General features: G+C 39.9%; 1 protein-coding gene across 1 annotated transcript; it reads left to right on the top strand.

Annotated features, from left to right (window-relative positions):
• Positions 1–17,849: 17,849 nt before the first annotated feature.
• Positions 17,850–51,741, top strand: LOC128239242 (mucin-22-like). Its single transcript, XM_052955789.1, has 16 exons — positions 17,850–18,131; positions 23,371–23,508; positions 23,888–24,130; positions 26,093–26,215; positions 26,483–26,614; positions 27,020–27,136; positions 30,635–30,712; positions 32,446–32,589; positions 33,755–33,883; positions 34,521–34,700; positions 36,732–36,791; positions 43,768–43,918; positions 45,304–45,506; positions 45,811–47,652; positions 47,822–47,891; positions 49,322–51,741. Exons 1-16 carry the CDS (start codon positions 18,074–18,076, stop codon positions 49,725–49,727), a joined length of 4,074 nt encoding a protein of 1,357 aa, XP_052811749.1. The 5' UTR covers positions 17,850–18,073; the 3' UTR covers positions 49,728–51,741.
• The last annotated feature ends 18,971 nt before the right edge of the window (positions 51,742–70,712 follow it).

The following is a 70,712-nucleotide window of genomic DNA, read 5'->3' as shown; positions in this document are numbered from 1 at the left end:
GGTGTCCATGTACTGAGATAACTTCTGGGATGTGAACTGTTGGTGTCCATGTACTGAGATAACTTCCGAGATGTGAACTGTTGGTGTCCATGTACTGAGATAACTTCTGGGATGTGAACTGTTGGTGTCCATGTACTGAGATAACTTCCGGGATGTAACCTGTTGGTGTTGATATACTGAGATAACTTCCGGGATGTAACCTGTTGGTGTTGATATACTGAGATAACTTCCGGGATGTAACCTGTTGGTGTTGATATACTGAGATTGCTTCCGGGTTGTGAACTGTTGGTGTCCATGTACTGAGATAACTTCCGAGATGTAACCTGTTGGTGTTGATATACTGAGATAACTTCAGAGATGTAACCTGTTGGTGTTGATATACTGAGATAACTTCCGAAATGTAAACTGTTGGTGTCCATGTACTGATATTGCTTCCGGGATATGATCTGTAGGTGTCCATGTACTGATATTGCTTCCGGGATGTGAACTGTTGGTGTCCATGTACTGATATTGCTTCCGGGATGTAACCTGTTGGTGTCGATGTACTGATATTGCTTCCGGGATGTGAACTGTTGGTGTCGATGTACTGATATTGCTTCCGGGATGTGAACTGTTGGTGTCGATGTACTGATATTGCTTCCGGGATGTAAACTGTTGGTGTCCATGTACTGATATTGCTTCCGGGATGTGAACTGTTGGTGTCCATGTACGGATATTGCTTCCGGGATGTAACCTGTTGGTGTCGATGTACTGATATTGCTTCTGGGATGTGAACTGTTGGTGTCCATGTACTGATATTGCTTCCGGGATGTGAACTGTTGGTGTCGATGTATTGAGATTGCTTCCGGAATGTGGACTGTTGGTGTCGATGTACAAAGATAACTTCTGGGATGTAACCTGTTGGTGTTGATATACTGAGATAACTTCCGGGATGTAACCTGTTGGTGTTGATATACTGAGATAACTTCCGGGATGTAACCTGTTGGTGTTGATATACTGAGATTGCTTCCGGGATGTGAGCTGTTGGTGTCCATGTACTGATATTGCTTCCGGGATGTGAACTGTTGGTGTCCATGTACTGAGATAACTTCCGGGATGTGAACTGTTGGTGTCGATGTACTGAGATTGCTTCCGGGATGTGAACTGTTGGTGTCGATGTACTGAGATTGCTTCCGGGATGTGAACTGTTGGTGTCCATGTACTGAGATAACTTCCGGGATGTGAACTGTTGGTGTCGATGTACTGAGATTGCTTCCGGGATGTGACCTGTTGGTGTTGATATACTGAGATAACTTCCGGGATGTAACCTGTTGGTGTCGATGTACTGAGATAACTTCCGGGATGTGACCTGTTGGTGTCCATGTAATGAGATAACTTCCGGGATGTAACCTGTTGGTGTCGATGTACTGAGATAACTTCCGGGTTGTGAACTGTTGGTGTCCATGTACTGAGATAACTTCCGGGATGTAACCTGTTGGTGTCCATGTACTGAGATAACTTCCGGGATGTGACCTGTTGGTGTCGATGTACTGAGATAACTTCCGGGATGTGACCTGTTGGTGTCCATGTACTGATATTGCTTCCGAGATGTGACCTGTTGGTGTCCATGTACTGAGATAACTTCCGGGATGTGACCTGTTGGTGTCCATGTACTGAGATTGCTTCCGGGATGTGACCTGTTGGTGTCCATGTACTGATATTGCTTCCGAGATGTGAACTGTTGGTGTCCATGTACTGAGATAACTTCCGGGATGTAACCTGTTGGTGTTGATATACTGAGATAACTTCCGGGATGTAACCTGTTGGTGTTGATATACTGAGATAACTTCCGGGATGTAACCTGTTGGTGTTGATATACTGAGATTGCTTCCGGGATGTGAACTGTTGGTGTCCATGTACTGAGATAACTTCCGGGATGTAACCTGTTGGTGTTGATATACTGAGATAACTTCAGAGATGTAACCTGTTGGTGTTGATATACTGAGATAACTTCCGAAATGTAAACTGTTGGTGTCCATGTACTGATATTGCTTCCGGGATATGATCTGTAGGTGTCCATGTACTGATATTGCTTCCGGGATGTGAACTGTTGGTGTCCATGTACTGATATTGCTTCCGGGATGTAACCTGTTGGTGTCGATGTACTGATATTGCTTCCGGGATGTGAACTGTTGGTGTCGATGTACTGATATTGCTTCCGGGATGTGAACTGTTGGTGTCGATGTACTGATATTGCTTCCGAGATGTGAACTGTTGGTGTCCATGTACTGATATTGCTTCCGGGATGTGAACTGTTGGTGTCCATGTACTGATATTGCTTCCGGGATGTAACCTGTTGGTGTCGATGTACTGATATTGCTTCCGGGATGTGAACTGTTGGTGTCGATGTACTGATATTGCTTCCGGGATGTGAACTGTTGGTGTCGATGTACTGATATTGCTTCCGAGATGTGAACTGTTGGTGTCGATGTACTGATATTGCTTCCGGGATGTGAACTGTTGGTGTCGATGTACTGATATTGCTTCCGGGATGTGAACTGTTGGTGTCGATGTACTGATATTGCTTCCGGGATGTGAACTGTTGGTGTCCATGTACTGATATTGCTTCCGGGATGTGAACTGTTGGTGTCGATGTACTGATATTGCTTCCGGGATGTAACCTGTTGGTGTCGATGTACTGATATTGCTTCCGGGATGTGAACTGTTGGTGTCGATGTACTGAGATTGCTTCCGGGATGTGAACTGTTGGTGTCCATGTACTGATATTGCTTCCGGGATGTGAACTGTTGGTGTCCATGTACTGAGATTGCTTCCGGGATGTGAACTGTTGGTGTCCATGTACTGATATTGCTTCCGGGATGTGAACTGTTGGTGTCGATGTACTGAGATTGCTTCCGGGATGTAACCTGTTGGTGTCGATGTACTGATATTGCTTCTGGGATGTGAACTGTTGGTGTCCATGTACTGAGATTGCTTCCGGGATGTGAACTGTTGGTGTCGATGTACTGATATTGCTTCCGGGATGTGAACTGTTGGTGTCGATGTACTGAGATTGCTTCCGGGATGTGAACTGTTGGTGTCGATGCACTGAGATTGCTTCCGGGATGTTAACTGGTAGTGTCAATGTACTGAGATTGCTTCCGGGATGTGAACTGTTGGTGTCAATGTACTGATATTGCTTCCGGGTTGTGAACTGTTGGTGTCCATGTACTGATATTGCTTCCGGGATGTAACCTGTTGGTGTCGATGTACTGATATTGCTTCCGGGATGTGAACTGTTGGTGTCGATGTACTTAGATTGCTTCCGGGATGTGAACTGTTGGTGTCCATGTACTGATATTGCTTCCGGGATGTAAACTGTTGGTGTCGATGTACTTAGATTGCTTCCGGGATGTAAACTGTTGGTGTCGATGTACTTAGATTGCTTCCGGGTTGTGAACTGTTGGTGTCGATGTACTGAGATTGCTTCCGGGATGTGAACTGTTGGTGTCCATGTACTGAGATTGCTTCCGGGATGTGAACTGTTGGTGTCCATGTACTGAGATTGCTTCCGGGATGTGAACTGTTGGTGTCCATGTACTGAGATTGCTTCCGGGATGTGAACTGTTGGTGTCGATGTACTGAGATTGCTTCCGGGATGTGAACTGTTGGTGTCCATGTACTGAGATTGCTTCCGGGTTGTGAACTGTTGGTGTCCATGTACTGAGATTGCTTCCGGGATGTGAACTGTTGGTGTCCATGTACTGAGATTACTTCCGGGATGTGAACTGTTGGTGTCCATGTACTGAGATTGCTTCCGGGTTGTGAATTGTTGGTGTCCATGTACTGAGATTGCTTCCGGGATGTGAACTGTTGGTGTCCATGTAATGAGATTGCTTCCGGGTTGTGAACTGTTGGTGTCGATGTACTGATATTGCTTCCGGGATGTGAACTGTTGGTGTCCATGTACTGATATTGCTTCCGGGATGTAACCTGTTGGTGTCGATGTACTGAGATTGCTTCCGGGATGTAACCTGTTGGTGTCGATGTACTGATATTGCTTCCGGGATGTGAACTGTTGGTGTCGATGTACGGATATTGCTTCCGGGATGTAACCTGTTGGTGTCGATGTACTGATATTGCTTCTGGGATGTGAACTGTTGGTGTCCATGTACTGATATTGCTTCCGGGATGTGAACTGTTGGTGTCGATGTATTGAGATTGCTTCCGGAATGTGGACTGTTGGTGTCGATGTACAAAGATAACTTCTGGGATGTAACCTGTTGGTGTTGATATACTGAGATAACTTCCGGGATGTAACCTGTTGGTGTTGATATACTGAGATAACTTCCGGGATGTAACCTGTTGGTGTTGATATACTGAGATTGCTTCCGGGATGTGAACTGTTGGTGTCGATGTACTGATATTGCTTCCGGGATGTGAACTGTTGGTGTCCATGTACTGAGATAACTTCCGGGATGTGAACTGTTGGTGTCGATGTACTGAGATTGCTTCCGGGATGTGAACTGTTGGTGTCGATGTACTGAGATTGCTTCCGGGATGTGAACTGTTGGTGTCCATGTACTGAGATAACTTCCGGGATGTGAATTGTTGGTGTCGATGTACTGAGATTGCTTCCGGGATGTGACCTGTTGGTGTTGATATACTGAGATAACTTCCGGGATGTAACCTGTTGGTGTCGATGTACTGAGATAACTTCCGGGATGTGAACTGTTGGTGTCCATGTACTGAGATAACTTCCGGGATGTAACCTGTTGGTGTCGATGTACTGAGATAACTTCCGGGATGTGAACTGTTGGTGTCCATGTACTGAGATAACTTCCGGGATGTAACCTGTTGGTGTCGATGTACTGAGATAACTTCCGGGATGTGACCTGTTGGTGTCGATGTACTGAGATACCTTCCGGGATGTGACCTGTTGGTGTCCATGTACTGATATTGCTTCCGGGATGTGACCTGTTGGTGTCCATGTACTGAGATAACTTCCGGGATGTGACCTGTTGGTGTCCATGTACTGAGATTGCTTCCGGGATGTGACCTGTTGGTGTCCATGTACTGATATTGCTTCCGGGATGTGAACTGTTGGTGTCCATGTACTGAGATAACTTCTGGGATGTAACCTGTTGGTGTTGATATACTGAGATAACTTCCGGGATGTAACCTGTTGGTGTTGATATACTGAGATAACTTCCGGGATATAACCTGTTGGTGTTGATATACTGAGATTGCTTCCGGGTTGTGAACTGTTGGTGTCCATGTACTGAGATAACTTCCGGGATGTAACCTGTTGGTGTTGATATACTGAGATAACTTCAGAGATGTAACCTGTTGGTGTTGATATACTGAGATAACTTCCGAAATGTAAACTGTTGGTGTCCATGTACTGATATTGCTTCCGGGATATGATCTGTAGGTGTCCATGTACTGATATTGCTTCCGGGATGTGAACTGTTGGTGTCCATGTACTGATATTGCTTCCGGGATGTAACCTGTTGGTGTCGATGTACTGATATTGCTTCCGGGATGTGAACTGTTGGTGTCGATGTACTGATATTGCTTCCGGGATGTGAACTGTTGGTGTCGATGTACTGATATTGCTTCCGAGATGTAAACTGTTGGTGTCCATGTACTGATATTGCTTCCGGGATGTGAACTGTTGGTGTCCATGTACGGATATTGCTTCCGGGATGTAACCTGTTGGTGTCGATGTACTGATATTGCTTCCGGGATGTGAACTGTTGGTGTCGATGTACTGATATTGCTTCCGGGATGTGAACTGTTGGTGTCGATGTACTGATATTGCTTCCGAGATGTGAGCTGTTGGTGTCGATGTACTGATATTGCTTCCGGGATGTGAACTGTTGGTGTCGATGTACTGATATTGCTTCCGGGATGTGAACTGTTGGTGTCGATGTACTGATATTGCTTCCGGGATGTGAACTGTTGGTGTCCATGTACTGATATTGCTTCCGGGATGTGAACTGTTGGTGTCGATGTACTGATATTGCTTCCGGGATGTAACCTGTTGGTGTCGATGTACTGATATTGCTTCCGGGATGTGAACTGTTGGTGTCGATGTACTGAGATTGCTTCCGGGATGTGAACTGTTGGTGTCCATGTACTGATATTGCTTCCGGGATGTGAACTGTTGGTGTCCATGTACTGAGATTGCTTCCGGGATGTGAACTGTTGGTGTCCATGTACTGATATTGCTTCCGGGATGTGAACTGTTGGTGTCGATGTACTGAGATTGCTTCCGGGATGTAACCTGTTGGTGTCGATGTACTGATATTGCTTCCGGGATGTGAACTGTTGGTGTCCATGTACTGAGATTGCTTCCGGGATGTGAACTGTTGGTGTCGATGTACTGATATTGCTTCCGGGATGTGAACTGTTGGTGTCGATGTACTGAGATTGCTTCCGGGATGTGAACTGTTGGTGTCGATGTACTGAGATTGCTTCCGAGATGTTAACTGGTAGTGTCAATGTACTGAGATTGCTTCCGGGATGTGAACTGTTGGTGTCGATGTACTGATATTGCTTCCGGGATGTGAACTGTTGGTGTCCATGTACTGATATTGCTTCCGGGATGTAACCTGTTGGTGTCGATGTACTGATATTGCTTCCGGGATGTGAACTGTTGGTGTCGATGTACTTAGATTGCTTCCGGGATGTGAACTGTTGGTGTCCATGTACTGATATTGCTTCCGGGATGTAAACTGTTGGTGTCGATGTACTTAGATTGCTTCCGGGATGTAAACTGTTGGTGTCGATGTACTTAGATTGCTTCCGGGTTGTGAACTGTTGGTGTCGATGTACTGAGATTGCTTCCGGGATGTGAACTGTTGGTGTCCATGTACTGAGATTGCTTCCGGTACTGATATTGCTTCCGGGATGTGAACTGTTGGTGTCCATGTACTGAGATTGCTTCCGGGATGTGAACTGTTGGTGTTGATATACTGAGATAACTTCCGGGATGTGAACTGTTGGTGTCGATGTACTGAGATTGCTTCCGGGATGTGAACTGTTGGTGTCCATGTACTGAGATTGCTTCCGGGATGTGAACTGTTGGTGTCCATGTACTGAGATTGCTTCCGGGATGTGAACTGTTGGTGTCCATGTACTGAGATTACTTCCGGGATGTGAACTGTTGGTGTCCATGTACTGAGATTGCTTCCGGGTTGTGAATTGTTGGTGTCCATGTACTGAGATTGCTTCCGGGATGTGAACTGTTGGTGTCCATGTACTGAGATTGCTTCCGGGTTGTGAACTGTTGGTGTCGATGTACTGATATTGCTTCCGGGATGTGAACTGTTGGTGTCCATGTACTGATATTGCTTCCGGGATGTAACCTGTTGGTGTCGATGTACTGAGATTGCTTCCGGGATGTAACCTGTTGGTGTCGATGTACTGATATTGCTTCCGGGATGTGAACTGTTGGTGTCGATGTACTGATATTGCTTCCGGGAAGTGAACTGTTGGTGTCGATGTACTTAGATTGCTTCCGAGATGTGAACTGTTGATGTCGATGTACTGAGATTGCTTCCGGGATGTGAGCTGTTGGTGTCGATGTACTGAGATTGCTTCCGGGATGTGAACTGTTGGTGTGGATGTACTGAGATTACTTCCGGGATGTGAACTGTTGGTGTCCATGTACTGAGATTGCTTCCGGGTTGTGAACTGTTGGTGTCCATGTACTGAGATTGCTTCCGGGATGTGAACTGTTGGTGTCCATGAACTGAGATTGCTTCTGGGATGTGAACTGTTGGTGTCGATGTACTGAGATTGCTTCCGAGATGTGAACTGTTGGTGTCGATGTACTGAGATTGCTTCCGGGATGTAAACTGTTGGTGTCGATGTACTGAGATTGCTTCCGAGATGTAAACTGTTGGTGTCGATGTACTGAGATTGCTTCCGGGATGTGAACTGTTGGTGTCGATGTACTGATATTGCTTCCGGGATGTAAACTGTTGGTGTCGATGTACTGAGATTGCTTCCGGGATGTAAACTGTTGGTGTCGATGTACTGAGATTGCTTCCGGGATGTGAACTGTTGGTGTCGATGTACTGATATTGCTTCCGGGATGTAAACTGTTGGTGTCGATGTACTGAGATTGCTTCCGAGATGTGAACTGTTGGTGTCGATGTACTGAGATTGCTTCCGAGATGTGAACTGTTGGTGTCGATGTACTGAGATTGCTTCCGAGATGTGAACTGTTGGTGTCGATGTACTGAGATTGCTTCCGAGATGTGAACTGTTGGTGTGGATGTACTGAGATTACTTCCGGGATGTGAACTGTTGGTGTCGATGTACTGAGATTGCTTCCGAGATGTGAACTGTTGGTGTCGATGTACTGAGATTACTTCCGGGATGTGAACTGTTGGTGTCGATGTACTGAGATTGCTTCCGGGATGTGAACTGTTGGTGTCGATGTACTGATATTGCTTCCGGGATGTGAACTGTTGGTGTCGATGTACTGAGATTGCTTCCGAGATGTGAACTGTTGGTGTCGATGTACTGAGATTGCTTCCGAGATGTGAACTGTTGGTGTGGATGTACTGAGATTACTTCTGGGATGTGAACTGTTGGTGTCGATGTACTGAGATTGCTTCCGGGATGTGAACTGTTGGTGTCCATGTACTGAGATTGCTTCCGGGATGTGAACTGTTGGTGTCCATGTACTGAGATTACTTCCGGGATGTGAACTGTTGGTGTCCATGTACTGAGATTGCTTCCGGGATGTGAACTGTTGGTGTCCATGTACTGATATTGCTTCCGGGATGTGAACTGTTGGTGTCGATGTACTGATATTGCTTCCGGGATGTAAACTGTTGGTGTCGATGTACTGAGATTGCTTCCGAGATGTGAACTGTTGGTGTCGATGTACTGAGATTGCTTCCGAGATGTGAACTGTTGGTGTCGATGTACTGAGATTGCTTCCGAGATGTGAACTGTTGGTGTCGATGTACTGAGATTACTTCCGGGATGTGAACTGTTGGTGTCGATGTACTGAGATTGCTTCCGGGATGTGAACTGTTGGTGTCCATGTACTGATATTGCTTCCGGGATGTGAACTGTTGGTGTCCATGTACTGATATTGCTTCCGGGATGTGAACTGTTGGTGTCCATGTACTGATATTGCTTCCGGGATGTGAACTGTTGGTGTAGATGTACTGAGATTGCTTCTGGGATGTAACCTGTTGGTGTCGATGTACTGATATTGCTTCTGGGATGTGAACTGTTGGTGTCCATGTACTGATATTGCTTCCGGGATGTGAACTGTTGGTGTCGATGTACTGATATTGCTTCCGGGATGTGAACTGTTGGTGTCGATGTACTGAGATTGCTTCCGGGATGTGAACTGTTGGTGTCCATGTACTGAGATTGCTTCCGGGTTGTGAACTGTTGGTGTCGATGTACTGATATTGCTTCCGGGATGTGAACTGTTGGTGTCCATGTACTGAGATAACTTCCGGGATGTGAACTGTTGGTGTCGATGTACTGAGATTACTCCTGGGATGTGAACTGTTGGTGTCGATGTACTGAGATTGCTTCCGAGATGTGAACTGTTGGTGTCCATGTACTGAGATTACTCCTGGGATGTGAACTGTTGGTGTCGATGTACTGAGATTGCTTCCGAGATGTGAACTGTTGGTGTCGATGTACTGAGATTGCTTCCGAGATGTGAACTGTTGGTGTCGATGTACTAAGATTGCTTCCGGGATGTGAACTGTTGGTGTCCATGTACTGAGATAACTTCCGGGATGTGAACTGTTGGTGTCCATGTACTGAGATTACTCCTGGGATGTGAACTGTTGGTGTCGATGTACTGAGATTACTCCTGGGATGTGAACTGTTGGTGTCGATGTACTGAGATTACTCCTGGGATGTGAACTGTTGGTGTCGATGTACTGAGATTACTTCCGGGATGTGAACTGTTGGTGTCGATGTACTGAGATTACTCCTGGGATGTGAACTGTTGGTGTAGATGTACTGAGATTGCTTCCGAGATGTGAACTGTTGGTGTCCATGTACTGAGATAACTTCCGGGATGTGATATGTTGGTGTTGATATACAGTGATAACTTCCGAGATGTAACCTGTTGTTGTTGATATACTGAGATAACTTCCGAGATGTAACCTGTTGGTGTTGATATACTGAGATTGCTTCCGGGATGTGAACTGTTGGTGTCCATGTACTGAGATTGCTTCCGGGTTGTGAACTGTTGGTGTCGATGTACTGATATTGCTTCCGGGATGTGAACTGTTGGTGTCGATGTACTGATATTGCTTCCGGGATGTGAACTGTTGGTGTCCATGTACTGATATTGCTTCCGAGATGTAACCTGTTGGTGTGGATGTACTGATATTGCTTCCGGGATGTGAACTGTTGGTGTCGATGTACTGAGATTGCTTCTGGGATGTGAACTGTTGGTGTCCATGTACTGATATTGCTTCCGGGATGTGAACTGTTGGTGTCGATGTACTGATATTGCTTCCGGGATGTGAACTGTTGGTGTCGATGTACTGATATTGCTTCCGAGATGTGAACTGTTGGTGTCGATGTACTGATATTGCTTCCGGGATGTGAACTGTTGGTGTCGATGTACTGAGATTGCTTCTGGGATGTGAACTGTTGATGTCGATGTACTGATATTGCTTCTGGGATGTGAACTGTTGATGTCGATGTACTGATATTGCTTCCGGGATGTGAACTGTTGGTGTCGATGTACTGAGATTGCTTCCGAGATGTGAACTGTTGGTGTCGATGTACTAAGATTGCTTCCGGGATGTGAACTGTTGGTGTCCATGTTCTGAGATTGCTTCCGGGATGTGAACTGTTGGTGTCCATGCACTGAGATTGCTTCCGGGATGTGAACTGTTGATGTCGATGTACTGAGATAACTTCCGGGATGTGAACTGTTGGTGTCCATGCACTGAGATTGCTTCCGGGATGTGAACTGTTGGTGTCCATGCACTGAGATTGCTTCCGGGATGTGAACTGTTGGTGTCGATGTACTGAGATTGCTTCTGGGATGTGAACTGTTGGTGTCGATGTACTGATATTGCTTCCGGGATGTGAACTGTTGGTGTCCATGTACTGATATTGCTTCCGGGATGTGAACTGTTGGTGTCCATGTACTGATATTGCTTCCGGGATGTGAACTGTTGGTGTCGATGTACTGATATTGCTTCCGGGATGTGAACTGTTGGTGTCGATGTACTGAGATTACTTCCGAGATGTGAACTGTTGGTGTCGATGTACTGAGATTGCTTCCGGGATGTGAACTGTTGGTGTCCATGTTCTGAGATTGCTTCCGGGATGTGAACTGTTGGTGTCCATGCACTGAGATTGCTTCCGGGATGTGAACTGTTGTTGTCTATGTACTGAGATTGCTTCCGGGATGTGAACTGTTGGTGTCTATGTACTGAGATTGCTTCCGGGATGTGAACTGTTGGTGTCTATGTACTGAGATTGCTTCCGGGATGTGAACTATTGGTGTCCATGTACTGAGATTGCTTCCGGGATGTGAACTGTTGGTGTCCATGTACTGAGATTGCTTCCGGGATGTGAACTGTTGGTGTCCATGTACTGAGATTGCTTCCGGGATGTGAACTGTTGGTGTCCATGTACTGAGATTACTTCCGGGATGTGAACTGTTGGTGTCCATGTACTGATATTGCTTCCGGGATGTGAACTGTTGGTGTTCATGTACTGAGATTGCTTCCGGGATGTGAACTGTTGGTGTCCATGTACTGAGATTGCTTCCGGGATGTGAACTGTTGGTGTCCATGTACTGAGATTGCTTCCGGGATGTGAACTGTTGGTGTCGATGTACTGAGATTGCTTCCGGGATGTGACCTGTTGGTGTCCATGTACTGAGATTGCTCCTGGGATGTGAACTGTTGGTGTCCATGTACTGAGATTACTTCCGGGATGTGAACTGTTGGTGTCCATGTACTGAGATTACTTCCGGGATGTGAACTGTTGGTGTCCATGTACTGAGATTGCTTCCGGGATGTGAACTGTTGGTGTCCATGTACTGAGATTGCTTCCGGGATGTGAACTGTTGGTGTCCATGTACTGAGATTACTTCCGGGATGTGAACTGTTGGTGTCCATGTACTGAGATTGCTTCCGGGATGTGAACTGTTGGTGTCCATGTACTGAGATTGCTTCTGGGATGTGAACTGTTGGTGTCCATGTACTGAGATTACTTCCAGGATGTGAACTGTTGGTAACTTTTATGTGCGTAGTTAAAAATTTATTTCATTTGGGTTCCTTTTATCTTAATATATAAAAAATGCTTTTCCAGCATGGCCAAATATTTGGATCTACTTATCTGTAGTGGGAGAATACAAAAGAACGACGAGTAAAGACGATGAACGGCTGGATGAATTTCATTCACTACCTATCTTTACTTTAGAAGAAGGGAGATAAGAAGAAGAGGGATTGGAGGACAAAGTTACGTAGTTATTGCAAGAGAAAAGCCTGGGGTTGTGAGGATGGAGGAGTGTGTAAACAATGGAAGGAAACGATTGAGAAAACACGCATGAAGATATGAAATGTAAAAATATAGTATGTACATGTAGTGAATGATCGTGGCGATAGATATTGTGGATAAAGGAACAATATATATGTATCATGCAGTTACAAAGCGTGGCGATAGGTAGCGCAGCGATAGGAACCGTATATATATATATATATCTTACAGTGAATGAACGTGGAGATCTTTGCGATAGATAGCGCGGCGATAGCAACAGTAGATGTGTAACATGCAGTGAATGAGCGTGGAGATAGGTAGCGTGGCGATTGCAACATTGGATATATAACATGCAGTGAATGAGCTTTGCGATAGATAGCGCTGCGAAAGCAGCAGTAGATGTATAACATGCAGTGAATGGGCGTGACATTTGCGATAGCTTTGCGATAGATAGCGCGGCGAAAGCAACAGTAGATATATAACGTGCAGTGAATGAGCGTGGAGATAGGCAGCGTGACATTTGGAACATTGGATATATAACATGCAGTGAATGGGCGTGGAGATAGGTAGCGTGACATTTGGAACATTGGATATATAACGTGCAGTGAATGGGCGCGGAGATAGGTAGCGTGACATTTGGAACATTGGATATATAACGTGCAGTTAATGAGCGTGAAGATAGGTAGCGTGACATTTGGAACATTGGATATATAACGTGCAGTGAATGGGCGTGGAGATAGGTAGCGTGGCATTTGGACTATTGGATATATAACGTGCAGTGAATGGGCGTGGAGATAGGTAGCGTGGCATTTGGACTATTGGATATATAACGTGCAGTGAATGGGCGTGGAGATAGGTAGCGTGGCATTTGGACTATTGGATATATAACGTGCAGTGAATGGGCGTGGAGATAGGTAGCGTGGCATTTGGAACATTGGATATATAACGTGCAGTGAATGGGCGTGGAGATAGGTAGCGTGGCATTTGGACTATTGGATATATAACGTGCAGTGAATGGGCGTGGAGATAGGTAGCGTGGCATTTGGACTATTGGATATATAACGTGCAGTGAATGGGCGTGGAGGTAGGTAGCGTGGCATTTGGAACATTGGATATATAACGTGCAGTGAATGGGCGTGGAGATAGGTAGCGTGGCATTTGGACTATTGGATATATAACGTGCAGTGAATGGGCGTGGAGATAGGTAGCGTGGCATTTGGAACATTGGATATATAACGTGCAGTGAATGGGCGTGGAGATAGGTAGCGTGGCATTTGGAACATTGGATATATAACGTGCAGTGAATGGGCGTGGAGATACGTAGCGTGACATTTGGAACATTGGATATATAACGTGCAGTGAATGGGCGTGGAGATAGGTAGCGTGGCATTTGGAACATTGGATATATAACGTGTAGTAAATGGACTTGGAGATAGGTAGCGTGACATTTGGAACGTTGGACATATAACATTTAGTAAATGAGCTTGGAGATAGGTAGCATGGCGATAGGTAGCGTGGCGAAAGGTAGTGTGCCGATAGTTAGCGTGGCGATAGGTAACGTAGCAATAGGTAGCCTTGGATATATAGCATGCAATGAATTAACGTGGCGATAGGTAGCATGGCAATCAGTAGCCTTGGATATATGGCAACCTTTGATAGATAGCATGCAATGAATTAACGTAGCGATAGGTAGCGCGGGGATAGGTAGCTTTGGATAGATACCATACAATGTATTAGCGTGGAGATAGGTAGCGTGGCGATAGGACGCGTGGCGATAGGTAGCATGGCGATAGGTAGCGTGGCGATGGTAGCCTTGGATAGATGGCATGCAATGAATTAACGTGGCGACAGTAAGCATGGCGATATGTAGCCTTGGATAGACGGCATGCAATGAATTAGCGTGACAATAGTTAGCGAGGCGACTGTAACCTTAGATCGATAGCATGCAATGAATTAGCATGGCGATAAGTAGCGTGGCGATAGGTAGCGTGGCGATAGGTAGCATGGCGATAGGTAGCGTGGCGTAGGTAGCCTTGGATAGATGGCATGCAATGAATTAGCGTGGCGATAGGTAGCATGGCGATAGGTAGCCTTGGATAGATGGCATGCAATGAATTAGCGTGACGATAGGTAACATGGCGATAGTTAGCGAGGCGACTGTAACCTTAGATCGATAGCATGCAATGAATTGGCGTGGCGATAAGTAGCGTGGCGATAGTTTGTGTGGCGATAGGTAGCCTTGCGATGGTAGCCTTGGGTAGTTGATATGCAATGAATTAACGTGGCGATAGGTAGCTTTGAATAGATGGCATGCAATGTATTAAGGTAGCATGGCGAAAGGTAGCCTTGGATAGAAAGCATGCAATGATTTAACGTGGCGACAGGTAGCGTGGCGATGGTAGCCTTGGATTGATAGCATGCAATGTTTTAGCGTGGCGACAGGTAGCCATGGATAGAAAGCATGCAATGAATTAGCGTGGCGATAGGTAGCGTGGCGAAAGGTAGCCTTTAATAGCTAGCATGCAATGGATTAGCGTTGCGATAGGTAGTGTGGCGATAGGTAGCGTGGCGATGGTATCCTTTGATAGATAGCATGCAATGTATTAGCGTTGCGATAGGTAGTGTGGCGATAGGTAGCGTGGCGATGGTAACCTTGGATAGATAGCATGCAATGTATTAGCGTGGCAATAGGTAGCATGGCGAAAGGTAGCCTTTGATAGATAGCATGCAATGTATAAGCGTGGCGATAAGTAGCGTGGCGACAGGTAGCATGGCGATAGGTAGCCTTGGATAGCTAGCATGCAATGAATTAGTGTGGCGATAGGTTGCGTGGCGATAATAACCTTGGATAGATAACATGCAATGTATTAGCGTGGAAATAGGTAGCATGGCGATAGGAAGCGTGGCGATGTTAACCTTGGATAGATAGCATGCAACGAATTAGCGTGGCGATAAGTAGCGTGGCGATGGTAGCCTTGGATAGATGGCATGCAATGTTTACGCGTGGCGATAGGTAGCCTTGGATAAATAGCATGCAATGAATTGGCGTGACGATTGGTAGCATGGCGAAAGGTAGCTTTGGATAGCTAGCATGCAATGAATTAGTGTGGCGATAGGTAGCGTGGTGATAAAACCTTGGATAGATAACATGCAATGCATTAGCGTGGAAATAGGTAGCATGGCGATAGGAAGCGTGGCGATGGTAACCTTGGATAGATAGCATGCAATGTATTAGCTTGGCGATAGGTAGCGTGGCGATGGTAGCCTTGGATAGATAGCAAGCAATGATTTAACGTGGTAATAGGTAGCATAACGATAGGTAGCCTTGGATAAATAGCATGCAATGATTTAACGTGGCGATAGGTAGCGTGGCGATGGTAGCCTTGGATAGATAGCATACAATGTCTTAGCTTGGCGATAGGTAGCGTGGCGATAGGTAGCCTTGGATAAATAGCATGCAATGATTTAACGTGGCGATAGGTAGCGTGGCGATGGTAGCCTTGGATAGATGGCATGCAATGAATTGTCGTGGCAATAGGTAGCGTGGCGATAGGTAGCCTTGGATTGATGACATGCTATGAATTTGCGTGGCGATAGGTAGCATGGCGATAGGTAGCGTGGCAATAGGTAGCTTGGCGATGGTAACCTTGGGTAATTTACATGAAATGTATTAGCATGATGATTGGTAGCGTGGCGATGGTAACCGTGGATAGACTGCATGCAATGAATAAGCGTGGCGATTGGTAGCGTGGCGATGGTTACCGTGGATAGACTGCATGCAATGAACTAGCATGGCGATAGGTAGCGTGGCGATGGTAACCGTGGATAGACTGCATGCAATGAATAAGCGTGGCGATAGGTAGCGTGGCGATGGTTACCGTGGATAGATAGTATGCAATTAATTAGCGTGGCGATAGGTATCGTGGCGATTGGTTACCTGGGATATATTGCATGCATTGAATTAGCGTGGGGATAGGTAGCGTGGCGATAGGAAGCGTGGCGATGGTTACCGTAAATATATAGCATGCAATGAATAAGCGTGGCGAAAGGGAACGTGGCAACAGGTACCCAGGCGAAAGTTACCGTTGATAGATAGCATGCAATGAATTAGCGTGGCGATAGGAAACGTGGCGACAAGTACCCAGGCGATAGTTACCGTGGATAGATAGCATGCAATGAATTAGCTTGGTGATAGATAGCATGGCGATAGGTAGCGTGGCGATAGTTAACATTGGATGGATTGCATGCAATAAATTAGCGTGGCGATAGGTAGCGTGGCGATAGTTAACCTTGGATGGATTGCATGCAATAAATTAGCGTGGCGATAGGTAGCGTGGCGATAGTTACCTTGGATGGATTGCATGCAATAAATTAGCGTGGCGATAGGTAGCGTGGCGATAGTTAACCTTGGATAGATGGCATACAATGAATTAGCGTGGCGATTAGTAGCGTTGCAATAAGTAGTGTGGCGATATGTAGCGTGGCGATAGGTAGCTTGGCGATGGTAGCCTTAGATATATGGCATGCAATGAATGATAGTTATCGTGGCGAAAAGTAGCGTGACGATAGACAACCTTGGATATATGGCTTGCAATGATTTAGCGTGGCGATTGGTAGCGTGGCGAAAGGTAGCGTGATGATAGGTTACCTTGGATACATGGCATGCAATGAATCAGCGTGGCGATAGGGAACGTGGCGACAGGTACCTAGGCGAAAGTTACCGTAGATAGATAGCATGCAATGAATTAACGTGGCGATATGTAGCGTGGCGATAGGTAGCGCGACAAAAGGTTACCTTGGATAGATAGCATGCAATGAATTCATCATCATCATCATCATCATCATCATCATCATCATCATCATCATCATTATCATCATCTTAGTAGATTTCGTCATCGTCGTATACCACCGACAGCATCAAAAACAACAGCAGCAGCAGGAGGAGGAGCAGCATAACACAACCAATGTAATTTATGATACAGATCGTTTATTCGTCTTCCAGTTAAGATAAACATGGTATGTAGGATTGAACGAATATTGCACATGATACCGCGAGGGCTAAATAAACAAGTTCCAAACGAGAATTGTATAGTTCTCATTTACCTTTGAATAAGAATAACATACCAATCCATTCAAGCTTAGGCACATTGAGTTTGTGACAAAATATCGTATTACATTTATTTTGGAATTGAATTCTATAGGTCTTTTATGGTCTTAAGTGGCACTGTTACGGTCGATTGGATATTTTTACACGTTACAGAAATGGGTTATCGGAAAACCTGTTTTTTTACTATAGTCATATACAGTCATAGAAGTAATGAATGAATGACCCGATCTTAGGCCGAAATTACGAGACAGTTGTGGCCCAATAGTTGAGGAGAGCGTATTAGTCTTGGATTAAAGGATTAACATTGGAGTTTAGTGTTGTGGGTGTGTCCAGAGAAGGATTGGAATAATAAGCATTGCTGTTGGGCCTAATTGTTTAAATATTTCAGTGAGGTTGTTCTATTCTTTTACATTTATAAGGAGGATACATTAACGGAATTCGTCAAATTATATACTGGACGTTGATGAAGATTGATTGAGGAAAATGGTGATTACCCGTATAGTTGTGGACCTCCTGGCGTTCATGATACTGGGAAGCTATGGTGAGAATAGTGTAATAGGTTAAATTCAGCTTATACAGGATATTTTTAATAATACACATGTTAAGTGCGTGTACTGCTTTTAAAGGGGCACAAAATAGCTTGATGCAAAACATTTTGTTTTAAATTCAATGCATCATTATGTTTAACTTATTTGAATTTAGTTCATTGGTTGATTAATTGATTGATTGATTGAATAAATGATTGATTAAATAAATGATTGATTTAATAAATGATTGATTGATTGTTGGTTGATTGGTTGTTGGTTGATTGATTGATTGGTTGATTGATTGATTGATTGATTGATTGATTGATTGATTGATTGATTGATTGATTGATTGATTGATTGATTGATTGATTGATTGATTGATTGATTGATTGATTGATTGATTGATTGATTGATTGATTGATTGATTGATTGATTGATTGATTGACTGTGTACAAATAAACAAATATAAGTCTTATAATTGTTGTTTTTTTAAAGTGGGAGGTAGTGAGGAAAAGAAAAAAAAAACAACATAAAAAGGTTACTACAAATTGTCCAGATAAATAAGCGCCTTCAATGTTTTTTTAAATCATCACACTCCTGTATCATATTCATACTTCAGTCATTTTTTTATCGCTATGTCAACGCAATTTACCGCGTATGAGCATAAAATCATTAAAACCTACCTTTTTATCGCAAATATCTTATGTTGTCAAAAAACTTCGGTCAATATTCAAAGGACAGATGCTTCCAGAGCAAAAAAAATATGATTTCAAGTACTCTTTCTAGTATAGCATTCGTTTGCACAAGAGTATAGCGCAATGATGCCTATTAAAATAATATACAATAGAATGCTCTTATAGAAAGAGTAAAGCATTTATAATTCTGAACCAAGCCATGCTTATACGGTATGTGGGAAATGAGTTAAGGTTCAGCTTAAGTATTTTCGTGAGATGTTGACTTGAACCGTAAGGACTTTACATATACAAAGAGAATTGAAAAGAAAGCATTATGCATTGTACTGTGGTGTTCTTACTTTACAATATATTATGTTTGCTAAATTGGTTTCTATAGCATTCAGGAACCATTCGTGGTCGGGTAGTTTGTTGTTGCGCGGTAGCTCAAAAGAAAAGCGTTGTAAAACAAAAATGAGAGAAAAAAAATGTTTATCATTTGCAATTTTGCGTGGTCGGCCCCCATTTAGCCGGGACTCACCCGTCTTTCTTCTATCGGTACTGTAACGCTTACGATGTCATTCATCAGTGTAACACAGCCAGTTATTTGGGGCTAAACTGATCTCTTTGTCTTTATAAATCGTTAAATGAGTGGTAATTTCCCCATTTAGGCTTCTAAATTTATGTTTCAATTCCACGGGGTGGGTATACGATTTTGTAGAATCATTCTACAGCCAATGGGAAGCGGACACTCTTTAAAAACTCTCAAACCTTCGTCGAGCGCCCTGTTCGCAATAAATCGACCTCAGCATGAATGTTGATTGTCAGTCTGTTTAAGAACAGGTAATCGATACCCGACAAGTATCGACGTTTGTCTCGGGGCCGTATTCCACTACCGGCCGTATTCCACTACCCTTGTCAAGAAATATAAAGCGGGACACTGTGTAGTAATGCATTTTTTATGAGCGCTTTATAGCGCCACCGAAAGGCTTGATAACAAGAAAAGAGTTAAACATTGTTTACTTGGTAGACCTTCAGCTAAATCTATTGCGACGCCTAGAAAAAATCACATGCAATGCTACATCTCAATTTCTGGACTCAACATTGGTATAATACTTTTACAAAATATTCAAAGATATTTAATGCTTTAAGTTCTTCGATTAGGTGTATGGGTCATATTTAAATACATATTTTCCGAGATTTAACAATATTATTTATGGAGTCATTCCATAACGATTCGTGTAAAAAAGGAGAAAATATCTCTTTATTGATGTAATTTAATTTCATTTTGTAGTACTGTTTTGTTAAAACGTTAATGAAGAGAAAAGTAACGGATTACAACTAGGGGCGTAGCTAGACCATATGAGATTGCTGTTTTGGCCTGCTGGGGGGACAGGGAACTTGCTCCCCTCTCCCAAGCCTTAGGGAGATTGCTGACCCGGCATGCTAGGGGGCAGGGAACATGCTCCCCTCATTCAAGCCCGTTGGAGAATTTACAGGCATATTTAAGACTATAAAAGATGTGCATGGTGTCGGCCTACAGTGCCTATTTTTGTCTAGTGACAACGATCATTTGAAAAAGTGAGAGTGGATATGATCTGTTATTAATATATATTTATAAAAGTTAACGTTTGTGCATTTTTTCTGCTTTGGAACATTTACGACCTGAAGGACACTTTCAATGTCTTTTTAAAACATTCCCCCCTGTATCACATAACGCCAAACCAATTCATTGAATATCAATGATTGGGCTGATCGAAGCATTATATTTAATACAATAGTTGACATTCAAAGTTTTGTTAAGAGACATTGTACTCATGCATGTAGTTCAGTGTAAACAAAACGAAAACGCATTAAAAAAGGTGACAATAAATAAGACATTAGAATTAAAATGATTCTTTATGTATTTGTATAATTATTGTAATTTATCGTGATTAGTAATGGTGATGGTTTTTTGTTCCCCCGAAGGTGGGCATATTAAAATCGCACCATCCGTCCGTCTGTCCGTCCGTCCGTGTGTCCAGCTCAATAACTCGTGTCCGGGCTATAACTTTCTCTTGTATGGACACACATTTTAAAATAACTTGCTACATGTGTTCGACATACCAAGACGACGTGTGGTGTGCAAGACCCGTGTCCCAACCTCTAAGGTCAAGGTCACACTTCGGTGTTTATTCACAATGGAATGCTGCATGTAAGGACACAGAGTATAGGTTGTCGTGTCCGGGCTGTTACTTTCTCTTGTATGGACATATTTTATAATAACTTGCCACATGTGTTTGACACACCAAGACGACGTGTCGCGAACAAGACCCGTGTCCCAACCTCTAAGGTCAAGGTCACACTTCGGCGTTTATTCACAATGGAATGCTGCATGTAAGGACACAGAGTATAGGTTTTCGTGTCCGGGCTGTTACTTTCTCTTGTATGGACAGATTTTAAAATAACTTGCCACATGTGTTCCACATACCAAGACGACGTGTCGCGTGCATGATCCGTGTCCCTACCTCTAAGGTCAAGGTCACACTTAGTGTTATACATAATGGAATGCTGCATATATAAGGACATAGAGTATATGTTGTCGTGACCGGGCTGTTACTTTCTCTTGTATGAACAGATTTTAAAATGACTTTCCACATGTGTTCGGCATACCAAGACGACGTGTCGCGTGCAAGACCCAGGTCCCTCCCTCTAAGTCCAAGGTCACACTTAGGTGTTTATTCACAATGGAATGCCGCATATAAGGACATAGAGTATAGGTTGTCGTGTCCGGGCTGTAACTTTCCCTTGTATGGACAGATTTTAAAATAACTTGCCACATGTGTTTGACATACCAAGACGACGCGTCGCGTGCAAGATCTGTGTCCCTACCTCTAAGGTCAAGTCACACTTAGTGATATACATAATGGAATGCTGCATATATAAGGACATAGAGTATAGGTTGTCGTGACCGGGCTGTTACTTTCTCTTGTATGGACAGATTTTAAAATGACTTTCCACATGTGTTCGACATACCAAGACGACGTGTCGCGTGTAAGACCCGTTTCCCTATCTCTAAGGTCAAGGTTATAATTAGTGTTTATTCACAATGGAATGCTAAATATAAGGACATACGAGTGTAGGTTGTCAAGTATGGGTGGTATGTTCAGAGGCAATTTAAAATAACTTGCCATATGTATTTGACACGTTAAGGCAATGTCACATTTGCAAGACCAAATGTATTGTTGTCAAACATACAGGATTTTCAATCCCATGGTAAAGGTTTTTGGCACATTAAGGCGACATGTGGTGCACTAAAAACCACCTCTATGGTTTTACTAAGTACATCTAGTTTCATGTGGTGACTTTTCAGATCTACATTTGTGTGTATATGATACTCTGTTAGTAAGTCATTTCAGTGTTTTTATAATTCTTCCATTTGTTCATAAGCATTCCTTGCTTTATATTATTATGAAATGCTGCACATATGCACATAGATGTCATAACCGGGCTGTAATTTTGTCATGTTTATGACAGATTTACAACAAAAACTTGGCACATGTGTTTGGCATATAAAGATTGTGTGTCGTATGCAAGATCCACATGCATACAACAAAGGTCAGTGTTTGGTCTTTAACTTTTCATGTACTGACCTTGTCCATAGGTCACATTTGGGGGCATTCGTCACATACTGTGACAGCTCTTGTTTTCTTATTCATTGTCTCCATTGTAGAAATTAAGCCAACCCCCTATGTATTAAGTAATACTTGTTATGTGTTTTTATTACATTCGACAACGAATTTAACAAAACAAATTGAAGAACATGATGTGTTAGTATGTTTTTATTTTATAAATTATTCATATATTACAACGATTAACTCAGATTTCTCTTTGTTGTCTGAACGACACCTCGTTTAATTTGTGGGCGTATATTTAAAGTACACAAGCATCCAAGCAGTAAAATATATCAATATAACAATATTCACTATAATACTTGAAGAAAATTATATGTTCTAATACTATGCAAAACAAAATCCCCACTCCTCGCAAAAATGAATCTGGGTTATTTCATGAAATCACGAATATAGTTCCAACAAATATGAACCAGATGGCCATAACCACCTTGTTCCGTATTGGTTGCGTAATTGGCACTGTCTTTGTCAAAAAGACGTTGCCGAAAAGTCAGTTTGATGTACACCTTGATATACACATGTATTATTTGATTTGGTCTCACTCGACATTCAACACCAGTGTGGATATTTTTATTCTTTATTGTTTTGTGTTTTTGTTGGGGTTTTTTGGTTGGGGGTGGGGGGGGGGTGCACTGGATTGATACGATTTCCTTGAGACACTCGCGGGCTTATGTCTAGAATAAATATCATTGTGAAGACAACAGCTGGTCATAACCGGTTCCGTTGCAGTCTCGGACATAGTCTCGGATGCACCATATGTTTGAACCGATTAGAACGGTTTTATGTTGATGTGCGGTACCTCAAATAATTAATTAATTTATGTAGAGGGCAAATATTATTCTTAGGTTCTGGTATAAACATCATCTATTGTTTTGTATAGAAACTATTTATGCTCGTTATATTATTTTCAGCTGACGATGTGAGTTACCAGGCAATAGGTTGCTATGGTGATGCTTCCGGTGACAGCGTCAATAGTCTGGTTGCATCGTGCAGCACGGGGCGTATATACATAAACGATATTCTTGTTGGAACAAAACCAGCATCAGTCGGTATGTAACATAAAAACAGATATTTTTCAATGGAAAAAATACATATTAATTAATTTCAATTTAAGGGATTTGTTCCTTCGTTGACAATATGTATCATTTCAGATCTTAGACCGCATGTGTCTGTAAACCATATATAATTTCACACGAGACCTAGTAAGACTCATCTTGACGAATTTCTGTCGCATATATCTTACTCTAACCGGCATTTAAAACTTGGAACACATACACATTACACGCATAGGGAAATTATGGAACACGCGTTATCTGTTCACCTCTGTGGGCCACCAGTCATGCTTTCTTGTCAACATACACACATACTTCTGTGAAGCTTTACATCGGACATTCGACGCACGCAATGTTTGGCACTTTCCATTTTCAGGTTGTCCATCTGTGGACCACCAGTCTTTCCCCACCCTGTCGGAGACATGCTGCACCTACAACACGTCTACAGACTGTGTGAGGCCCTACACTGGGTTCTCACTCATGGCCTATCTGTCCGACTGTACGGGCGCAGTGAAGTGCGAAAAACAGGTTATCTGGGACGTGATGGCGTGTGATACGGCAGTACATGTATACCCTACATTCAGCTCCTATATGGTGCTGGACTACGTGTGCAGAACAAGTAAGGACTGTTGTTCATACGTTCATGATTAGTACATTTACGTTACTAAGCATACACCTGTATCAATGTTAGGCCCTTTAGGTCTTTTGTGACGTTTCAAAGGCGTTCGACCGAGTCTGGCATCATGGCCTTATTCATAAGCTGTCATCCATTGGTATAAGTGGTTCACTTCTCCATTGGTTTTCCTCTTATCTTTCTGACCGCAAACAACGGGTAGTCCTATCCAACTCTGCTTCAGGAATCCTCACTATCAACGCTGGTGTTCCTCAAGGATCTATCCTTGGACCATTGCTCTTCCTTATTTTCATTAATGACATTGTCAATGACATTAAGGCAAACATACGCTTATTCGCAGATGACACCAGTCTTTACATTATTGTCGAAGATCCCGTATCTTCTGCAGCCGACCTTAACCATGATCTATCTCAAATATCATCTTGGTCGAAGAAATGGCTAGTAACTTTTAATCCATCCAAGACAGAATCTGTTCTCTTTTCTCGTAAACGTCAACAACAAAATCAACCCCCACTTTATCTCGACAATGTACCCATATCTCAAATCAGCACTCATAAACATCTTGGGGTAACCTTCTCTTCAGATGGCAAATGGCAATCCCACATATCTTCAAACGTCAACAAGGCATGGCAGAGAATTGGTATTCTTAGGACGTTAAAGTTTGTAATTTCCCGTGCAGCCTTGGACAAAATGTATGTCACTTTTATTAGACCTTTACTCGAGTATGCCGATGTTGTCTGGGACAATTGTAGTAATGAATTAAAAAATGATATCGAAGCTGTCCAACACGAGGCGGCTAGAATTGTAACCGGTGCTACCAAACTTTGTAGTATTGAGCGGCTTATAGCTGACGTTAACTGGGATACACTTGCGGAAAGGAGACGCAAACATCGCCTCATTCTGTTCTTTAAAATGAAAAATGGTCTTTCTCCAGAGTATCTTACAAATCTAATTCCTCAGCCGAGAGCTCAGCCATATGCCCTACGAAATCGCTCAGAAGTTCCAGTCATCCCTTGTAAAACTCAAGCCTATGCTACTTCATTTCTACCCCTGACTATTCGCCAGTGGAACTCACTTCCTGAAGATATCAGACATGCACCTACTCTCAGCGAGTTTAAATCACAATTTAACACGAAACCAAAGAAATCACAACTCCTGTATAATGTAGGAAACAGACAACACCAAGTTAATCATGCTCGTCTGCGATTAGGATGTAGCTCATTAAATTATGACCTTCACAGAAGAAATATTATTCCTTCTCCCCTTTGTGCTTGTGGCGCCGTTGAAACTGTGTCACATTATCTCACTCAGTGTCCTAGATATCAATTAATGCGTAACCGTTTTATCCATGATTTACCTTGTGCTGCTACTGTAGAAAATCTTCTTTTCGGTAATGATCGCCTTACCCTTGATGCTAATTCAAGCTTGTTTTTAAAAGTCCAGAGATTCATTACAGCATCAAAGCGTTTTGATGCCTAACAGTCGACCCCATTGGTGTATCGATCGCTTTTCATCGGGACAGTGTGTGTGACAGAATATTTTTGCGTTTTTTTTTCTTTTTGTTTGTTTGTCTTTTTAATAGTTATCTTATTATTCCAAAACATTCAAATTAAATGTAAATAATAGTTTGAACAGTTATTAAACTAATATATTTCGTCAAACTGTTCACTTCACATCATACACTGACTTTTCTATGCATTTCGTTACTGTACACTGCTACATGGAAAGGAATTAATATAAGCAATTACATTGCTTGTTTTCCGATCCATTTCATCATACTATTGCTGTACTGTTATTTTTGTATATACGAACTGAATAAAATATGTTTAAACTAATGTTAGGCCCGCCTGGGGTAGGGATTGAGGCGGTGGCAATGCGCCCAATGCAATATGACAATGACTGCGAATTCCATCCCACATTCATTTCATATATGTTCTGCTTTCCCAGCTGGAGTGGTCGGTTCCCCATGTGATGACGTGACGGACTGTCGGTACGCGCGACCGGAGTGCCAGGACCAGGTTTGTGGATGTGAAGACGATTACTCCTATGTCGGCGGGAAATGCGTCCTCGGTAAGTTGTCATACACTATTTATACTTCGAAATTAGATGTAGAAACCTGGCATGTATCGACAACAACTGTTGTGCCGACGGATCATGCGCCCACCATCGAGGTCAAGTTGTCCGGCTGCCGACAAATGAAGTGAACACAATTCTTGAGTGATACTTTAAAGTAGAATATCGCAACTCTTTGAAAATAGATAAACAATATATTTTTATTAACAAAAGTTTATCAATATTTGCAGATTGCAAATGTGTTTTTTTTTAAATCTGTTTCAGACGGGTCGACGGGCGGAGAATGTTTGCTGCAGGCCAGCGTCCCCTGCTCGGACCCGAACGCGGAGTGCTCTTATAGCGGTATCTGCCAGTGTCGGGTCGGCCATCGGCTTATAGATGACAGCTGCATTGCAGGTCTGTACTTTATATAAAGGAAGTGGCGATGAGGTTAATAATTCATTTACGCACTGATTGATTCAACAGATGACACAATTGCACAAGAATTGCTCATATAGATGACACGACGAGAAATAAACTCAAAAGTCTGCGTCCAAAGTACAGAAAATATCCTTATCTAAAAGCTGCGTAAATTCGACTAGGGGCGTAGCTAGATAAAATATGTCTAAGCCCGACCCACAAGTGTGGTCCGGGGTAATGATTTCCCTGGAATGGTTTTATTTTGTAGTGTACATACAAGCATTTCCACCATATTTTATACTAAAAATACACATTTCCGTAACGCCGAGTGAGGCCAGTGTCAGTCGTGCGTCTGTTTTATCTCCCGTGATTTTGATCCTGCCTCTTTCAATCTCATTTCAGGTAACGATGTCCTACAGAGGGTGACGAGTTGTTACGGCGGCAGGATCTCCCTGTCTTGTGAGACTGGAGGGATCTACATCGTGGACATCAGTGTGGCGGCCAAACAGTTACAAACCAGTAAGATTTTCCATGATATTGCTAAATTAATGTGGCGGCCAAACAGTTACAAACCAGTAAGAACTTCCATGATATTGCTAAATTAATGTGGCGGCCAAACAGTAACAATCCAGTAAGAACTTCCATGATATTGCTTAATTAATGTGGCGGCCAAACAGTTACAAACCAGTAAGATCTTCCATGATATTGCTCAATAAATGTGGCGGCCAAACAGTTACAAACCAGTAGGATCTTCCATGATATTGCTCAATAAATGTGGCGGCCAAACAGTTACAAACCAGTAAGATCTTCCATGATATTGCTTAATTAATGTGGCGGCCAAACAGTTACAAACCAGTAAGATCTTCCATGATATTGCTCAATAAATGTGGCGGCCAAACAGTTACAAACCAGTAAGATCTTCCATGATATTGCTTAATTAATGTGGCGGCCAAACAGTTACAAACCAGTAGGATCTTCCATGATATTGCTCAATAAATGTGGCGGCCAAACAGTTACAAACCAGTAAGATCTTCCATGATATTGCTTAATTAATGTGGCGGCCAAACAGTTACAAACCAGTAAGATCTTCCATGATATTGCTCAATAAATGTGGCGGCCAAACAGTTACAAACCAGTAAGAACTTCCATGATATTGCTCAATAAATGTGGCGGCCAAACAGTTACAAACCAGTAAGATCTTCCATGATATTGCTCAATTAATGTGGTGGCCAAACAGTTACAAACCAGTAAGATCTTCCATGATATTGCTTAATTAATGTGGCGGCCAAACAGTTACAAACCAGTAAGATCTTCCATGATATTGCTCAATTAATGTGGCGGCCAAACAGTTACAAACCAGTAAGATCTTCCATGATATTGCTCAATAAATATGGCGGCCAAACAGTTACAAACCAGTAGGATCTTCCATGATATTGCTCAATTAATGTGGCGGCCAAACAGCGGCCAAACAGTAACAATCCAGTAAGAACTTCCATGATATTGCTTAATTAATGTGGCGAACTTATAATCAATTTAAAACAAAGGCCCGCCGTTTCCGTGATTTTCCATTTAAGCGTTGTTCAATGCTATCTGACTACAGGAATGGGACGCATCCATATACCAAATACATTGCTTATACTGTTTGTGAACATTTAATGTACGAGCAATAAAACATACTACTGTAAACCTGCGATTAAGCTACGTACTGTAGCTTGAATGTAAGTCTTTTGAACGTGACTGACGAAATAAAATGTCTGGAATAATCAATTACATGTGTGTCTAGTGGTAAATATCCTAAAGAAATGTTTGGAACTTTTCATCAAATAAAGAAACACACTTGATCAGTGTGTGTATACCATGTGGTAAATTGCGTCATAAATGCTACGTCGGAAGGCAATATTTTGCTTCGATTGAAGACTTAAAACAATGATTACTTTTCATTTTAAATGAAACATAGCGCAGTCTATGCAGCTTACGGAGCCCCGCCTTCGGTCTTTAACCAAATTTTTATTGAGAGTTTAGTTTCTTATAACATTTCGACAAACCTTTTCACGATACGGCCGTCTGACGGAGCACTGTCAAAACATTGTTTTGGAAACAGGTTTGTCGAAGTGTTTGATGAAACTAATCACCTTATCAAACTCCGGTTATAAAACAAAGGTGGGGCTATTTAAGCGGCATTGACTGGCCTTTGTTTCATTTAAAATGGTGAAGTAAGGAAAAGTTATCTTTATTTTAAGTCTTTATTTTAAGAAAAATATTGCCTTCCGACGTAGCATATATGTCGTAAATTATCACGTGGTATACAAACACTGTTGATGGAAGATGCATAAATAAATAGCCTAGTAGGAAAGTGCATAGATTAATGGCCTAGATGGATAGTGAATAAAGAGCAAGCATAGATGGATAGTGTATATAGTAATAGCCTAGATGGATAGTGCATACATAAAATGCCTAGATGGATAGTGCATACAGTAATAGCCTAGATGGAAAGTGCACACAGAAATAGCCTAAATGGATAGTGCATACAGAAATAGCCTAGATGGATAGTGCATACAGAAATAGCCTAGATGGATATTGCAAACAGTAATACCCTAGCCTGATGGATAGTACAAACAGTATTAGCCTAAATGGATAGTACATACAGAAATAGCCTAGATGGATAGTGCATACAGTAATAGCCTAGATGGATAGTGCATACAGAAATAGCCTAGATGGATAGTACATACAGAAATAACCTAGATGGATAGTGCATACAGAAATAACCTAGATGGGTAGTGCATAGAGAAATAGCCTAGATGGATAGTACATACAGAAATAACCTAGATGGATAGTGCATACAGAAATAACCTAGATGGGTAGTGCATAGAGAAATAGCCTAGATGAGTAGTGCATACAGTAATAGCCTAGATGGGTAGTGCATACAGAAATAGCCGAGATGGATAGTGCATACAGAAATAGCCTAGATGGATAGTGCATACAGAAATAGCCTAGATGGTTAGTGCATAGAGAAATAACCTAGATGGGTAGTGCATACAGTAATAGCCTAGATGGATAGTGCATACAGAAATACCCTAGATGGATAGTGCATACAGAAATCGCCGAGATGGATAGTGCATACAGAAATAGCCTAGATGGATAGTGCATACAGTAATAGCCTAGATGGATAGTGCATACAGAAATAGCCTAGATGGATAGTGCAAACAGAAATAGCCTAGATGGATAGTACATACAGTAATAGCCTAGATGGATAGTGCATACAGAAATAGCCTAGATGGATAGTGCATACAGAAATAGCCTAGATGGATAGTGCATACAGAAATAGCCTAGATGGATAGTGCATATAGAAATACCCTAGATGGATAGTGCATACAGTATTAGCCTAGATGGATAGTGCATAAAGAAATAGCCTAGATGGATAGTGCATACAGAAATAGCCTAGATGGATAGTGCATACAGTATTAGTCTAGATGGATAGTACATACAGAAATAGCCTAGATGGATAGTACAAACAGTATTAGCCTAGATGGATAGTACATACAGAAATAGCCTAGATGGATAGTGCATACAGTAATAGCCTAGATGGATAGTGCATATAGAAATAGCCTAGATGGATAGTGCATACAGAAATAGCCTAGATGGATAGTGCATACAGTAATAGCCTAGATGGATAGTGCATACAGAAATAGCCTAGATGGATAGTGCATACAGAAATAGCCTAGATGGATAGTGCATACAGAAATAGCCTAGATGGGTAGTGCATAGAGAAATAACCTAGATGGGTAGTGCATAGAGAAATAACCTAGATGGGTAGTGCATAGAGAAATAACCTAGATGGATAGTGCATAGAGAAATAGCCTAGATGGATAGTGCATACAAAAATAGCCGAGATGGATAGTGCATACAGAAATAGCCTAGATGGATAGTGTGTACAGATATACCCTTGGTGTATATTGCTTACTGAAAGTTAAAGACATGATTGAGTTATGTATCGTCCATTTCACTTGTCTTTTCCAGATTGCGGTTCTCCACCAACCGACTATGCCGAGTGTTGTACAGTGAATGTTACCACAGACTGCATCAACAAGTACGAAGGTCTGTACCTTAGGCGACATACACTCGTTAACGACGTTGTGACTATTTTCGATAATGAGTTCCGGTCACCGTTTTGAAGTTTCGAACGTTATCAATTCTTAGGCGTAAAGTAAAACATCAGTGCCAATTCGTACATGGATTTAATAAATAATGTGATGAATTCCTGTTTTTAGGGTAACGGTCTTCATAGCTATAAGGTATAACATGTTTTCCTTATTTAAACCATTACTATCAGATAGGATCAAACAACATTTTAGGGTTTATATAAGTTTTATGCTTTGGTTTGAGAAACTGATAGCCAAGTTTCCTGTAGAGAAAGCAGTACCATCACGCCCTGATATATGTATGGTGCATGGAGGAGCTTTGTGTTACCTGTCATGACCATCACGCCCTGATACATGTATGGTGCATGGAGGAGTTTGGTGTTACCTGTCATTACCATCACGCCCTGATACATGTATGGTGCATGGAGAAGTTTGGTGTTACCTGCCATGACCATCACGCCCTGATATATGTATGGTGCATGGAGGAGTTTGGTGTTACCTGCCATGACCACCACGCCCTGATATATGTATGGTGCATGGAGGTGTTTGGTGTTACCTGTCATGACCATCACGCCCTGATACATGTATGGTGCATGGAGAAGCTTGGTGTTACCTGTCATGACCATCACGCCCTGATACATGTATGGTGCATGGAGAAGCTTGGTGTTACCTGTCATTACCATCACGCCCTGATACATGTATGGTGCATGAAGGATTTTGGTGTTACCTGTCATTACCATCAAGCCCTGATATATGTATGGTGCATGGAGGAGCTTTGTGTTACCTGTCATGACCATCACGCCCTGATATATGTATGGTGCATGGAGGAGCTTTGTGTTACCTGTCATGACCATCACGCCCTGATATATGTATGGTGCATGGAGGAGCTTTGTGTTACCTGTCATGACCATCACGCCCTGATATATGTATGGTGCATGGAGGAGCTTTGTGTTACCTGTCATGACCATCACGCCCTGATACATGTATGGTGCATGGAGGAGCTTGGTGTTACCTGTCATGACCATCACGCCCTGATATATGTATGGTGCATGGAGGAGCTTGGTGTTACCTGTCATGGCCATCACGCCCTGATATATGTATGGTGCATGGAGAAGCTTTGTGTTACCTGCCATGACCATCGCGCCCTGATATATGTATGGTGCATGGAGAAGCTTTGTGTTACCTGTCATGACCATCGCGCCCTGATATATGTATGGTGCATGGAGAAGCTTTGTGTTACCTGCCATGACCACCACGCCCTGATATATGTATGGTGCATGGAGAAGCTTTGTGTTACCTGCCATGACCATCACGCCCTGATATATGTATGGTGCATGGAGAAGCTTTGTGTTACCTGCCATGACCACCACGCCCTGATATATGTATGGTGCATGGAGAAGCTTTGTGTTACCTGCCATGACCACCACGCCCTGATATATGTATGGTGCATGGAGGAGCTTTGTGTTACCTGCCATGACCACCACGCCCTGATATATGTATGGTGCATGGAGGAGCTTTGTGTTACCTGCCATGACCACCACGCCCTGATATATGTATAGTGCATGGAGAAGCTTTGTGTTACCTGCCATGACCACCACGCCCTGATATATGTATGGTGAATGGAGAAGCTTTGTGTTACCTGCCATGACCACCACGCCATTACCTTACAATGACAATGTTTTCTTCTAGGTCTAAGTATCACGAGTTTCCACGAGTGTTACGGAAAGTCCTCCTGCGAAAATCAGGCGGTCTGGGCGCCCATCACCTGTGAGCCGCCGAAACTCTTCCCGTCCCTTAGCAACTACATGATCATTGACTACTACTGCCTCCCGTGTGAGTACTCGGCAATTTACGTCAAGTTCGAACGCATTTGGAGCGTAGTAGTTCTTTTTAATCATACAATCGTTAATAGAACATACAAGGAAAACGTAGTACACATATACACCTGTATGCAACGTTCTGATTACTTAGTCATCCAGATTTGCATTAGGACCGGTAGCCATGTGTTGATACCCATACTTGCATTTGGTGACAGCGTTTGAATTCAAAAAGAGCATAATTAAAATTCCTCTTTAGTAGGCTTAGTTTAGACCAGAGTTTGTACTGGTAAATGTTGCACCTGCATAAATGTTGCTCACCACATGCACTTATGATGGCAAACATTTAATTATGATGGCAAACATTCACTTATGATGACATCGTACATGTACTTATAATTACATTCATGCACTTATGATGACATACATGAACTTATGGTGACATACATGCACTTATGATGATATACATGCATTTATGGCGACAAAATGCACTTATGATGATATACATGCATTTATGGTGACAAACATGCACTTATGATGATATACATGCATTTATGGTGACAAACATACACTAATGATGGCATACATGTACTTATATGGCATACATGTACGTATGATGGCATACATGTACTTATATGGCATACATGCACTTATGATGGCATACATGTACTTATGATGGCATACATGTACTTATGATGATATACATGCACTTATGGTGACAAACATACACTAATGATGGCATACATGCACTTATGATGGCATACATGTACTTATGATGGCATACATGTACTTATATGGCATACATCGTTTATGATGACATACATGTTCTTATAATGGCATACATGCACTTATGATTAAAGGCATGCACTTATGAAGTTATGATAGCATACATGTACTTACTATGACATACATGCACTTATAATGGCATACATGTACTTACTATGACATACATGCACTTATAATGGCATACATGTACTTATAATGGCATACATGTACTTATATGGCATACATGTACGTATAATGGCATACATGTACTTATATGGCATACATGTACTTACTATGACATACATGTACTTATAATGACATACATGCACTTATAATGGCATACATGTACTTATGTTGGCATACATGCACTAATGATAGCAATATAGCACATTGATCATACTTATGTAACCCTGCAGTCGGGCACAATTTCGGTCCATGCAATGCTACAGCGGACTGCATGGATCCCGCCGCCGGGTGTGACAAGGGGTCCTGTCAGTGTACCCAAGATCACGTGGCCGCGGACATTTTTGGCGGGTGCTTGGAAGGTCTGTGCCATATTTCATTTAATAAGAATTAATCCTTTAGACGTAGCTTATCATAAAAAGGGGTTCAGAACTAAATGTTAGCATCGTCATTTTTAACGGAATCGCTGTTTACTTTTTAAATGTGAAATATTTATGCTCATATATTTAAATAAAACAAGTACATCTTCAACAGTTCTTTCAAATATTCGTAGAATACTTCAGATGACAAATGTATACATTCAACTTCCAGTGCCTTAGAGTGGTTGCGGGTATTTCCGAATGCTTAATAAATTGAATATAATGGTCGGAAAAGCAAGTCGGAAAAGCAAGCACGTTCGGCAATACCCGCTCGAAATGTTTCAAATTTACAACAATGACGTCAAAACAATGTCGAATTTTGATGAGTATTTTTTACTTAAAATAAACGGCCTGAAATTAGGAAATATGTCGGCAGTGAAATATATTTATTTCCTCATGCAGAAATGTAAAAAACAAATCAAATCATTCATCACTCTGTAGTCACGCTCCATATATTTTAATGTAATGCTAAATTTTCTAAGACATACATTATATAGTGGTTGTTAATCATCAAAGATTGATTTTCACTTTTCTCTATCGTATGACCCAAAACTAATCTTGTTTGTATACAAACACACAGACGGACACGTGAACGGAGACTGCATGATTGGCTCAGTCACGCCCTGTACCGGACAGAACACGAAGTGTGACTATGGAAGCAACAAGTGCGTGTGCATCGATACGTACGCCATCGATGACGTCACCATGGAGTGCGTGTGTCCCTCGGGCTACCGGGAGGTCAACAGTCGGTGCACCAACGGTATTTATAATAATTGTATCTTGAGACTTTGAAAAAAATGCCATATCTAATGTATAAGAAAAAAGCTATATGAGATTGCTAGGCTTTATGGCATAGATAGTTATAATGTTGGTATATGTTGAAACCATATTGATTAAAAACGGAATGAGCACGTAAATCGTCACTCAAATTGCAGCGGCGTACCTAGCGTTACGCAAATACTCGAGCGTGTACTACTATAAAAACATCTGAAAAAAAACAAAAAACATTTTAATTGCGAAATTTGATGTAAAAACCCAACCCTTACCCTGGTAAGACACAATGGTCCCATAGTAGTAACATGTAAAGCAAATGTTACAGTTCAGTACAATACGTAATGGTTGAAAAGGGGCCGGAATGTTTCATCTTTGTTCAAATGCCCCCGGACCCCCTACAAATTGGTTGCGAGTATATGCTAGACATCTCTAGCTACGTACGTCCTTGAGTTATATTAAAGCGCATTCCATTTCTTTAAGTGAAAACAATAGTTCATGATAAACACAATGTTTTCATGCATTCTGGTATTTGGTTAAATCCAATAACGCAATACCGCACTTCAGGGCAAATAATCTCATATTCCTCATTTGTAAGAATTGCAAATCAATCCTTAGCCGATCCTATTGCCACAAACACCTTATTTATTTCAATTCTTAAGCATATCAAATGTCATTTTCAGCCGTAGAATTCAATGGTCCATTCAATACAATAAAAGGAATAGTTATGTATTACAAGGCTGACTTAAGCATTTAAATATTTAATCTGCGTTTTTAAAGGTTGCCAGTTTTCGTCAATTTAGAAAAAAAAACAGATATGATTATTTCAATGAAATGTTTAGAGAAGTGAAATATGTACCAATGCTATAATGTATAATTATAGACTTTAGTCTTAATATTCCATTATGTATGGCATTAACATCTTTTACACAGAAACATTTAACCACACAATTCTCAAATTACGAACTCTGTTATTTTACTACTACAAATACTGCTACTGCTGCTGCTGCTGCTGCTGCTGCTACTGCTACTGCTACTGCTACTGCTACTGCTGCTGCTGCTGCTGCTGCTGCTGCTGCTACTATTACTACTACTACTTCTACTACTACTACCACCACCACCACCAAAACCACCACCACCACCGCCGCCGCCACCACCACCACCACTTCTACTACTACTGTTATTGCCACTGCCACTATCACTACGACGACGGCGACGACGATGACGAATTACCATTTTCTTAATACTGTGATTCATGAAATTCACGTTCTAAATAGACATTTTGACGATATTTGAAATATGTCAACATTTATAAAATAGCAAATGAAACTTTTTAAAAAGTCTATCATTCCTTAGTGTATGCCCCACATTTTCAGCCGATCAGGGACGCTAGGTTTTTTCTTATTTGTGAAGAAACGTTACTTGTTGCTTAGTGTTATAATAATTAAATTGCTATAACTGCGCATGCGCATATAACCACGCCTACTGTTTGTATGTGCAAAGGCGCAATTTTAGTATCAACGCTGATTTTAATGACGTAGCGTTGTCTTGGCGTTGGTAATGCCGTGACTGACAGGGCGTGTTGACATGCGCACGGCATAATTTTACAGCTGCCCTCCCCTCCCTTAGGTTACGTATTCACGAAGAAATTACCTAATTAACTCTAACCTGCATTTACAGTCAATAAAATTGCTGATATGCAATCATTAAGTACTAAGCATGATCATTAAGAATTCAATCTTTTCGCGGATGTTTAAAGGTCCGTCTACTGTCACTCATCCGATACACATTCCCTACGTCAGATTTTGCGTTGACAATGTATCAGCCAATGATGTTGTATTCTAAGCCAGTTGGATGACCTGAATTAAGATATTGATGATTATGAGGGGCTCGTTCGCTTAGAACACTCGGCCATTCTTAATTATAAAGATATTAATTCATGCCATTTAATTATTACTTGCATTATGGTATGAATAAATAAAACAAAACCTTGCATACCCCCATTTGTGTTTCGTTTCAGTCCCTGCACAGCTGATAGAAACTACATGCACAGAGGGCACCAAGTCTTTCAATTTTCCAGGTAACGTACAATGGTATATACTGCAGTACTTATTTAAGTCACGCCAAAGGTTTATTGTCTACCTATCTTTTAGTTTTTCTTCAAACAAAGTTAAAATGAGTTTAAAACGACTGTTTGTATTCGATAGTCAATAAAACACGCGACTATTTCGTTTTGGTCGGTTATTGGTCGTTCTCTTTTCCGATCAAAAATCCAGACGACAATCGGAACACCTCGGCCATCTCCGCCATACGACGAGCCCCGGATGTATGCCGGTGTAACATTAGATTTTGAACCCGTTGAAAAGTGAACCCATGGATCATTTTTTCAACGTTGAGAATTGACTCGGGGTCATTTTTCAACGTTGAGAATTCACCCTGCCAACAATTCAACATTAAGTTTTGATCCAAATTCATTGAAAAGTGATCAGTCGTTCAATTTTAATCACAAATGGGGTCATTTTTTAACAGCTGGAAAAAAGTATATGTACGCATAGAGGCGTTCTTAAATTTCAAGCAATTCGATAAAAGCTATGACAACAACAACCTTATACAACATTAAGCATGCGCGGACCAGACTACAATGCCGGGGGGTCAAACTTATCCTGAAATATTGACAACCGAAATTGTCTCTTTCTCAATTATTAATAAACGAGAGAACAATGTTGGTGTTTAACCGCGGATGTATGGTCTCTAATGCGTCCAAGGGAACCTTTCATGTCGAAAGATTTAGATTTGAGAGTGTGTGTGGGGGGGGGGCATGAACATCATAAGATCAAGAGCCATGAAACTTTCATTTTTAATATGTCAGCATTAACTACTCATTAACGAAATAAATGGTATACGTTCACATATTGCGAAATTGCACTTTTTAATATTTTTGTTTCATATTCCAAAATAAACTGATGCATCTCATTAGATATGTTTAATTTTGAAAACTGACAATTTGACTTCTTCAAACTATGTGGATATATTTTTATGGTCAAAAAGTGTCTTTGAAACAACCTGGTTGTTCAAGCGTTAGTAAAGTCATGCAAACCTGTCTTTATATCGAAGGCATTACTCAGATCTATTACAAACCTCCATGGCCGAGTGGTAAAAGCGTTGGATAATATTTTTGTGATGAATTGTGAAGAAGTAATTGTAAAGTACTCGTAAACGATTTGGTCCTAAATTCAAGCATGCCTGGAGAATGATCCTTTATGGTCAATGTTTTATCCTCATGCTGTTTGACATATATATTATGAAAATAAAAATGCAAAAAGCAAAAAAAAATAATGGCAGAGCGGGGTTCTGAACCAACGACCTACCGACCTCACGACTGTAAGTCCAATAGTATTTTCAGCGTGTTAGGCAACTCTGCAACGGAGTCAGTACACTACCTTCGATATAAAGATAGGTCTGCAGAGCGTTAGAAACGCTGTAGAAATCAAGCGGTTTCAAAGAGACCAGTTGTCAATCTTCTATTTTTAACATATCTAATGCGTAACCCATGGGGTCACTTTTCAACGGGGTCAAACTTTAATGTTACACCGGTACATTAGTAAAAGTAGTGCTAAAATACTAATTCAATTACTATTAATTAATTGTTGTGTGCCAACGTGCATTTTTGCTTTGCTCAAATTGATTGCCAGTGAAGTGTGTTATTGCATAAATCATTAAGAATCCTGAGACTTAAGTCTTAAGAATTAAATGTTTAATTGAAATTACTACGCGATCTACTTGCAGTGTAGTAAAATGAATATGATTCTTACATTGTATACGTCCATATTGCATCCGAAGCACCCCCAACGCAGTGTTTCTTCCCTCGTACAGTACATTATTCACCGACTATTATTATCATTATTATTTACCAAACTTATATAGCGCCCTTTTCATATACACGTTCAAGGGCGCTTTACAACGATATAATCTGATAGTTAACTACAAGCAATATCATTAAATACTAGACAGCTTTTGAACAATAAATGTACAACATAGTAAAAAATTGAAACACAATAAAATGAAATCTGGTATTTAACTGGTCGTCTGAATTAAAAACAATAAATATCAATATCATACGATAAAAAAATAGTCTAGAGAGCGAAACTTTGAAAAAAAATTAAAAATGATATTAATATAATTTACGCCTGACATCTAAATTGCATTTATATATTGTATCAATAGTCTAAAACAGTTTACATAGGATATGTAACTGTACTAAAAGATCATGGTAGAATTAAAACAGGTTGTAAAATTATGTTTAAAATCACATAATGGTCACACAGTCTTCGTGAATCACTGTCACAGATCATTTCTGGTAAAAATGCTACTCATACGCCTGTTTGAAATAGTGTGTTTTAAGTGCACGTTTGAAAGAACACAATGAACTTGAGTCTCTCACACCGGATGGTAGGTCGTTCCACAGTTTCGGAGCTGCATATTCAAAACGTCGGTCGCCGTAGGTTACAGTTTTACTTTTTGGTATCACTAAAGTAAGTGCTTTGTTTTGAGATCGCAGAATTCTTCGTGGTTTGTTAACACATAGCATTTCTTCCAAATATTCTGGTGATTTTCCGTTTAGAGCTTTGTAGGTATGCGTTAAAATTTTAAACTGAATTCTGTATTGCACTGGAAGCCAATGTAGTTCTTTAAGAACAGGTGTGATATGATCGTACTGCAAGGTTCTGGTGATGATGCGGGCAGCTGTATTTTGAACGATCTGCAGTTTGTTGACTAATGTTTGAGAAACTCCATACAGTAGTGCATTGCAGTAATCTAGGCGCGAGATAACCAATGAAGTCACAAGTTGTTTAGATGCATCAATTGTCAGATATTTCTGAATTCTGCCTATTTGTCTAAGATGTAAATAACATGATCTGCATACTGAATTAACGTGATCTTCCATGTTCATGTTTGAATCAAAGATGGCACCTAATTTTTTTACATTAACAGACTGTTTAACTTTCGAGTCACCGACGGTTACCGATAGATCTTCAATGTGTTTGGAGTTATGAGGATATGAGAACATGATGACTTCTGTTTTATCAGTGTTAAGTTTTATGGGGGGCTATTCGTTGCCAAAAGTCCATACGTGGAATTCCCACAATCGTACTAAATATCTCTTACATTTGTCAATGTAGACGTGCTATTTGTTGTTTCAATTCGTCAGTTTTTCCGTATTGATTTGTCATTTGTCATTATAGTAGTCAAAATGTATATTTGTCAGATCGACCCTGTATAAACTCACTAAAACAGAGATTGTATAACTTGCCTTTAACAATATGATGATGTAATTTAGAAAGCCGAATCATGCATATGTAAAACTGCAATCCTACAGTCGACACTCGCATTCGTAAAATGAACATTTGCAGTCCAACAAGTCCAGGTTTACAAAAGTCAATTGACAAGTTCAGAATTACAAGAATAGACCATTTCGCCTATACCTTATATGGTAAATGTCACCGAAAGAAATGAAGGTGAATGGGCGGAGCTAACGAATCAGATTTTCTTTCGTTTATTTCCGTCGAATCAAGCAAGGGAGATAACATCTTCGCATACCTCCTGTAAATTCCCGGTTGTAAGTCCGAGTACTCTCTCTTTATTTCACAATAAAAACTAAAATTAACTTCATCTTTTATTTTATTTTGACGATCTATGTTCCTAAATGGGTTATAAATCGCCATATTATTTAGTCAATTGCAGTTGGGTGTATCTGAGCTGGGCTCACAGACCCAGATTTATACTGCCACTGTCAGTTGTTTTCTTACTTATATACCCAAGCAAGCAAAAATTGTTCATTTATTTTATTTACAAGTGGACCATGGGCGGGTCGTTCAGTGTGTGTGTGTGTGGGGGGGATAGCTGTAGGGCCTGTGTCCCCCCAGTTGGCCCGCAAGTAAACTTAAAGGTTATTTTTTTTGTCAATATTTCTCAGAAAAAAAATACTTAATTACGTCATAATGCACCAAATCAGACTAAAATATTCTAGGGGGAGTACCCCTAAACCCCACTTCCCACATTTTAAACATATTAATGTCATGCTCACTCGAGGGATCATGTCCAAAAAGTTGTGCCCCTAAGTAACGCCCCTCTAACGCAAGTCCCTGAAGTGTTCAAAACCTGCTCCAGCAAACCCACGAAACTATTGATGGACATCATAATGATATCCACCTAGTTTTGTCTGATGTTATACATTTACTATCTTAATAAGCATGTATGATGTAAACGTGTAATTTCAATACATCATTGAAACAAAATATCCATGTGGATGGAAGAACAGCCCTCCAACCCACTTGTGTCCGGTTATGAATTACGGGATCTGCCACTGTGAACAATCAAGTGGGGGATTTCAAGAACATGAAAAAATAGATATCGTGAGTCTTAGATTAGAAAAACAAACGCGCGATTTTTCCCTTCCAAAAGGGGTAGGTCCGCTTCACCTAAATGTGAAAAAAAGCCCTGACTGTTGAGTGTGGGTGGGGTATAAAAGGTAGCAGCAAGTAATAATTGTTTATTAGCAATAAATTGACTTCATCATTAAAATACTTTAGTAATTACCTATAAAATAATATTCTTTACAGTATAATGTACGAGTTATATGAAGTTGTAATCTAAGTGTAATCCATACAGTTCCATACAGTTCAGTTTTTTTCTTCGTAATTTTTAAATTATCTAATATTACTTGCAATCTTAAACATTGCAAAAAGGCAAGAAAGTGTCCTCTAATGGTAGAATTTAAAATAGTGTTTATAGTAATTTAAAGCTGCACTCTCACAGATTGACAGTTTTGACAACCTGTTTTTTGTCCCAGACTCGGCTGATTTTGGCAGCAATGCTTTCTATACAAATAATAAGATTACTCACACTAAAACAGATCTAAATTGTTTGGAAAACTGCCGACATTTTTCATTTTTCTTAAAACGTTACTGTAGTATCCCTTTTAGCCATAAAACATCAATTTGCGAACGTAAAACTGAAAAACTGTATCTGATCTTTTGTCAGCAGTCTTTTACCACTGGTATCCAGACATTTACGCAAAAATTGGCTAATTCCAAAACAAAAAATAAAAATAGTTGTCAACACGGTCAATCTGTGAGAGTGCAGCTTTAAAAGAAAAATAAGACAATGGGAATATTCATTCTTGAAGTATAATTTAATGCTAATGACTAACATTTTGTTGTGTTTGAGTCAAGTATAATTTTGCATACATCTCATTTCATGTCATATGTGCGTATTAATTACTATTATATAGACAAAAACATGTTGTAATATCATATATTATTTTATTCGACATGAAATAATTTATAATCCATCCTGTTTCCAAATCACAGTCCATAATGTCATAATATAGATGATTCGTAATGTTCATAATAACGTTCGCAATGTCCATGGTCCAAAGTATCCATAATTGGTTTAAATAGAGCCGAGTGATAGCGGAAATTTCCGAAAGACGTAAGGAGGAGTTAAGACATGGTTAAGGCGGAGTTAAGACATGATTAAGGCGGAGCTATCTATAAATAAAATTAAATTCATCTCGTAAACATGTTGAACTGCGAATGAAAAGTCACCACCATACAATGTACTTTGTAGAACTACGAACTGAAATCTGTCTTCTACACACCGCAATGTAAAACTAGGCATGTGACTTTCACAGAATGACGTGTGTTTAACATAACACAACTTTATAAACACGACTGAATCGTCAGTTGAATAGATGCAACGAGAATAAAACTCCAATTGGTACAATGAAAAATGAAAATGTGCAGTGTAAAATGTAAACATACAACCAATGAGTTGGCGGTTGCAAAATGTAAATTGGTAAATCATCAATATTACAAACCTAAAATACACACATACACGTCTGGACTTTTGGCAACGAAAAGCCTCCATAAAGTTTGAGCATGTTTAGATTCATCCATGATATTATGTCTCGAAGGCACGATTGAATGCGTTGTAATGTTTCTTCCTTAGAAATGCCATCTATTGGTTTGAAAGATAGATACAGCTGTGAGTCATCGGCGTAGAGATGGTATTGCAGCCCATGCTCTTTGCAAATGGCACCAAGGGGTTTAGTGTACATTGTATAAAATTTCGGTCCTAATACGGACCCCTGTGGAACACTAAAATTCAGTGTGACCGGGTTTGAAAGCACCCCATCAATGTATACTGTCTGTTTTCTATCTTGAAGGTATGATGTTATCCATTTCAGTGGTTTTTCAGCGATTTCGAACACATTTTTAAGTCTTTGTAACAAAGTTTTGTGATCGATTGTGTCAAAAGCTGCCGATAGATCTAGCATTACTAAGATGGTTGCATTACCATGGTCAAGCGATTTGAGAATATCATTTTGGACTTTGATAAGTGCAGTTTCTGTCGAATGGAATTTACGATACATGTAGGCTGATTGATGTTTTTCTTGAAGTTGATTTTCTGTCAAGTGTTCATCAATGCGAGAACTCACTACGTTTTCTAGTGTCTTTGATACAAATGATAGATTTGAAACAGGTCTATATTTTTTTTTAAATGTTTTGATCCAGTGTTTATTTTTTCAAAAGAGGTCGAACATAAGATCCTTTAAACTCTGATGGAACGTTTCCTGTGCTGAGCGAAATGTTGATAATGTTGATAACTATGCAAATCACACGACCATGGAGATAAATATTACGTGATTCATAGATAAAGATTGTAAATTATCTTAGATTTGAACTTGTTTTTTTTTTCGTATTTTAACATCCATTCACCTTGAAATGTTATTGAACTATCAAAAACATATTATATAGCTGGATTCAAGCTATACTCGCTCATGGTGGCAGATATATATTCTGCTTGTCAGGGGAGATCACTGCGTACGAGATTGCGTTCGAGGTTGTTTTCGAACGAAATGTTCGAGGTGCTCCGACTGTCCTGCCGACTCATTCAAGATGAGCCAAGCCATCAAGTAAGAATTTAAGCACAACGATCTACTTAAGACCTATATTGTAAAGGAGGATAGTTTTAGCTGTATTAAAATATTTTAGTGGTTCAAATGTGCCAAAGCTCCAGTGCAAGCAACAGTCTTGGAGTTATCCTTGATGTGCATGCCGCCATGTACGGCTTACCGGAAAAAGGAAGTGCCAAGTGCGCATGCGAAGTTACGACGACCAGGAGAAATCCTAACAATACTTCAAGGTTTGTCATAATAATATCTAAACAAAAGTTTCATTCCAGCTATCTAACCTTTTAATAGGTAGATTCTCTGATAATTACATAAACCATAATGTTAAATTTTGTTTTTATATATCAACGTATGCTTAGTTACTCTCGTTGGCACGATGTTGCGCGAGAGTGTGGTCTTGTGTTGTGCTGGCACAGTTTGAGAGGGTATTACTTGGTGATTTAAGTAATACGTAAACGAAATGCCCAGAAATTGATCATTCATGCCGTTATTGCAGTTTGTAAATTTGCTTTGTATATAAACTGAATTTGGACATGCAATTACAATATTTATATGAAAAACTACAGAAACAAGCACAGAAGTCGACAGTTTAAACATAAACCCCGTTTAATGGCACAGGGTCAATGCCAAAGACATAGAACACAAAATCAAACAATCACCAACCAGAAACATGGAACAACAGCACACAACTCCACAAACAACACAGTGCATATATACTATATAAAAATAAGGGGTGCTTATCAAGGATTGTAAGGTACCGCCTTTGAAAGGTCAGTAAAATGTGAATTTACTACAAGACGAAAATAAAATCACATTCTTCACACATTTGTGTATCCGATACCTTAAAATCGAATTTTATTTATAGGTGCCTTTTTTTCTGCTTAAATCTACTTTGTAAAAAAGAACAGTATATATGTTTCAGATTGCGCCCGGTCATAAGTAAAAAAAGTTCATAAACAAAAATAATGACTATATTTACTTTAAGGCCTGGTTTAAGTTAATTCATTTGGTTATCAAAAAGACACATAAACTTGTTACACGACACTTCCGTTGTGTCTGATGTTTATTTTGCATAAGTACATCAAACCTTTTTAGATGAACGCATACCCTTACAATTCCATTCATATTATGATGACCGCAATACATTCGGAATACCTTTGATCTTAATGAAACGACGTTTGTGACGCTCTTTTTGCGTAAAATGTATGTCACGTTGATGAACCAAGTGAGGTCATTGATTGTGCAGCTGCTCAAACAGAACATTTCTTTTGGCAAATAATGAGTGTAGATAAAGAAAATTGCTCCTTATCTTTAATCTGTATCTGTATTTGAACACACAAGCGGATTCAGGGGTATCCGGATCGTCCAAGTTAACTTTTAATGTTAATATCGTAGAGAAAACAATAAATCAAATATTCTTAAATTGCACCATTTTTGACTAAAAAATTGTTAAAATTTTTGGGGGGAGCTCCCCAAAACCATCTTGCCAACATTTTAAAGTATTTAAATTTCGATCCACTAATATCCATTCCTGGAACCGCCCATGGAACACGCTAGGTAAGTGCATGGATACTCCTGAAGTCGTTATTTAATATATATGTTTCGTGTATTGTTACAGCTACACTGCAAGCTCAGCCTTGTCAAACACCTTTTCAAATGGATGTGGAACCCAGCTTGAAATCGGTGGTAAATCCATTTCGTGCCAAGATATTCCCAATGCTAACATCGATGAACAAAATACTGCAGTGAATTTCTTTCGCGAATCAAAGGCGAAGAATGACTCCGCCAGTTATGGATATTGTGGGGTGTTTTACCTAGATAGTATGTTATCACTAGTACTCGTTAGAATAACCATTACTCGTATAATTGACTTTTATCGATTTATATTGATATTATCGCTCAGACATAATGATAGAAAAGACATTTTTAAAAACATGAAACGATCTGATTTAAACAAATGCCCCAAAACTTAAAAAGTTTAAAGAAAAAACACACTTTTTGATGTTCCTTTTAGAGGTTTCTTTTGATGTAATTAGCTTAATTGGATTTAATGTGTACAACATCTTAGTACAAATGTAGTTCCGAAACATGAAGTTAATGTTATTTCCATTTTGTTTCATTTAAGCTGCAGATAACGCTATCGATATTACAATAACATGCTTCGAATATGGGTCCGCGGCTGAAACCACAACAACGGCACCACCTACCACTACACCGACAGCAAAAGCAACATCTGCTACAGTACCGACTACTACGGCTATCGGGACTACAATCGCCGAGACTTCTTCAACAATCGAAGCTACTACATCCGATGCTATTACAAAAGTGGTGAATACAACCACTGTGGCTATAACAACCGAACCATCTACAACCGAGGTTACTTCAATTAGTACTGCTGCTTCAACCGATGCTACTACAACCACTGAGTCTACTACAACCGAGGCTATAACGACCTCTCAGGCATTTACAACCGACGCTTCTACAACCACTGATCTGTTTACAACAGAGGCTCCTAAAACCACTGAGGCTTCTTCAAGCGTATCTACGTCAGCTAGGGCTATTACAGCCACTGGGGTTTCTAAAACAGAGGCTTCTACAACAATATACACGACAATCACCAAGGTATTAACATCTACTGACAAAACAACAACCACTGAGGCTTTTACAACCATCGTGGCTGCTACAACCGACGCTACTACAACTGATGTTACTACAACCGAGGCTACTACAACTGATGTTACTACAACCGAGGCTACTACAACCGAGGCTTCTATAACCAATGCTGTTACAACCGACGCTACTACAACTGATGTTACTACAACCGACGCTACTACAACTGATGTTACTACAACCGAGGCTACTACAACTGATGTTACTACAACCGACGCTACTACAACTGATGTTACTACAACCGAGGCTACTACAACCGAGGCTTATATAACCAATGCCGTTACAACCGACAAGGCTGCTACAACCGACCAGGCAACAACGACCGAACAGGCAACTACGACAGACCAGGCTACAACGACCGTTGTTACTACAACCGAGGCTATTACGACCGAGGCTACTACAACCGACCAGGCAATTACGACCGTTGCCTCTACAACCGAGGCTACTACAACCGACCAGGCAACTACGACCGTTGCTACTACAACCGAAGCTACTACGATCGCTGCTTCTACAACCGAGGCTACTACAACCGAGACTACTACAACCGACCAGGCTACTACGACCGTTGCTACTGCAACCGACCAGGCAACTACGGCCGTTGCTACTACAACCGAGGCTACTACAACTGAGGCTACTACAACCGACAAGGCAACTACGACCGTTGCTACTACAACCGAAGCTACTACGATCGCTGCTTCTACAACCGAGGCTACTACAACCGAGACTACTACAACCGACCAGGCTACTACGACCGTTGCTACTGCAACCGACCAGGCAACTACGGCCGTTGCTACTACAACCGAGGCTACTACAACAGAGGCTACTACAACCGACCAGGCAACTACAACCGACCAGGCAACTACGACCGCTGCTACTACAACGGAGGCTTCTACAACCGAAGCTAATAAAACCGACCAGGCAACTACGACCGTTGCTACTACAACCCAGGCTACTACGATCGCTGCTACTACAACGGTGGCTTCTACAACCGAAGCTAATAAAACCGACCAGGCAACTACGACCGTTGCTACTACAACGGTGGCTTCTACAACCGAATCTAATAAAACCGACCAGGCAACTACGACCGTTGCTACTACAACCCAGGCTACTACGACCGATCGTTCTTCAACCGAGGCTTCTACAACTCAAACAGTTGCGACCACAGAAGCTGAGTCTACAATGACTGCAGAGACAACACTTGAGTCTACAAATGCCCCGTCGACATCGTCATCTTCTGTTTCTCCCTCTTCAAAGGCGAATACGACCGAGTCAACTGGCACAACCACAATTTTTCCTTGTACGTATCTTTATCATACTTTTACATGGGATATTAATCATGCGTTGATCTTATATCGTCAATTTGAACTATTTTCAGTCCTCTTCGAATTTAAAATAAATGAGATATAAACATGCATTCACATCCTCATATACACATTTCTCTAATATAAACACTGACTTATATACAGATGCTGCGGTTATTGGAGCATGTGCGGGACTGGTGCTCATCGTTATTACAGGAATAGTGATATCATGTTGGTATGTATCTTTCAATTCTGGATAAAATGATGATGATGATGATGATGATGATGATGGATGATGATGATGATGATGATGATGATGATGATGATGATGATGATGATGATGATGATGGTGGTGAGGAGGGGGAGGAGGAATCGGTCAAGATGATGAAAAAGCCATGTTCCGGTGTTGCTGACCATCGTCATAACATGAGATTATAAGTATCTTTCTTGGCCGATAGTGTTAGAAAGGTTAATCCTGACCCGAGCGTAGGGTGTTTTGAACACCCTGCGCGAGGGTTGGGATGAACCTATCTTACACGAGCGGCTATGGTAAATGCTTTTTCTCCCACCTCAGTTAAACAAAATAAAAAAAATGTATTTTTTTCGTTGGAACTCTTTTGTGCGTAGTGAAAATAAATGCGTAAAGTTTGTGATAAGTTGTGGTCGTCATGGATATGCGCGTTATGACTTAGGTTATGTTAATAGTCAAATCGTTCCTGAAATAGTTATGAGTAGAGGGCAGCATTATTTCTTAAATGGAGTGTGAAAACTTTTTTATGGTGCCATTTGAAGCGAGAAATAATTGATGAGGATTCTAAATATTGCCACAAGACGAGGTTTCCATAATGCTACAGACGATGGTCTTCAACAAGTGAGGTAAGTGTGTGATGACAATAATAAAGGAGTTCCATACGGGTACTTGTTTTATCTTTGCCCGTGGGCAAGATAAGAATTTCTAGCATGGGCAAATTTTTGGATCTACTTATCTGAGGTGGGAGAAAAATATTTCTCCCACCTCAGATAAGTAGATCCAAAAATTTAACATAGAAATTCTTATCTTGCCCACGGACAAAGATAAAACGCCCGTATGGAACTCCTTTTTAATGGTCATCACATTGTAATTACCTCCCTTGTTGAAGAGTGTCGTCTGTAGCATCATAAAAACCTTGTCTTGTTGCAATATTCAGATTGCTAATTAATTAGGTCTCGCTTCAAATATCTCCATAAAAAAAATAATGATTCACTCTCCTCAGAACTATTAAAAGGCCGATTTGACTATTAACATAATCTGAATCACTGTGCGCATATCCATGACAACCACGAATTATCACATATCCATACGCATTTATTTTCACTACGCACAAAATAGTTCCAGTAAAAAATACATGTTTATTTAATTTTGTTTAACTGAGGTGGTAGAAAAAGCATCTACCATAGCCACTCGTGTAAGATAGGTTCATCCCCACCCTCGCGCGGGGTGTTTTGCGGCAACTCAGTAAATCTCGTTTCAGCAAAACACCCTACGCTCGGGTCGGGATGAACCTATCTTACACTATCGGCCATGGAAGTTACTAATAATCTTAATATGATGTTGATTTTGATGATGAATAAGATGAAGGTTATTTGACTTAGCTGTACATAACGCAGTAATTCATTCTTTTCTAGCTCACGTCGCAATGATTCGTACGACACAAGCGCATCCGCTAATTTTAACGGCATTCTGATCCACAATCCAAAATACGACAGAGAGTTCGATCCCGACGAAAATACACCTAAACAAGATATGACAGAAACTCATGAAGAAATAAACGTCAATTTAGCATTGTTTGACAATGATAACAAGGCCAACGAAAATGGATTAAATCCCAAACCGGACGTCACTTATGTCAACTCGAGCTTTGTAAATAATGATGAGCAGCCTGTTACTGAAGAAGGTCAAGAAATGATAGACACTGAACCAGTGCCTGTAGACGACTGTGCTCAATATGACGAAGAACAAGAGGCCGATAGTGTAAGAAGTCAAGAGCAAGTTGTGGACGATATGTTAGATGTATTGAACCAAAACCCTTAGCGTGAGTCATGGGTGCATTTATGATACCTTGATAAACGATTAGACGTCTTGTATATCTCTTATAAATAATTGTATTAAACGATGTATCGGAGAAGGTAAAACTCATTTTCGATACTACGACAGATACCACTGTTTGCAAATAAGATTTGCGTTTTGCGGTTTTAAAGCATTTCATAGTGGCGACATTATTTCAACCTAATGCCGCCATTAATGGGTGCAAGGTATCATCTGAAAAACACGCACATTTGAACTGCAATTTAATCCCACTATTATCTTAGGCACGACTACAAATTTCAAAGGTCCGCAGTGATTTCAAATCCGTTTGAAAGTTTGGGTCTGTCTGTTCTTCTTTTGTTGGTATAATCGTCATCGTTTGACAAAATGCAACGTGCCTTGTTTCTGCTTTGTGGCAAGCACTTCACTAAGTTTAATTGCTGCAAAAATAAAGAGAAAGAAAGTATGCGTGTTTATACTACTGATACAAGAACAAGCTAGTAATGGTATTTTTCAGTTGGTCGTTATGACTGAGTGCAGTAATCGCTCGCGATGGATTCTCTACCAAAGAGCAAATGTTAAGAGCAATAAACAATTATGCTGTATTTGCCAGACAATATTAAAATATATTTAGTTATCAGATAAAACTGAGAGTCAGTTCTGATTTGAGCATGCGATTCATTTGGTATTTGCTTTCCTAATTTGAACAATGATGATTTACGTGTATACCTTGGAAACATGTACGATATATATATAAATCAATTAAAATAGAAACAAATGTCACAATACTGCTGCATTGTTGCAATCTATGATGATGTGATAAGGTGTTCTTAAGATATGCAGTTGGAAAGAGATCATTGTATTGTCAGTGCAATTACCGATGAGCAATAAAGGGATCTCAAGTAAAAACTATCCTTCAACTATCCGATTTTGCGAACGTATATTTCCAGAGTGTGTCAATGTTCATGCATTTGTTCGCTTGTTAAGAGATATATTACGAGATGTGTATTATAACAAACTGGCGGATTACCATGGAGACACATTCATCCTTGTATTTGTATAAGGAAGTTCAATTTGTCAACCCACATTGTTTTACTAGAAAATAGCAAATATAGAAATATTCCAGCTAAACACAGATTGTAATAATTTACCTTTAACTTTGTAGACAAATCAATATACATAGACAAGACATGAGAAGAACATGTGATATTGAAGAATTAATTTCATTTTGTTTTAATTGTTCAATGTATAATAAAATACGACAGACTTATTTTCTTAGATATTATGTTAGAAATCCAAGTATGACAAAATTTATATGAACACTTAATTCGGATAATAAACCTCTGTTAATAAGACAAGCTGTTTAATGTCTCCATGCTAAAACAGATAAGAGACTTGAATGCAAAAAAATCACATTTAAAGACATCCTCACATACATCAGTGCTAAAATTATCTTTAGCTTTCACGATGTTATAACATGTTTGTAAATAATATATTGCAAAATTACTCATTTTTCTTATCATGCATGCAATATTTGTAAAAAAAAATTGTGTGTGTGTATAACGATGAGCTGTATATCCTTAAGTTAAGTATGCATAATGTTTTGTTCTGTGCGTTATAAACGCTTTCTACGAGTACATTATTGAGTTCACTGCTATTTCTCAATAGTTTAACTGTTGTATTTCTTACGTACGCGTGGTCTAAACTTAAATAAATTACAATAGGTGTCGGATATGTATTTGTTTTCTAGCATATGTTTGTTGTTAAAAACGGAATGGAAATAGGTTTTGTATTTTTTATGTTACATTTTACCTACCTAGTACATATACGTATAAGAGTTTAATGTTATTATAAATAAAACTAAAGGAATATTTGTTTTTTCGTTCAAGTTCAAAGTTTTATTATATGTGTTTTAGATGTGCATATTTTGTTTACATTGGCTGCTGACAATATTAAAGAAATTTAATAATGTTTTATATTCTTATATATAACCAGATATTTTTTATACAATACAGATTTAATAAAACTGGTTGTTTGGTTTGTTTCCTTCTCCTATATCCCGTTAATAGTTAATTGCAACCATTGATCTATTATTTCATTTAATAAACTAGCATGGATTGTGAACAAAAACATACCTTTATAAGCAGGACTGTGTTTTAATTTAATATCGATTTAATTATGTTAATGATTTTAAAAAACGTAACGTTATTTGAATTTGTGTAAACGTGGATTTATCATAGATGATAAACGCTATTACTGTATTTCTTAAAACACTTACGCATCTATTGCATAAAATTAACCAACGATCACCGCCCACCAGTACTTACAGTACTTTGATTTATTTGAAAAAATATCCAAACATAACGTTTTGAGATGGCATCAAAAGCAAACAATATCAAACATAAGTTCTTTGAATAAATCGATGAAAACAGAGTTCTTGTCAGTATAAAACAAGTAAATGATCTTGAAGTTCGTCTAGATAAACCACAGACATTTTCTTCTACCGCATAAGCTTGTACATGCATCTCACAGTATTCAGTAGCGTGCATTCAATATGATACATTTTGTGTACTGATGTGTAACTAATTTTGAGCGGTTTAGTGTTCTACATATATACCCTTAGGTGTCCGCCTGTCAAGGTCAGAAAACAAGGACCCTATTTCCATACACTTATGTTTAACGATCATCCTGATTTCTGTTACATCGATATTTACAAGATCAATTGCTATTGTCTCATAAAACATTTTTATAAAGGCAAAAATAAATACAAAATTATAGGTTAACCGTCACTTGACCCGGAACTCAGTGACCGTCTGCTCGGCAGTGATATGTTATGTTATGTTTGGCCTCAAAATCTGACCAACAAAATTATTTTAGCCAATACAATTTAATGAAAGCATGGTATATTGTAAAAATCGATTGTAAACGTTTGTTTAACAAATCTTTAACAAATGTGTTATCAAACTCTCCTTTAAGCTAATCAATCATGGCCGTTTATAATACGTTATTACAACATGTATGAAATATGAGGTTACATACTACCATAAATACTGTTCGTGAGGACATGGTTTAAATCAAGGGCTTTTTCTTGCGGCCTATCACAACATTGATACTAGCGGTTTCTGTTCAGGGAAGCATTTCAGTTTTCATATCATGACAATGATAAACTTTAATATCATAATCACGTCGCCAATTACATGGGAAAAAACGGTATAGATATATCAACTGGTCAAGCAAAATTTATAACAATCAAAATATTTCAGAAGTCTTTCTTAATTTCAATGTTAAAGATTTCGGCAGAATCTTTTACCTGAACTCAGAACTGAAGAGTAATGCGTGCAAATACGAAACATCGTGTATTATTCTCAACTCAACTCAATTTATTTCATAAAACACATGCTCAATATAAAGCAATTACAACGTATGCAACGCCATGATTTAAGCAGAATCAAAAATCTTTTACAAAAGAACAAATTTTAAACAGTATTAATATGGATAAAAGAACACAACAACATTAAGTTACTTAAGTAGATAAACTTTGACAGGTTATTCACCGATTGTGTTTTGATTTTTAAAATAATAAATTGAAGTGATTACTATGTTTGCCACGTGAAACAATATCTTTTTTAAATATTTGACTTTAAGTCTGAATATTCTGGGTGTATCAATAAAATGTGAAATTAACTTCCAATCGTTGTTTGGTGACAGTTGTCACATCTTTGACGCCTTCATATATTTGTGTATTGGCCATGTTCAAAATGTAAACCATGTTACGAAATCCTTAATAAACGTTATTGTCATTTACAACATCCCAACATTTCGCTATTAGGACACCGTCGAATTCCAGTGTCATCCTACCCTTTACTGTTTATAGCGATTTAAACCAACAGCAATTAAAAGTCTATCCTCAATGACAGAACCTCATACGCAACGTTACTCACAATAGAGGGGCCGTTACAATACGTGACACGTCTGGATCATAAAACGTCATAAACGTCAATAACGTTTGACGGGCATGTACATTACGGCTAAATTTGTCATCAGTGGTCAGTCGTATTGTTTTACACTATTGTCTCCTCTAAGGCCAACTCACAAGTCGCTCATTACACCGAGCATTTAGTATAATAATCACGGTGATTATTGTTCAGATTTACAGTTTAAACATTGTGTGATAAAACAAGACTATTTTAGTTGAAATATGTACTTTTGAGAAGACATTGTCGTCGATTTGGAACTAAACATTTTGCCAAGAACTCAAGAAAAATGGAGATTTTATTCTTTTCAGTTATACTTTCCTTGTTTGGACACCTGGGTAAGTAAAAGCATTTCGATAATATGCTTTAGAGAGATAAATTTTACGCAAAATGCCTAAGCTTGAAAACACAACAACAACAACAACAGCAACAACAAGATAATAACAAGTAATAATAATAATAATAATGAAAATAGAAATAATCATCAAACGTCCGTCCGTCCGTTCGTTCGATCGTCCGTTCAGATTTATTCAGCCATTATCTTCAATCAGTGATTCGTATTGAATTTCAGCATCAATCGATACAAAAAATGTACTCACTTTATACACTCATTCATTCTTTGATTCGTCATTTATTCATTTACTCATAAATTGATTGATTCATTCATTCATCCGCTCATTCAATCATTCATATATTAACTCGTTCATAACACCATTAATTTATTCGCTCGTTCATTCATTCTTTTATTTCTATATACATTCTTCATTCAATAATTCATTTATTTCTGTGTTCTTTCAGTCAATTGTTTGTGCATTCATTCATTTGCTTTGATTCGATTCTCGTTCATAAAGTGTAAACACTCACTCACTCACTCACTCACTCATGAAAGCATATGATGATGATGATGATGATGATGATGATGATGATGATGGGATGATGATGATGATGATGATGATGATGATGATGATGATGATGATGATGATGATGATGATGGTGATGATGATGATGATGATGATGATGATGATGATGATGATGATGATGATGATGATGATGATGATGGGGTGATGATGATGATGATGATGATGATGATGATGATGATGATGATGATGATGATGATAATCTTAGTATTGTTGTGTTTTTGTTTTGCAGTATATGGCCAAGCCTGTCCACCGGGGATTGATGGTAAGGATAATATCAAGATTTGTTCACTGTGACTTATGATAACTTATCTATGTTTCCAAAAAGGACACATTACCAGAGCGGTGTAGCATTTTGAACGTGCACTTACAATCAGCTAGTTTAAATTGTTACATTATATACATGCTGGGGCGTGTGCTTAAATGGTGAAGTTATCTACATAACACGGCGTAAGATTACCCATTCCGCTCAAAATAATGTACGTTTGTAATTCGGTAAATGCCTTCAGTTTATGTCGTAAACTTTACGTACATAAAGCTTAAGTGTGCCCTAAAAAGAAGATGCCGAAGTGAAGACGTTAAGCAGTTCATGATGCTTGATTGATGTTTAGTTGCTGAAGTTATTTGTGAACCAATGAAAACCGCGTATAATTCAAATTCCTGCGCCACAACACGCATCCGGACCAATGACGTCAGAAAAATATCACAGCAAACATTTCAACTCTTTCTTATACTAAGATTACTAAGATTTAACACAACATGTTCTAAACAACCTAGGTTATAACGTGTTTATCGAAAGCGGGTAAACCAAATTATGACGTCATGTAACTATGTTAAGTTGAGTAACTGCAAGTCGTAACGATAATGGAGGCCGATAGCCGATTTCATTGGGAAGAAATGTAGGTTATAATCTAAGGAATATAACCTGACGAAAATTTGAATAATAACTATTTATTATGATCCATAAATAAGTGCATACACAAAAGGAAAGTGTGTCGAAGGCTTTGCTGTTCCTTTTGGCTTTTGGGATTGATATCCAGCTATACTCAGGTGGAGATGCTGTTACAGATATGGTAATAGTAATTAAAAGTAAAATGTCTACACATGCAACGTCATTTCAAGATATACTTATCTATCCAATTATTGTATAAGTATATACTCTAATAATATAGAAGGTGTCATTAATGTGCTTGATGTCTGACATTTAATATCAGTTTTACCAGAAACAGCGTCGGTACATCATTGATGACAGTTTTGCTTCTATCTGAACCATGCTGGTAGCCACTATTTACCTTAACATCCGTTTGATCCTATTTTATGTCTTACTATGACTATACTACTGTCTCATGTCAACATATAATCATCCTCGAAGACAAAGCAAGATAATTACTGTGCATACACATGGTATAGGATGAAATGCGCCCAGGACTCCCGACTCCTGCTCCCCCCACTCCCCAAACACACAAACTGTCACCCATTATTGCAGCAAAGAGACCGCCACCACTGCTATTATACATTCGTTGAGTTGGTATATACATGCCAGTTCAGGTTAAAAAATCAAATAACTGATATACATATTTTATCATAAACATGGTTTATAAAATCAAAGTGACGCATTGTTTGACAAGTTGAATTCCAGTCTGCAAAATCAGACTTTTTTAGTAATAAAACAATGACATAATTTGATTTATAGTGTTTTGGGAAAACTACTTTCTTTATAAGAAGAAAGGTAAACATAAGGAAGTCTTGATCAAATGTGGTATACTCTATGAGGAATACTCATACATTGATGTGTTCATCAGGGGCGTAGCTTGACGAAAGTATATGTGTAGGCCATTTTCTGAGGAGGTGGGGGTCACGAGGGCATGCATCCCCGGGATTTTGTTTTAGCTAGGTGGTCTTGGGTGCGTTTTAGTGTATATTTCTTTATTGTAAAAAACATTAATGAGAGTAACGATATCAATATGTTTTACCTTAAATAAATGTTTTATGTAATGAACAGCGTCAAAGCGCAGTGCAAATTTCGACAAATTATATACGTAACATTAATGTCGTATGAATGTGTATTTTAGTGAAAAGGACAACGACAGATTTGGAATACCTGGTTTCCGATATATTAATTAAGTTTTTATTGCAGATTTGGCTTTTTTTCTGAAAATTGTGTTGGCCGCGGCCTACACGGCCTATAGGAAGCTACGCCCCTGATTCATTAATCAAATGACCGCATCAAAATATTTTAGGAAAAAATGCGGTAAACATACAGAATTGACCAATGAATGTACATGCTTTAGTTGTGTCAGTTTTTGATTGAGTGGTCAGTTTTATGTGAAACAATCAGTCACTGTCTTTGTTTACTTGTTTGACAATATTTATGACAATAGCTTTTCGATTTATAAGAATCTACCTCCGTGTAACAGTTATAAGTAAAATATAGAATGCAGAATTTCTGACCATTTATGGTTATACTCTACAACTAAATTTCTGTACATTTGTATGCCAATTGACATTAATATATGTATATATATATATATATATATATATATATATATATATATATATATATATATGTATATGTGTATGTGTATGTGTATGTGTATGTGCGTGCGTGCGTGCGTGCGTGCGTGCGTGCGTGCGTGCGTGCGTGCGTGTGTGTGTCAATTGGCAACCTTCAGATTCGAAAAAATGTCATTTCTAGCGTCTGACGTATATATATCAATCATACATTTCCTTAAAACTCAGTTCAAAGCCACTAGATTAAAAAAAGAATCTGTGAAGGAATCCGTGTTGCGTCAGGCCGGAAAAAAATGAGCTCTAGTCAAGTAGAAAAATAATCTCAGAAATATTCAAGATTTTTCTCTCTGATTACAGACATTGGACTGAATTCAAAGTAAAACCATTATAATAGTGTTTATAACTCAGAGTTAAACAAAAAAAAACAGTCAGAAGTAGCATTCTCAAATCTTGAATGTAGAGCGTGGCACTTGACATTTGGTTATAACGTACATGTACCTTATCGGCGTCATAACTCTTCTATGAGGACCAACGCATGAAGTGATTCATCATGCGTCGATTGCAGCTTGACTCTTAATTTCGAAATTAAGATTCAAATTGTCACCAGCCTCATATGTAATAGCCCACGTTCACTTTACTTTCGGGACTATTTTGCTTGTTGGTTTGATATTTCGTTGTTATTGCTCAGCGTTACAGTTTAAAATCCCATAACTTGTAGTACTTTGCACGTTATAAGACAGTGAAGTACCATTTTGCAGGTAATACCTTTTCATCTCGCTTTCTGGCAGGCTTGTATATTTATTTAAAAAGAAAGGACCATATGTAAAAATATTGTTCAGAAATGTGTTAAAGTAAACAGCGTTGTTAATTTAAGAGTTGTTATTTCAACGTGAAATATGTTTTGATGGATTCATATATTTGATTCAAGTATAGATGGTCTCAAGTCTTACTTTAAATATCGCAAATCTGAAATGAATTCTTGAAACTCGTTATTAACTTAATGAAGTTCTGAACAAACGGCCCTTTAATTGTATAATGTGTTATGTTTAAAAATGCACATTGTTATGTATCGCCCATCATGGCGTCTGTAATCAACAAAATGTCAGACACATACATTACGTAATGACAGCCATTATGTGACACCCTAGTTTATTTTTGACACCAATACTACAAATATGGCGCCTCAGGTGTACAAGGGGAAACTTAACATGTCTTTATCGATGGAAAGCAATTAAGTTATTAAATTCAAAGATTTTTAGTGTACATAAATGTTTATACTGTTGCTGTATTCTGCATAGTACTTGATTAAAATAACATGGTACAATAATACTCACCTAACGACTATCATTTTCGTGGTGATGTATTATTTTAATTCTAAATACATGTAGAAATAAAACCAACGTTTTCAATCACCGGCATTCAATATTGTCCACACTTATCTCTACGAATTGCAATTTAATTTAAGTTAAGCGGAAACCAACGGTATGACACCTTGTACGGTTCTTATCCGGAAGTCTTAACCTAAGCGTGGTTCTTGCAAATCAACGTCACTGGCTGTAAATATAAGTTATATGCTAGTAAAACACGTAATGTAAGCCTACGCCGTCCTAGTTAGTTAATATAACAATTATTTCGTAATATTGTAACGACCGATAAGCCAATATTACCATTAAACAATAGTTGTAATAGTTTTTTAAAGCTCCAAAGCGTTTTTGTTGTAATGTGTGGCGTTTATTCAGTTCAAAATAACTGTCTTATCTTTCAGTTGCTCAAATGTGCGTCCCTGGTCAAGTGTCCGGCCGGAGGGTTCTTATTGACACTACAACGTACAGACCGGACATTGGAAACTGCTCATGCGCATTCTCAACAACTTCCGGTGTGATGAAAATAGTAACCGGCGTGGCACCAAACAAACAAGGCTGCGACTCGGCTATTCGGTAAGGATCTTCGCATATAAGTTAATGGCTCTTCTAGTGTTTTCTTTTAAGTACTAATTGCTTTTAATAGTATTTAATAATATATGTGAGCTTTCTTCCTTCTTTTTCTTATTTGAATTACATCGCATTCTATTCTGTGTCTTGTACTCAAGCCGTCTTCATAACGACTAAGCATTAATCGGACTGTTCCTCGTGTTTGGCCATAACCATTACAAGGAATTGTTCTTATTGGTTTATTCTAATTAAAACTTGTATGTTTAACGTATCTCGCATTCGCCTGCTCATCTTGAACTGTAAAATCCATTTGTCACTAAGCTCTCGTCCCGCTCTAACAACTTGCATTACCTACCTAGTAACGTTCACCAGAAATATGATACCGTCATATTCAAGTCTGACTTCCAGATCTTCATCGTCATATTCAGATTCTTCTTTTGTCTTACAGCCTCTCTTCATCATCGGGCAACTCAATGCGCTTCCAGTGCCTCATGTCTGGTACCTACCTCGATACATCCGTCCATAAAGACGGTGCTGTCACGTTTGAAGCCTACTCACAGGTCTACGATACCAACTACTGTCTCAGCATGGACGCTACCGCAGGTATTTTAAGTGTTGTTTACATATAATCGATATTTTGTTAGTTTCTAACTTTTTCAAATATGGAAGCAAAATTAAATTAATAATACTTTAATATATGTTTAGCTATTTGCGCTCCATAAATCTGTCTGAATGTTTTATTTGCGTGTGTCTGTTTGTCTCTGGCCTGTGTATGCGGCTGCTTGAATGCCTCTGTTCACTTGCCGTTCGTGTAAATGGCCCTTTTCGTATCTTGTTGTTTGTCTCGTATTCCGTTTATATGAAATAAAAGGTTTTCAAAGAGAACACTTCATGAAAATACATAAATGCGGCTTTGACCAGACAATGAACATAAGTATTTCAATGATAAATTAACAACATAACTTCACCGCATTGTCTTCTCTTCTCAGGTGAGATAGTAACAGTCACCTGTATGAGTGATCTCGTAGTGGAAAAATCAACTTCCCAGATAGGAGATACAACAACAACGCCTGCACCAGTAACGTCAACATCTAGGACGTCAACTGGTGATTTAGTGACATCGTCTGCTGGTCAATTGACGACATCGGCTGGTACAAAGACGTCATTGGCGGATGAAACGACAACTTTCAAAACAACTCCTGCATATTTCTTTCCAGAACCTATGCCAGCAGACATAGAAACGAATGAAACAGTCGGAGCTGATACTCATAACTCGAGCAAAATTAAAACATCATCTAATGACGACATAATTACATCTGTAAATGAGAAATCAGCGACAGATACTGTTTCTACAATGTTCACTCATCCAGTATTGAATTATTCTGTAAGTGATACTATGGAACAAGTCGTTAATAACACCGCTGCTATGAACCACCAGTCATTAGCTGTTGAACCTGTTATCTCAGAAACAAACAACGTTGATGCACAAAGTACAATAGCTGAAACAAATGTTACGGAAACTATAAACAACACTGATTCTACTGTAATGGACAACACCAAAAATATCTCTGTGAATAACACAGCTAACGTTGATAAAGAAAACATGACGTCAAAGTATTCGACCAATGTAATCGAAGAAGCAGCAAAAGATTTGTACATGACAACGCCCCGTTCTATATACGTTGAACCTGTTACTACGGCTGTACCAGATACAGTTAGTAATGGGTCTGTGTTAAATGAAATGTATAACAATCAAAACAAAACTTCTGAAAGTGTACCGAATGACTTAATGATGAGCATTATTGAGACAACAATGACAGTAGAGCATTCTGTCGACGGAACAGCTGCTTCAGGATCCAACGTAGACAGCGCTATGACAAATGAACAAGCAGGTCTCAAAACAAACGTTAATTTGTCAGAATTAATTGAGAGCACTGGGAATCAATCTTTACCGCTTGAAACTAATTCTACAAATGACCAAACCTCCAATGCGAGTTACAGCGTTGGTGCCAATAGTTCCAGCACACCTGTGCCATCTGTTGCGATGAGATCACAACCTGATGAAAACTTGGAACTAACCTTTTCAATGGCAAATCCAATTCGAGAAACAGCAACTACTGTAAATGAATCACATCTTGGAAATGGTAACGCTATGCTTGCAGATAATGAAACACACTTTATGAAACCCATAATAGAGACAACATTGTCTCATGATATACCCTCGACACCGACACCTGTGCCATATGAAGGTATGAGATCGCAACCTGATGAAAACTTTGAACTAACCTTTTCAACACCAAATCCAATTCGAGAAACGAAGTTTGCAAATCAAGAAACCACAACTTCTGTAAATGCATTTGAGCTTGGAAATGGTAACGCAATGTTTGCAGATAATGAAACACACTCTATGAAACCCATAATAGAGACAACATTGTCTCAGGATATACCCTCGACATCAGCACCTGTATTCTTAAGACCTGACGCTGTATCTGGAGGTATTTCAAATAATAGTCAATATGCGTTTATTGGTGCTAACACGTTGTTAGAAAAGCATAATTCAGGAGTTAATGATTATGTTGATACAAACATTAGTTTGGATTCACTTAGTTTGAATGGAATGGTCGCGTCTATCAATCAAGCCATAGACTTTGTTCCCGATAACGCCGCAAGTAACGCATCTGTCACTGAAAACAACATTACCTCTAATGCTTCAAACGAACCTCTGCCATATGAAGGTATGAGATCGCAACCTGATGAAAACTTTGAACTAACTTTTTCAACACCAAATCCAATTCGAGAAACGAAGTTTGCAAATCAAGAAACCACAACTTCTGTAAATGCATTTGAGCTTGGAAATGGTAACGCAATGTTTGTAGATAATGAAACACACTCTATGAAACCCATAATAGAGACAACATTGTCTCAGGATATACCCTCGACATCAGCACCTGTATTCTTAAGACCAGACGCTGTATCTGGAGGTATTTCAAATAATAGTCAAGATGCGTTTATTGGTGCTAACACTTTGTTAGAAAAGCATGATTCAGGAGTTAATGATTATGTTGATACAAACATTAGTTTGGATTCACTTAGTTTGAATGGAATGGTCGCGGCTATCGATCAAACCGTAGACTTTGTTCCCGATAACGCCGCAAGTAGCGCATCTGTCACTGAAAACAACATTACCTCTAATGTATCAAACGAATCAGTAATCATAACAAAACAGTATAATGGTGCTAATAATACTCCAATTGTAAGTGAGTCATTGCTATCTGTAGATCCCATCAGCAGCACAACACAAAAGAACCTTGTCAGTGAAACATATTCGTATATTTCATCATCAGCCTCCGTGGAAATGACATCGTCTACATTAACTCCAGTATCTGAAACATTAGGATCTGCTGGACGATCAGCTGTGTTATCTTCCATTGGCGTGACAAACCATTATAATGAAGTTATGCTGAACGCAACTACGATCCAATATAACGATACCAGTAGCAGGTATTCGGTCAATGACAATAATACAGAACAAACAGACGGTAGCACTTATCTCATGAATGTTAACGAGACAAAACTATCATCTGAAACAATAACTCCACCATCAGTTACGAATGATCCTACTCAAAGTGTACCGATTCATGAAGAATTCATTGCGAATGACTTTATCAATGTCCAACAGGTTGGTGGGGTTGCGAATTTAGCGGATGAACAGACAACTGCAACTGGGTTAACCACACAAGATTTTAAAACGAAGACTGATGCAACGGGCACTACTGAATATCCTGTATTAGCAAAAATACACGACGAAATGTTTATTTCAAATGTGCAACCAAGTTTACCACAAGATGAAATAAGGCAAACGAGCATCGAGGTAACAACCAATCATGTGACTGTGAGTAAGACATCGACTGTTAAACAGGACCAAACTTCTGCTATTGAAGTACTGGGACAGGGCACAACTGAAACATTCGTCCACGAAAAGCAAACTGAAGAAAGTGCGACTACGGTACACAGTACACGCAATAGCATCGTATCAGAGCAGCAGACATCAGAAAAAGGTACTACAGAACAAACAACTGAACCGACCACATCAGGTCCATCTGCCCAAACGGTCAACTCCACACAGTTGACTACTGGTGTACGTGATGCTTCTATCACTGAACAAGTGGATGGAACAACACCAGAGAACATTCAAAACTTAGGTATTAAAAGCACTACACTTTCTGTCAGTGACACTAGCACTACAGTGCGTGAGGACAATATTCAAACAAGCACAGACATACCTGTTGCAATAGCAGCAATAACGACAATTGACTCAACTACGCAACATATTAAATCTTTCATTGAAACGACTGTGGTTCCTGAGGTTATTGCCCCCGTGAACTTACAAGATATAGAAGCAGTTCCAAAGGAGAAGTCAGTTGTGCCCACGAAGACCCCAAGTGTGCCAATAGAGACACCAGTTGTTCATACGAAAATATTGACATCGGAGAAACCAGAAGACTCAACCGAAAAAACAGTTACTAACGGCACTTTGGAGGATTTCGCAGGTGCGGTGAGAGAGACTATTGTTGTTGAGGATGTCACTGAACCTACAGACACGATACCAGTTGATGGAGCTGGGGGCGGAAAAGATATGAATGTCGCTTTTGACACCCAGGCAGACGATAGCGCTCCGTTCGAAATGAGCAACGATGCATACAGTAAGTTTAACTTCAAGATAGAACATTTAGTTAAACAGATTAGAATGATAAGTTTGAGTCGTTTGGTTAAAAATGAATGCCTAATACTGGTGACTCGATTCCAAGATTTGTGTGTTGAATTTAGCATTTCTAGCAAATTAAATTATGTATAACAAAAATCATAACTTTATTTTAATAAAATAAACGTTTTATTGACAAATGTAGAAAAAAACATGCCGCCCTGTACTTAAAAATAAAACAAAATATACACATTACAACGTATTGATGTGTGATTTGTTAAGAGCTCATGTTTACACTCTGTTCTTTAAGCCAATGTTCAAGGATAGTTTGTCTAATTTTTTACTGATACATAACTTCAAGCTTCAACACACACTCAATAATATATTTATGTTCATTATGCGCTGATCATTGGTACAATATGGTACGCTGTTTCAGTTATCGTGGTTGGTGCTATTGTTGGTCTGGTTGTCTTGGCGACGGTGATCGGAATTTACTGTCACAACAGTCGGAAAAAGTAAGTTGCGTAACACATTATCGTTGCCGTTTATAATAAGTTTGTGTTTTATTACTTAATTCATGTGATATTAGAATTTATTTCATATATTTCCATATATAGTCATTTTGTTGTAGTGCCAGGTTCTTTGTAAATATTGTTTGTGATAATCATTGTAATATTTCGAACCCTTTTGGTGATTTTTTCAGGAGATCTGATAAAGTGGACATCAGTGGCGATAACCAGACTGACCATCAGAACAGAGCGTTTGAAAATGACCTTGATAACGCCGAGCAGGGAACCAATATTCACAACGGCGGAAAACATACGGCTACGTCAGAAAATGGCGGAAATTCAGCTGAAAATAACTAGTATATTTAAATGAGACCTTTCTGATAATACAAAATGTGATGTTTTCATAAGTGTAAATCAATAATTTAGAACAATAAGCTGCATATATATTACATATTTAAAGCAAGTTATTGATATATGTCCTGTGTATTATTCAAATCGTGTACATTTGAATTTGGTTGCAATTCACAATTTTCTTGAATTGATGTAACTACATTTGAGTCAATTTATTTTAAATCCACTACTTTTTGTCAAAGGGGCACAAGCTTTATTACATGAACATTTAACAAAATGTTTCGACGTGAATGTCTTCAATTTACGCACCACAATTTCTCAAATAAGGAATCCAGAATTCAGAATACTTCAATTTAAGTAATATAGGTAATGAATCCTTATGATTCGTAGTTTATGTTAATTATTATCTTTTTTTACAAATCCATGACGATCATTTAAATACTGTTGTAATACTGCTCTATAGTAGAACGTTATAATTTCTATGTCAAAGCAGTTTTTCCTTATCGCCATTCCTTTATTATTTTCATTTTGTTATTGATATTTTATGTTTATTTGTAATAAAACTTACAAACAAGTTTGTTGTGACTTCCTGAATTTAGAGCATAATGATTGTCGAAGGAAATAACAATACGGCAACATCCATCATAGGGCTGTATTCAATAACCACTTGAGATTTCGCTAACTTTTAAGATTTATTAAGAAGCTTATTTGATTGGACTGTAAAACTAACTGGCCACTGGATTGAATTGATATGGCTTATCGAGTCACCAATTTTAAGATACAGTCGAACCCCGTTGGCTCGAACTCCCAGTGCCGGCCAAAATTATTTGAGCCTCGTAAAATTCGAGCCAAGCGGGAATGTTTACCTTCAGTATAAAGAAATCGGGCCTTAACATTTAGTTCGATCCAACCAGGAATTCGAGCTAAAGGAGTTCGAGCTAACGGGTTTCGACTGTATATTTTAATTTTTAAATGCTTTTCTGTGACTTCGGTTGCTGTAACATCTCTTTGTTTTCTTTTTCGCTAAATGTTTCCACAGTGGTTCATATTTGCATTTGTTGCTTACTCCGCGGCCTGAAATTTGACTTAAACTCTTAAATACACCTAAAGGCGTATTAAAAGCATACTACGTGTATGTTTCTGCAACAACAGAAACCACTTGTTAAGACGAGTAATGTTATAATGACCTTAACATTATACGTTTATTTTTTTTTCGTTTAAGAGTTTATAAATGTCTGTCCATCCCTATTTGTGACATAATTGCGTGACCCCGCCAATTGGCTGCATAATGATTGGACTTCGCCCAATGGCAGCAATATGACTTAACTCCGCTCATTTGCTTCATTATAGCTTGATTTAGGTTATGGGCTGAACTATGGCTTGACTACGCCCATGGGCTGCATTATGGTTTGACCGCGCACATTGATTCAATTATGGTTTGACTCCGCTAATGGGCTGCATTATGGCTCGACTCCGTCCAATGGCTGCATTATGGTTTGACTCCTTCCAATGGCTGCATTATGGCTTGACTCCGCCCATGTGCTGCATTATAGCTTGACACCGCCCATTGATTGGCTGCATTTTGGGCTCGACTCCACCCAGTGGCAGCATTCTGACTCGAAGCCGCCCATTTGGTGCATTATAGCTTGATTCTGCCCATGGACAGCAGACTGAACTGACTCCCCCCATTGGCTGCATTGCGGCTTGACTGTTTGGCTACATTTTGGCTCGATTCCGCCTATTGGTTGCATTATGGCTTGACTCCGTCAATTGGATGTATCATTGCTTGACTCTTCCCCTTGTCAGCATTATGGCATGACTCGGCCCATTGGCTGTATTTTGGCTTGACTCCGCCACTTGCCTGCATTATGGCTTGATTCGGTCCATTGGCTGCATTATGGCTTGACTCCGCCCATTGCCTGCATTATGGCCTGACTTCGCCACTTGCCTGCATTATGGCTTGATTCGGCCCATTGGCTGCATTATGGCTTGACTCCGCCCATTGCCTGCATTATGGCCTGCCTCCGTCCGTTGCCTGCATTATGGCTTGCCTCCCTTAATCGGCTGCTTTATGGTTTGACTCTGCCCATTTTCTGCATTATAGCTTGCCTCTGTCAATTGTCTGCATTATTGCTTGACTCCGCCCGTTGGCTGCGTTAGGGGTTCACTCCGTCCGTTGCCTGCATTATGGCTTGCCTCCGTCCGTTGCATGCATTATGGCTTGCCTCTGTCCGTTGCATGCATTATGGCTTGCCTCAGTCCGTTGCATGCATTATGGCTTGCCACCGTCCCGTTGCATGCATTATGGCTTGCCTCCGTCTGTTGCATGCATTATGGCTTGCCTCCGTCTGTTGCATGCATCATGGCTTACCTCTGCCCATTGCCTGCATAATGGCGTGCCTCTGTCTATCGGCTACATTATGGCTTGACTCCGCCCGTTGGCTTCATTATGGCTTGACTACGCTCACTTTCTGCATTATGGCTTGACTCCATTCACTTTCTGCATTATGACTTGACTCCGCTCACTTTCTGCATTATGGCTTGCCTCTGTCAATTGACTGCATCATGGCTTGACTCCGCTCACTTTCTGCATTATGGCTTGCCTCTGTCAATTGACTGCATTATGACTTGACTCCGCTCACTTTCTGCATTATGGCTTGCCTCTGTCAATTGACTGCATTATGACTTGACTCCACTCACTTTCTGCATTATGACTTGACTCCGCTCACTTTCTGCATTATGGCTTGCCTCTGTCATTTGACTGCATCATGGCTTGACTCCGCTCACTTTCTGCATTATGGCTTGCCTCTGTCAATTGACTGCATCATGGCTTGACTCCGCTCACTTTCTGCATTATGGCTTGCCTCTGTCAATTGACTGAATTATGGCTTGACTCTGTCAATTGACTGCATTATGGCTTGACTCTGTCAATTGACTGCATTATGGCTTGACTCTGTCAATTGACTGCATTATGGCTTGACTCTGTCAATTGACTGCATTATGGCTTGACTCCGCTCACTTTCTGCATTATGGCTTGCCTCTGTCCATTGCCTGCATTATGGCTTGCCTCTGTCAATTGACTGCATTATGGCTTGACTCCGCCCGTTGGCTTCATTATGGCTTGACTATGCTCACTTTCTGCATAATGGCTTGCCTCCGTCCATTGTTTGTAGTATGGCTTACCTCTGCCCATTGCCTGCATTATAGCTTGCCTCTGTCTTTCGGCTACATTATGGCTTGACTCCGCCCGTTGGCTGCGTTAGGGCTTGACTACGCTCATTTTCTGCATTATGGTTTGCCTCCGTCCCGTTGCATGCAGTATGACTTGCCTCTGTCCCTTTTCTGCAGTATGGCTTGCCTCTGTCTTTCGGCTACATTATGGCTTGACTCCGTCCATCGGCTACATTATGGATTGACTCCGCCCGTTGACTGCGATAGGGCTTGACTCTTCCCACTTTCTACATTATGACTTGACTCCGCCCATTGCATGCATTAACTTTTGCCTCTGCCCATTGTTCGCATTATGTCTAACCTCCGTTCAATGGCTGCATTATGGCTTGACTCCATACATTGGTTGTGTTATGGCTTGACTACGCCCATTGGCTGCAATTTGGCTGCATCATGGATTGACTCTGTCCATTGGCTGCATCATGACTTGACTCTGTCCATTGGCTGCATCATGACTTGACTCTGTCCATTTGCTGCATCATGGATTGACTCTGTCCATTGGCTGCATCATGGCTTGACTCTGTGCATTGGCTGCATCATGGCTTGACTCTGCCCATTGGCTGCATCATGACTTGACTCTGTGCCCATTGGCTGCATCATGGCTTGACTCTGCCCATTGGCTGCATCATGGCTTGACTCTGTCCATTGGCTGCAGCATGGTTTGACGCCGCCCATTGGCTGCATCATGACTTGACTCTGTCCAATGGCTGCATTATCGTTTGACCCCGCCCATTCGCTGCATCATGGCTTGACACTGCCCATTGGCTGCATCATGGCTTGACTCTGTCCATTGGCTGCATCATGGTTTGACGCCGCCCATTGGCTGCATCATGACTTGACTATGTCCAATGGCTGCATCATGGCTTGACTCTGCCCAATGGCTGCATTATCGTTTATCTCCGCCCATTCGCTGCATCATGGCTTGACTCTGCCCATTGGCTGCATCATGGCTTGACTCTGTTCATTGGCTGCATCATGACTTGACAATGTCCAATGGCTGCATCATGGTTTAACTCCGCCCATTGGCTGCATCATGGCTTGACTCTGCCCACTGGCTGCATCATGGTTTGACTCTGTCCATTGGCTGCAGCATGGCTTGACTCTGTCCATTGGCTGCGTCATGACTTAACTCTGCCCATTGGCTGCATCATGGCTTGACTCTACCCAATGTCTGCATTATGGTTTACCTCCGCCCATGTGCTGCATTGTAGCTTGACACCGTCCATTGGCTGCATTATAGCTCGACTCAACCCATTAGCAGCATTTTGACTCGAAGCCGCCCATTTGCTGCATTAAAGCTTGACACTGTCCATTAAAGGCCAACTGAACTGACCCCGCCCACTGATTGCATTTTGGCTTGACTCCATCCATTTGCTGCAATATGGCTTGACTCTGCCCATTAGCTGCATTATGGATCGACTCCGCCCATTGGCTGCATTATGGATCGACTCCGCTTATTGATTGCATTTTGGCTTGACTCCACATATTGTCTACATTATGGCTTGACTCCGCCCATTATCTGCATTATGGCTTGACTCCGCCCATTGTCTGCATTATGGCTTGACTCCGCACATTGTCTGCATTATGGCTTGACTCCGCCCATTGTCTGCATTATGGCTTCACTCCGCCCATTGTCTGCATTATTGCCTCACTCCGCCCATTGTCTGCATTATGGCTTCACTCCGCCCATTGTCTGCATTATGGCTTCACTCCGCCCATTGTCTGCATTATGGCTTCACTCCGCCCATTGTCTGCATTATGGCTTCACTCCGCCCATTGTCTGCATTATGGCTTCACTCCGCCCGTTGTCTGCATCATGGCTTCACTCCGCCCATTGTCTGCATTATGGCTTCACTCCGTGTTTTTGATTGCTAAAGGAACATGATTTATTGGTGACTGTAATTTCCAGCCACATTAAGACTACCCTTATATGAATTTGAAATAGTATTAATAGCCTCAATAGATGTAATTCAACTCAACAAATGGTCAACATAAATACCATTAAATACACGCAACTGCAGCTACGATCTAGAACTATATTATTATGTGTCCAAGATCAATTAAATATCTTGGCAACAAAGAAGAAGGACACAATTGTAAGAAAGTTCTAAAAAGTAACAATTTCCCTGCACTGAACATATTTTCATCTAGCATTGCCCAAAGTCTAACTTATTTTTATGCAGCAGTTTTTAACTATGCTTCAGATACTCTTCAATTATAGTGAATTAAAGTATTAGGAAAGAAAGATTTTAACGAGCTAAAATTTCCATTCACCATTTTTAGGCATGAGCTATAGCGCAAGACTTTTGTAATAGATCACAAAAATTCAACTTAATCCATGTGGGGAGTTGAACATCGTACTCGAAAGTACCAGATTTCAATGCAAATCGGTCTGTGAAACATAGCTGGAATAATGTTTGTTTTACAAAACAAATTCATGTAAGAGTATGTAATATTTTGCTTATATTAACAGTAAAACACAGGTATAAAACACGGATATGAAAGGGAAAACTCCTATAAACTCAAAAATTATTTGCAGTGCCATGCTATCATTCATTTTTCATTTAAACATCACATAGAAGGAATCATAAATGCTCAAGCCATTCTGCACTATCACTGCTTTGATATTCATAAGTGTTCAAAATTTCATTCGGCTCCTTCATATAAATTAGAATTGCGAATGGTTGAATGCAAATAATGTGATCTTCTAACAAATTTGCAAAGTATTTGGAAAAAGGGAAAATTAAATGCAACACAATGTTTACTTGAAGACAATATTATTTTGAAATCAAGCATTAAGGGGAGATTACATTGCAGGAATCAGTCCAAGAATTACACGTCTTTAGCAGTGCACAATTTCATATTTTC

Source organism: Mya arenaria, chromosome 6 (assembly GCF_026914265.1).
Source record: "Mya arenaria isolate MELC-2E11 chromosome 6, ASM2691426v1".
NCBI classification, from domain to species: Eukaryota; Metazoa; Mollusca; class Bivalvia; order Myida; family Myidae; genus Mya; species Mya arenaria.
The sequence above is the reverse complement of the archived record's forward strand: the minus strand, read 5'-3'. Positions and strand labels throughout refer to the sequence as shown.

Coding starts and splice junctions, on each gene's coding strand:
- LOC128239242 (XM_052955789.1), top strand. CDS start 18,074: ATGGTGATTACCCGTATAGTTGTGGACCTCCTGGCGTTCATGATACTG. Junction 18,132..23,370: donor CATGATACTGGGAAGCTATG/GTGAGAATAGTG, acceptor TATTATTTTCAG/CTGACGATGTGAGTTACCAG. Junction 45,507..45,810: donor TGGGGTGTTTTACCTAGATA/GTATGTTATCAC, acceptor GTTTCATTTAAG/CTGCAGATAACGCTATCGAT.